Source organism: Dipteris shenzhenensis, chromosome 23, assembly GCF_047967505.1.
Source record: "Dipteris shenzhenensis isolate YYH24624 ecotype China chromosome 23, Dip_SZ_1.0, whole genome shotgun sequence".
In the NCBI taxonomy this organism is placed as follows: domain Eukaryota; kingdom Viridiplantae; phylum Streptophyta; class Polypodiopsida; order Gleicheniales; family Dipteridaceae; genus Dipteris; species Dipteris shenzhenensis.
The window spans coordinates 7,055,012-7,127,100 of record NC_141618.1 but is presented as its reverse complement, the minus strand read 5'-3'; the positions used below and the strand labels follow the sequence as shown (position 1 = coordinate 7,127,100).

The 72,089-nt window shown below is 43.3% G+C and overlaps 2 protein-coding genes across 2 annotated transcripts; both read left to right on the top strand.

Moving 5' to 3' along the window:
- Positions 1-17,967: 17,967 nt before the first annotated feature.
- Positions 17,968-61,719, top strand: IYO (RPAP1-like, carboxy-terminal protein). The gene is made up of 10 exons (XM_087394189.1): positions 17,968-18,417; positions 18,711-19,584; positions 24,448-24,566; positions 34,548-34,726; positions 57,433-57,538; positions 57,754-58,011; positions 58,274-58,462; positions 58,587-60,962; positions 61,144-61,353; positions 61,453-61,719. The coding sequence occupies exons 1-10, from the start codon at positions 18,217-18,219 to the stop codon at positions 61,645-61,647; spliced, it is 4,707 nt and encodes a 1,568-aa protein (XP_087250315.1). The 5' UTR covers positions 17,968-18,216; the 3' UTR covers positions 61,648-61,719.
- LOC147886932 (uncharacterized) lies at positions 38,837-57,007 on the top strand. Its single transcript, XM_087394048.1, has 3 exons — positions 38,837-38,869; positions 39,651-40,164; positions 56,925-57,007. The coding sequence occupies exons 1-3, from the start codon at positions 38,837-38,839 to the stop codon at positions 57,005-57,007; spliced, it is 630 nt and encodes a 209-aa protein (XP_087250174.1).
- Positions 61,720-72,089: the final 10,370 nt, after the last annotated feature.

Genomic DNA, 72,089 nt, shown 5'->3' with positions numbered 1-72,089 from the left:
GTGACATGAGCGCAAAGGGAGGGTACGCGACATGTGTGCAAAGAGGGGGAAGGGGGGGTACACGACATGTGCGCAAAGGGGGGGGCATGGGGTGTGGGAAAGGGGTGTAGGGGAGGGGGGGGTACGCGACATGCACGCAAGGGAGGGGAGGGGCATGGTGGGTTGGGGGGGTACGCGACATGCGTGTAAAGGGCCGCATGGGGGGTAGGAGGGGGGTACGCGATATGCACACAAGGGGAGGGAGGGGCATGTTGGGTTGGGGGGGTACGCGACATGCACGCAAAGGGGGCGGGGCATGGGGGGTAGGAGGGGGGGTATGCGATATGTGCGCAAGGTGGGGGAGGGGCATGTTGGGTTGGGGGGGTACGCGACATGCGCACAAAGGGGGGGGAGGGTGGTTTGGGGCGGGGGTACGTGACATTTGCGCAAGAGGGGGGAGGGAGGAAGTGCATGTGTGGTGTGATCGACGACGATTTTAGGGGGGGAGAGGAAGCAGGGATGAGGGGCGGAAGTAGCGAGAGGTGAGGAGAGGAGAGGGTGGAGGATTAGGGAGGGGGGAGGAGAGAGGAGGAGAAGGAGGAGGAGGAAGTGAAGGTGGAGAGATTGGGGGTGGAGAGAGGTGGGGGATGGAGGAAGAAAGGGGGTTGGAGAGAGGTGGGGTGATGGAGGGAGAAAAGGGGGTTGGAGGGAGGTAGGGAGATGGTGGAGGGAGAGTGGGTGGGGGTGGGCGGTGGAGGGGTGGAAGGAGGTGGGGGCATAGGGAGAGGTAGAGAGATGGTGGAAAGAAGAGGGATGGTGGGATGGAGAGAGAAAGAAGGATGTAAAGAGAGGTAGAGAGATGGTGGGAGGAAGGGGGATGGTGGGATGGAGGGAGGAAGAGGGATGGGGGCATGGAGGGAGGAAGGGGGTGTAGAGAGAGATGGTGGGAGGTCGGGAGATGGTGGGCTAGAGAGAGAAAGGGGGGGATGATTGAGCATGTGTTAGGCAAGGATGGTAAGGGAGATGCAGAAGTCATAGGAGAAGCAGAATTGATCATTTTCTAGAAGCAAGGATCCTGTGTGAACTACATGAAAGCACTCATGAAACTCTGCATCTGTGCCCTGAATAAATCCACCTTCTCCTCATCAGTCCGACCATCTTGATGCTCAGCAACATGCTGGGACTCCTCTCTTGCACCCTAATCATCTCTTGATGCTCAGCAACATGTTGGGACTCCTCTCTTGCACCCTAATCATCGTCATGAGTCTAAGACATCTGCTCTTTCTCTTCCTCTCCAATAGGACTTAGAGATCTCTCCCTGTGAGACATATTTACTGAATAGTATGCGGTCTTCTTTGCCTAGTTTGCTGGACTTGCACCAAGCCAAGCACAGGCTCCCCTCTTGAAGAAGTTAGGTGGATCCCAGCAATGGAACCACTCAAACCAGCCTTAACAACATAAAGGGTGGTAGGATCCACTTAATTACAGCATACAAGGTAAATTGACAAATAATTATGCACCACATATTAAATCACAAGGAAGCTAGAGCGCTCCTACTCAGATACAAGGACACCAACACCCCTTGCAGTATTTATTTAACATTCATTTGAAGCCAAACGACTGATTACAAAGGTCTCTGCGAAGCTGCACCATAGGCAAACCAACGCCCGCAGACTCCCCATCCAACCCACCCTATAATTTCTTGCTCAACTCCAAATGGTGAAATGGCATCCAATTACTAGACAACCCTATGTTCTCAACCAACCAAAGCATGCAACAGAGACCCCAAAAGCATCCACTGTCTGTGCCACGCCTGCAATTGCACAACCAAGTGTCCAACCAGCCAGACATGGCTGCACAATTGCAAGATAGCTCCCACATAGCTAGATTCTGGTGCAATCAAACCAAATCGCTATCCCAAAATAGGTTGAAATCAACCTAGAGACTTCTTGGCCACAAACCACTGCATAAATCCACCTTCCCCACGAGGAATCAATTCCAAACGCAATAACTAGCCAGCAACAAGTCCAAGAACGGCAAAAGCAGGCAAAGAGAAGCCTTTCTTCGCCAAGAATCCTTTGAAAACAGGTCACTAGGTCTGGAAAACCCTAAATCCAGCGAGAAACAATAGATCCAGTTCTGGCCTAGCCTAGAAATAGCTTAGGAGAAGTGTTCCAAGCCTGTAGAACAACAAAACCAGCAGTAATAGCCCAAAAAGCAAGGAAAAAACAGGTCGAAATCCCTGTAGACAACTCATGTTTAGCCAAAAACAATTCACACCACATGGTAGCAGCTCTTAGACAGCCTAAAGGCAGATCACGACACCTGTAGCAGCTCCTGGCAAGCCTGACAGCATCTTGGTCAGTTGCGAAATCCCTAGACAGACTCATGGTCAATTGCGAAATCACCATGCAGGCTTCTGAGTAGCTTTGTGAATGATTTGTAGGAGAGTGCTCCCAAATAGCTTGTTGTGTTAAGTCTAATAAAATCACAGATGCAACTCTCTCTATACACAAAAAATTACATGGCTCTATAGTTATCCCCCAAGCTCTACAGTTATCATAAGCATGGTGGTTGGTTCGACTAGGATATTAACAGCCACCAACACGGTAGTTTGCTTCTATTATTACAAGATGAATGGATTTGTAGGATGTGTGGATTCATTATGGGAAACCAGTGCGGTGGTTTTTGGGATATACTGAAAACAAGCATGGGATGAAATCTGATGGTTAATGAAATGATAAACAGTCTAAAGGGGACCGTTTTAGTATAGCACTATGCAATAAATTTTAGGATAGCACGGCAATAGTGTACAGATAGCACGGTAGTAGTGCAAGATAAGTTATCGCCAGCATGGTGGTTGGTTGCACTAGGATATTAATAGCCAACCAATGTGGTGGTTTGGTTCTATTATTACAAGATGAATGGATTTGTAGGATGTGTGGATTCGTTATGGAAAACTGGCGCGATGGATGTTGGGATATACTAAGAACAAGCATGGAATTTACCATTTTGGATTCACAAAAACAATTAATAAAACGAGCAAGGTGGTTGTTTGGGATATTAAAAAAAGAAGCATAGTCTCAAATACAAATTCCATTTTCTAGGACAAGTGGACATATTGTTTCCTTGCAATGAGACTACATAGATTTTCTTAGTACTATCTCAGTCGTCCTCGTCCACTGCTCCAAGACACCCCAAGATGTGCTCATGCATGTCTAAATCCAATTTGAAGACACTCTTTCCCTTCTTTCGTTGTGGCACAGGTTGCATATGGAACTTAATAGCTCTCAATAGATGAGAGTACACACATGTTTGTGGACTCTTATGTAGCAGTTCGTAATTGTGCTCTCTCTTGGATGTTTTCTTGTACCAAAAAACTCCGACTACTACATCCCACTTCTCATAGGTTATTCCCCAATTATCCTTAAATGTTTCCTCAACCTTGTGCTTAGGTTTTATGCATTGCGATAGAAAGTATGGGTCATCTTCCTCGTTCTCCCTAGATGCTTCAACAACTGCAAAGTTATCCCCCTCTTCCAGTTAGTCAGTGAGATCGTTGAAACTCTCCCCAAACTATGGCGAGTCGTTTGTCGCTTCATTGTTTGTCACTCCATCTGAATGTAGAAGGAAAACTTGAACTCACTCCCATGTCTTCACAGTTGCAGTGTTCTCACAATCGTCATGATCCGCTTAGAGAACTAACCATACCTCCTATGAAAACCATTGTTTTCTCTTCTTTCATCAACTAGCCCCATCGTGATTTCTTACTTGATTCTCCTAGGTCCTTCCACATGAAACCTTGCCAAATGGATCCAAGCCTTTGGGAATGCCATGTGGTGTCCCCTTCTCATTTGCCCCCATTGCCCCCTCTAGTGGGGCAATTTTTAGGACCCAACCATGGCCCAACTTGAATTCTAAGGGTCCTTTGCCCCCTCTTTGGACCAACCCAAAAATTCATCCCCAATACAATAACCCCTAGGGTCCTTTGTACATGCAAGATAAAAAACTCATGCCCTCATGAGTCATGACATACCCCTCTCTTGAAACATGACAAGTGACCTCGATTGCATCTAGATGTTACAAAGATATGCAATAACTGAATACATGTGAATATACAATCATAAACGCATGTATTACAAACCAACATAGCATGAGAGCCTAGTACACTGATCATAGAAGTCCCAAGGTAGATATACTATCAGCAAACAGTACCTCGAGTGAACATACAATGTCACCAAGCGACCTCTAGATATCCGAGCATGTCTATATCAAAGAAATGGAGGTACTACCTCTCTCTTGAGCATTAGGCAATGCTCTAGAAATATGCTAGCCTAAGCCTGAAGAAGCCAAAACAAAGTTGGCTCAAGCTGAAAAGCTTCCAGGTAGAGTTGTAACATTTGAGGTGTATCTATTAGATCATCCTCATCCAGCCACTTTGAATGCAATGGTGAATAATTCCCCAAAATTTCACCAAGTAGCGATGGGAAACTCTACCTCTGACCTTCCCTTCCTTATGTGCCAAAATCACCTCTGGAACTAGGATCTCATGCAGCTCCTCAACCTCTGGATGCATCTCAAAAGGCATATCCTCTGGCACATCCCCTTGGAAAGGCTTAAGGAGACTCACATAGAAAGCACTGTGAATCATCCAATGATCTGAAAGCTTGAACCTGTAACCTACATCACTAATCTGAAATTTGAAAAGGCCCATAGTATCTCATACTCAACTTGGGGAACAACTGGTCTTTGTCCCTCTTATTTTTCAGCCTTGCCTTTTCAAAACGCAAAAGAACCCAATCACCTTCTTTACACACTAGCGTATAGTGGTGACAATCAGCTGCTTTCTTTTGCTTTGCCTGAGTCTTTTGGAGAGCTTGCTTCACCTTCTAATATACCACATCCATGCTCTCAACGTACTTATCAGCCTCAAACATCTTATCCTTAGTATGCAAGATAGACGAGACTTTCCTTCCTCCTTCCACTATATCAAATGGAGCTTTCTCGATAGAAGTATGCACAATAGTGTTGTAAGCAAACTCCACTAAGGGCAAATACTTCTTCCATTGTGTCTTGTGCTCAAACACATAATATTTCAGCAAATATAGTGGAATTAGCCTCTTCGGACTTCCCATCTATCTAAGTATGAAAAGAAGATCAAGACTTCAAAGAAGTGTCCATATTCTCAAAGATCCCTCTCCAAAACAAACTCCTCATGCGCAGATATCTTCACTAACGATAGACTAAGGCATCCCATAATAGTTAAAATGTTTTGCTCGAACAATCTTGCCATGTGATCCACTGTAATTTTCTTCCTCACTGGAATGAAATGTGCCTGCTTGTTGAACCGGAAGATAATAGTCCAAGGGCAATCATTCCCCGTAGGTGTTCTAGGAAGATCAACTATAAAATCCATGGCAATGCTCTCCACCTGTCTATTTGGGATTAGCAATGGCTACAACAATCCAGGTGTCTTCTATCGATCAAACTTGATGTTCTGACAGATGATGCAAGTTCTAATAAGAGCATCCACATCCCGTCTCAAAGCTGGCCAATAGAAAAAGTGCTCCATTGCATTCACCATGGCATACAATGTCTCTATGCCATGCATACAGTGGAGCATGACTTTCTATCATAACCTTTGACCTCAACTGCTTTGTGACAAAAGTGACCATGCATCATAACAAAGCCATCTCTGAGAGTATAATGCTCATGACGCTGACCATAAGACAACTGGTCATAAATCCTTGAGAAATTCTCATCCTGAGCATATTGGTCCTTCAGTGCATCCAACCCACTGTGGTAGGCAATGGTTACTGCAGAAACCTAAGGTTTCCTTGATAATGAATCAGCCTCTACATTCTTTTTACCCTCCACATGCACTATCTGAAAGTGAAAATTGAATAAGAAATCGGACCAACGCATATGCTTCTCAGATAACTTTGTCTGAGTGAGAAAATATCTCAAAGACTGATGATCTATCTGCACTATGAAATCAGACCCAAGTAAATAGTGGCCATAGCTGAAAAAGTTGCATGAAGTACGAAGTATTTTGGGCTTATGCTCATACTACAAGCGGTTCATACACCACTTTGTTGAAATTACTTCACTCCTCTATGCAATGCAGAAGAAGAGAGCATCTTTTATATGGGCTGAAAATCAAATTGCAACATTTGAGATACTAAAGGAAAAGCTTACTTTGGATCCACTATTGATCTTTGTAGATATTCGAAAAGCTTTTGCTGTCCAAGCAGATGCATGTGGAAAGAATGGCCTTGGAGCTGTCATTATGTAGGATGGATGGGTGGTGGCCTATGAGAGTAGGATTTTGCAGGATGATGAAAGACATCTGGGAATCTATGAGATGGAATTGCTGGCTGTAATTCATGCCCTTCCTACATGGAAGCGGATTGCTTCCATCTTAGTAGGGTCCATGCACACTCCATCTTTGGAGAATGTGTGTCCCAAAAAGTGAATCTCAGGCATAAAGAATTCACTCTTCTTTGCATTTATGACCAGCCTGCATTTGCTGAGTTCTGCAAATACTTTTGTCAAATGCTTCTTATGCTCTATCTCATCTTTTGAGTACACTATCATATCATCAAAAAAACTGCCCATTAAAAATTGTGCTCTCGGAAGATTCTGTCGATCATCCAGTTAAAGGTGGCAGGAGCATTTATTTGTAAGCCCAAATGGCATACACAAGAACTCATACAGCCCAAAGCTGGTCCTGAAAGCTGTCTTGGACAAATCCTCTAGACAAATGTGTTAAACGTGGCAAGAGCATTCGTTGGACCAAATGGCATAATCAAGAACTCGTACAGCCCAAAGCCAGTCCTGAAACTTGTCTTTGACACATCTCAAGAGTGGGTATCTAATGATACCCACTCTTGAGATCTATATGGCTGAAGATAGTGGATCCCTCCAATCTATCCCATATATAATCTATTCTTGGAATGAGGAATCAATTACCTTCAATGCACGATAGTCAATGCACATTCTCCATGAACCATCCTTTTTCTACACTTATAGCACTGGTGAATAGAAGGAGATGAGTTGGGTTGAATCAGCCACTTCTCTATCCCTCACATAGCTCATGATCTCTTCCTACTAGGCTACACTCACCCTATATGATGGCTGGTTTGGTGGACTACTCTCTAGCACTATACTAATCCCATGATCCTCAAGCCTCTCAGGTGGAAGTTCCCCTAGCAATGAGTCAAAAAAACACTCTTTAAACTGGTTAAGAAAATCCGACCGCTCTTTATCCAACTTAGAGACAACAAATTGTGGATCGCCAGACTTAGTATCCTTTGCAAAACTAAATATGCAGAAATCTGGTGTCTCATTGCTAAGCAAATAGCTGAAGCACATACAACAGGGACTAACCTCTTAAGTTTGACATCCAATACATGTGTCTTCCCTCTGTGCTCTAGAGTAATCTTCCTATCCACCAAAGCATGAACTTTGTGACACCAAGGCATACCCAGCAAAACATCATAGCCTCAAGAGGCATAATAGAAAACTCCTCGCTGTCCACAAAGCTCTAAATGTGCAAACAAATCTTTCCAATGATAAGGGTGACCAGAGTGCTAAACCCAAGACAAGCCAAGCCTGCCCCACTCATATTCATTGTGATTTAGTCTTTGGTGCATAATTATTTGTCAATTTACTGTATATGCTGTAATTAAGTGGATCCTACCACCCTTTACGTTGTTAAGGCTGGTTTCAATCTCCATGCCATATCTCATGTATGAGCGTGGTTGGTGGCTCCAAAATTGTCGATTAATCTTTTATGCTTTGATTTGGGACTTTGAGCACATCAACGGTCCCGTGGGCATTTGTTGGCAGGCTGGGGAACTGTGTGATCCAGAATGGATTGCTAGTAACAGTTCGGGGTTTTATGCAAGTGCCTGGGATAGACTTGGATGCTTATTGTATGCCAGATGAACGCAGAGCCCAGTAGGGTTGAGGCAAAGGGGCATTGATGCCTAATAGAATGTGGAGCGCTCTGAATGCAAGATGATTTCAGGGTCTTCCAAGTAATAAAGAAATACCAAAAGGGCGCCAAGGGTTTGGGGCCAAATTGTATTTGAAATATTTGCTGAGTATTATTAATGTGAAAGCATTGGCTAGGTAGTTGTGTATTACTACCTTCTTATTGGCTTTAAGGGTGGTTTCATGGATCTATTGCCAGGACATCACCATCTTTCTTTTTTTCTTTTTCTTCTTTTTTTTTGAAAGGAAAGGAACCTAAAGGTGATAGGCACTGAAGAAAGACACAATTACGATAACTATAGAGCTTGGTCGCACTACTGCAAGCTGGGTCGGCAATTCGAGGAAGACATTGATATGACAGAGAGTGGACCAAAGCTCCTCATTCTTTTGTAAGAGTAGCTGCAGAGCAAAAACTCTCCAATCAGAGTAGATCTAGGCAAGGCATATAAGAAGCATTTGTAGCTGTGGGAGGCCAAGCCTTTGATGTTGAAAGAAGTAGGGGTCTTCACCATCTACAGGGATCATGCATCCCACAGACTGAGGAATCTTGAGGTGATGTGTGCGAGCACTATATGCTCACCTTAAATCTTGAAGCAGCTCTCAAAATTGGGAGGAAGAGCTTCGCAATTCAGTAATAGCAATTGGAGTCATAGTCACCAAAGCACTTGGAACATACAAGGTTCGATTTAAGGTTTTTAAAGCTGACACTTTGGAAAAACTTTTGCATGATCAATCAGTGGACGGTAGTAGCTAAGGTTCAAAGCTATGGAGGATTCAAGCTACATAAGATGAACAAACTAAAGGTGAAAATTTTGCTGCAGTCACATAGGTTGCAAGCTAAGTAGATGTTTTGTTACACAGAAACAAGATCCCATAGACTAGACCTAGCCATAGTAGCCACATAGGATAAGAAAAGCAAGAAAGGACCTAGCCATAGCCATAGCCACATAGGATCATAACAGCCACAATTATGGAGAAGAACACACATATCAAGAACAAAACAGCCATAAGGATGGAGAAGATCATAACGCGAATTGATAAAAACCACCACCATATATAAGCCATAAAGGATTCAAACCTTCAAGCTTTTAAGCCACATGGAAATTACCTTTAAGACCAATGACAATTCAACCTCTACTATAGTATAATTATAGGTATAATCTAACTTGAACGAGATTAAACTCATGTAGTTGCTCCTTGCTTTCTTTTTGGCTCTCATGAGGAAAACGCTTGCCACAGAGATGAGAAGCAGGGTCGATCTCCTCCACCAGTTCACTTGGCTTTCGTAGTTTGCCAATCCTTCGGCTCACTTCCTCCCCCTCCAAGTGCTCCTCCTTCTCTTTTTGGCTCTCACGAGCAGAACGGGGCTGCTGTGTGTTGTTTGCAATCTCTTTTGCCCACCTTCTCGCTTATTGATAATGATCTTAAAGCCATAGTAAGAAAGCTACTACGCCAGGGTACAAGGAATAAAAGTAGCCAAAGTCTGTGGGGTTCCCCTTTTGTATCCTCCTATAAGGGTCTTGATAATGGTCTTAAAGCCATAGTAAGAAAGCTACTACACCAATCATTACCCAATATAGTGTCATCTATAGGGGTCTTTAATCCTACGATGCCCTATCCCTTATATCTTTCCCATGGTCGTTATTGTTTTCATAACGTCTATAAGCCTTATTAATTAAACCCAACAATATTAGTCCAAATTGTTTTCCACTAAGGGGTCTTCACAAGGGGATCTTGACATGCTCTTGTTCAAAAGTATAGAATCCTACCAATCACATCCTAGATCGCTCCATTTCAACCTTCACACAACAGTATAGCCTGGGATTGTCAATCCGCATTTGCATAAGGGGAGGTCAAGTTTGCCATTGCATCGTCGAGCGATTTTGCCCGTCACAGCGACCCGGTGCATGAGCGATTTTACTTGTCGTCAGAGATGTAGATGATGCATCGTTGGAGATCCCATGTTGCTCGTAAAGAAAAGGATTCTATGAAGTTGCGCAACTCACGTGCTAGGAGAAAAAATGAAAATTCCCGAGTTGTTACTAGCATAGGTGTATGCATGGAGCTATTTTCATGATGCTTTGCTACGTCAATTGCCCCAAGTATTATGAGTATGGGTTTGTGTTCATTTAGGTTCTATTTACATCTCGGGTAGCCTATTGCTTGGGAAATTTTGTATTTGTTGTTGCCTATGAAACTTTGGAGGAGACCTAAGAACGTCCATCGTCTTCTCGCATTGGCACTTGAGAAACGATCATTCGTTATGATGGTGATCTCGGATGAGGAACAATGGGCATTGGGTGACTCCATGGAGACCTATAGTAATTTGAGAGAGGTCCACAACAAGTTTGAATTTGGTTTATTGCTTTCAGTATTCCATTTTGTTATTCAAACTTCCGTTCTCTCTATTATTTTGAGTTGTTTTGGTTATTGGTTGGTAGACATGATGAGCATCGTCGAACCCTATCCAGGGTGCGATAAAGACGTGACGTCCCACTACCGTGGTAATTTGTCATGTTTCTAATTATAAATATGGCGGTACCATCTCTTCCTAGTCTCCATTCTTTATGTATCGTATTGCAGAAGTCGTGGAAAATTGTACGAGTGAGGGAGCCCAACAAGATATTGCAGAAGGCCAAAAACAGATCGTTCATGGCTCGGATATACTAGTCTCGCTGTGACCATCCATGCTTTTGTTTTGCTTGCGCCTCTCTACTATTGGACAACTCCTACTTCCTTGTACCTTTGTTCGCTTTGCATACCCAATCTCCCCTGACTCTTGCCACTGCCTCTTTCCCCGCGGTTTCATTTGGGCCTTCTACTTCATGCACCTTCAGTCTCCACAAACCATTCCACAAACCCCCCGTTTGCAGCAAATTTGTCTTTCATTATTTGGCCTGCTTACACTAGTCGCATGTCACCAATGACTTCTCTACCAAGTCACACGAATTGGCTTCGTCATCATCTATGGTCATTTGGCTACTCCTCATGTCATGGAGTTCTTGTTTGCATCCATTAAGTTTGTATGCAAAGCGTATAGTCCTTTAACAAAGTATACCCTCGCTCTCTTTAAATTCTACAGTGGTGGTGACCGACACCATTCGTGCTCTTGCAAACCAAGGCTTTGTATCTGTCTCTAGGGGCTGCTTGATCAAAACAATTGCCCTTGCCCCTATGCCCACAATCGACATACCTCTTGTGTTAACATGTGCCCAACCAACAAACAAGGACTAAAGCTTACTACCTCATTTGAGCATCAAGAAGGTTGCACAGAGAACCCTTAAAATTGTTTTCCATGCTACGGCCGAGCAAGCTTATGCTGAAGGTGTTCTTTTGTTTCTTATTGATTTTTTTTAAAAGCATGTTCTTGTTTCTCTCTGAGAAAGGGCAATGTGTGTTCCCAGTCAAAAAAGAGCTTTGAAAGAGAGGTTGTCTATCCAGGATGTGATTGGAAATTCCATATTATGTTTCCAAATATCCCTCCATGCAAGTTTTCTACTATGTTGAGTCTAACATTGTAAAGCTCTTGAGAACAGTAAACATAAATGTGCCTTCCTTACGTAAAACAAGATGTCTTGATTTATGTTCAAAAGTCACTTTTTCCTCTTTTTTTTAGGGAAGGTATTGCTACGTTGAACTACTTTGGAGATAATAATGCTTAGCCTAAACTTGAAGCAACCAACATTTTCTCACTATTTCAAAATTTCTTTCCCAGCAAGCTGTAGCTTGTCGCCTAAGCCATTCAAAAGCACTCCGAGCATTGCTAGGAGCCGCTCCAAAGCAGAAAACATTCCCAATGATGAAACGCCTCAAGACTACGCAATAGCCCTAGCAAAGACGCAATTGGCCTGTCCCAATGACTTGCCGGTGCTGGCCATATAATCTTTATTTGAGTTTATGCCATACCAATTTGCATTCGAAGGAAAAGTTCTGGCACATTCAAAGCCCATACTCTGTCTTCATGCGAGTTGAATTAGCTGACGCAGAATGTTGTGAGACCATCACTTTGCATGTTCCACATGCTTATGTGTTACAACTAAAGGATGTATTGCAAGTCGACTATTTCTTTAGGATAGAGGGTCCCACCATCACCAAAAAAAAGCACGGAGAGGGTGGCACTTCCTTCATGTCTTTGCGAGTGGATGTAACAACTACAATCATCAATACCATTCGATTGATCCATTTTTTTTTGTTTCGGAGAAGCCAATCAAAATATACACACCCTGGGTGACAAACCAACTGGAGACCACTAAAGCTTCATTTGTGTCATTGATGGAGACCACAGCATTTGTTATTGTCAAAGTAGACCTAGACAGACCCTCATCTGACCAAATCATTATTGCAGATGGGCCAAATGCTGAAGACTGAGCCACGGTGAGTACACGAAAAGTGATTTGGCACACTGTACTCTTTTCGCACACAATCAAGCACTTGATGTGCACGTTGCCTTTTTGTAGCTTACGTTCGTCGTCGCTGAGAGAAAGCATACCCATGCTCCAAGAGTTCATAGACAAAGGGATCGTTATGTATGTTGTGAAAAACATCTCCTTCATGCATGCTCGACGCGCACTCGGAGTCTTTGATTTCACCATCCTCGCTGCAGTCCCCGAGGGCAATCTGCAAGCATCGTTGCTTGACACTTTCAACATACAAGTTTCACAGCTAGGGTATGGGAAGAAGGTATGATTCTGGTACAATCCTTGAGGTTGACGCTTTCCCAAACAATGGAGGCTCCTCACATTCCTTTTCCCCCTATAGGTGCATGGTGTTCTTTATTTTATCGGCCTCAACAACCCACTTGTTGAATTCCAGTGTGGAGCTTGTGGTGGTTCACGTGTCTCCAGAGACCCTTTGTGCCCTTTTTGATACACTTGCAATGCTGCGCAGAGCATTTCACGCATCCATCTTTGAAGGGTTGTGTGGTGGGTCGTGATGGCGCACATGTAGCCATACAAATTCATGGCAACCATGTGGACAATGTTCTTAAACTTTGCCAGCTGTTCATCGAATTTCATGGTCAGAGTGTCATCGCAACTCGCAACATGCTGTTTGAAAAGAAACCCTCTGGCGAGTTTATAGTAAACAGTGCCGATTTTGTCACAGCTTTTTCGGTAACCACTTGACTGACACTGCACTGTACCACCTAGTTTGTGCATACGTTTATGTTTCCTTCACTTTGACAGAGCTTTTTTGATTATAGCATGCACAGAGCCTTCCAGGATTATGCAAATACACTTGCGAGTTGGTCATTTGTACTTTATTTCATTTTCTGAAATGTAGACATCATCATAAAAGAAAGAAAGCATCTCCAGCACTTGCAGAGAGAACTAGTAAAATGCATGCATACTTTGGCACTTCCCTCACTTGCACATACTTTAACTGCTTTTCTCAAGTTCACTCACGAATCGAATAGCTTTCTTTTGCTCTTACTAGGGAGCAGTGACATTCGTTCCCTAAAAACTGTCTCCTTTTCTTGGACTGGTTGTAAACAACTACCAAACATTCCCTCAACAATCGAAATAAAAATGGAGCGCAAGCCTAACATAAGCTCGTACACTTTGGTTTTTGACACAGAATTTCTTTGCCAAAGGCTTGCCCCAACATAGACATCGCTACACGCATGTGCGTGTTTTACCCATCGAATATAAAGCATTGCTAGGCATGGTGCCCCAAAACATTGGCCGCATCCACGAAGGACGTGAACAAAAGACGATCGAGGAGAACCGAGCACTGCTGCACCATTGTTTGTCCTTTTTCAATGGGAGACTCGGGCATTGCTTCAAGGTGCTGATATCCATCGAGACGCATACCAAATGGACATACCACACACACCCTCTTGCTAGATGAATTAACTGTCCCACCAACAATCACCCCATTTCTCCCTAAAAAACAAAAAATGTGTGTACAACTACTGGACAACGGAGGATGAGGTAGCCTTAGCGGACATCATTAAGGCACAACCCGATGACCTTGCAAGGCTAATCGCAAATGCATTCATCCAACACCATTGCACACAGAAATACAACGCAAAGAGTGTGTGCAACAAAATCTATAGGATCTGGGCTAGTGCCACCGAGGGTAATGGCCCACCAAAAAATAGCATGAAATTGGCTTTGCCCATCGTTGTGTCAAACATTAAAAGCCCTTGTGCGCTCGACTGAAAAAGAAAGCGTGCAATGAGGACATCAATAATAAATCAATCCCGAGAGCGGTACATCTTGAAAATCAAAGACGCACCCACATGTGTGTGTTGTGCTGTGGCTCACTGGTGTTTAAATCAAATACAAGACCCACAACAAAGCGACAATGAACTGTTCATGCACCAAGAGGGACTATGGAGGCAAAACAAGACAAAAGGTGGGCAACACTTTTGCTCTCTTTGCCATAACCGCATCACCGAACAAAAAGCTCCTAAATTTAGCACTGAAAAAATGAAGTTCGCAAAAAGCACAAAGTTCACATCTTCATTAAACAAAGTCGAGGAAAGGCTTGTCTCCATAAGAATACCTTTTGCACAAATTTGCCAATTGACATACGAAGCCCAACTTGGTTTACATGGTAGTGTTATAAATGTGTTTGCTGAAATGGAAAGAGCTCAAACATTGATGCCCAAATTCATTGACAACAATGCAACTGTCACAGTCGCCATAAAATGCCGACTACGGTACAACCACAACTACACTAGCGGCCTTGTACAACCAAACATCACCATGCGTGCATTGCACGAGCTGTTGGAAAGCCCGATGTACAAACAAAATAATGTCTAGATAAACTTAGAGTGGTTGAGGCATATCAACAATGTGCAAAGGGCCGAGGCGGAGAAGAGTGAACCTGGGGAGGCTAATTGAGAGGAACACATGGAAGAAATCGACGAGACAAACACATTCGTTCACGGGGTATACACATCACAAAAGAAGTGGAAACTGCTGCTATCTTGCTTGCTTGAACTAAGCAATGAACCAACTCACCAAACAATAGCAAATGCAGCAAATGATGTGCAGTATATGATTCGGTCAGACCTAGTCACAATGGCGCAATACTATGCGCACAAGTTTTGAGCTTGCAAGATACTCCTATGGCAAGACGAAACCATAATAGGGCCAGTAAAGGACTACTTCTTTGTTACTAAGTTCCAAAACAGGGGTAGTCGGCATGACCACATACTAGTATGGCTTGCAAATGCACCAATGGACGGGAAAAGTGATTATGTTGCCATTGCAAAGTTTGTCGACAAACACATCATGACAGACAATTCCAAGTTGCCGTCAAGCCTTGTAAACATTTAGACGCACAACCATAGGAAGACGTGCATGAAAAATAGCAAGTATTGCCGGTTTGGTTTTCCATGGCCTTTGTTAGGAGCAACCTAGATCTTGATCTCCCTTCGAAATGACCCACTCCAACACATACACAAAACAAACTTCAAGAAAGTGTGCACAACTTTGCTAGACAAAAATACGTTGGTGCTAGATTTCGACACATTTCTTTCAAACCTCGGCATGGCAAATGAAGAGTACATTCTCGCACTACAAAGCAGCATCAAGGAACCAATGCTATTATGGTGAAGGGAGCCAAAAGACATACACACAAACAACTTCAACCCAACAATTTCAAAATTGTGAGAAGCAAATACAGATATTCAATTTGTCATTAACCCTCACGGGGTAGCATCGTACTGCACATCATACATTACAAAAATAGACAACGAAACAAATGAGGCAGTCAAAGCAGCAATCACACACAACATTTAGAATAACATACCTGAAAATGAGAGGATCAGGAAGGTGGGCAACGCCATACTGAACACGCAGCTCATAAGCGCACAACAAGCAGTCTACCTTTGCTTCTCGCTCCCCCTGACCAATGCAACGAGAGAATTTTTGTACATAAACACTAGCCCCACGGACGAAAGAACACTACTGCTAAAGAGATGATCCGATCTTTAGAAGTTGGACCTAGGAAGCACATATATCTTCTTTGTCGACATTGTCTCGAAATACATCAAGTGTAGCATAGCATTGGAAGGAACTTGCCTCGCTAGCTTCGTCAGCCAATTTAACTATAGAAACGATAACGCAAAGCAAAGAAAACGATCTAGAGTAATCTGATTTAACAACTACAACAAGAACAGCTTCAAGTGCAACGATAAGAACTACAGAGTCCGGGAAGTTTGACATCCAGAGAGAGATTCGCACAACCAAGAATCCTAGACCACCCCAACAGAACTATCAACAACCAAACAATGTGCTGCCAAATGAAACGTGCTACAAAATGTATCGACAAGCAAACATTGAGCAACGTGCAATAGTGGGCGACATTTTGCGAAAGAAAAGACTAAGGCCAAACGAAAAGGTGCACCTATTCTTATATGGCAATGCAGGTTCCGGGAAAACGTTCACAGCCATGCTCATTGTGCAGGCACTTCAACGTGTGTACTCCCACAGGGAAACAAGTGATAGTCAACTCCCAAGAGTGCTTCTACTGGCCTACATGGGTAGTGAGAGGGATAGGGGGAAGCACAATACATGCAGCGCTGCACTTACCACTGTTATCGAGCATGTACATAACACTCTCTATAGACAAGCTTTAAAACATATCCGCCCGATACAAGAACGTGGAGCTCCTGCTCATTGATGAAGTTTTGATGGTGGGGATAAACACGTTTGTGGTGGCAGTAGACATGCGCATGCGTGAAATTAAACACAACCACGACAAACCATTCGGAGGTGTCAATGTTTGGCTATCGGGAGACCTTTCCCAAGCATGCCCGATAAAGGACTCCTAGGTCTTCTCCCAACAACCAAAACAAACATCAATAGTGGGCTCTTTTTGGAGAACACACATACGCTACATCGAGCTTAAGAATCCCATGAGACAACAACAAGGACCTTTCCTGGACCTCCTCAATAAAATACGGATAGGAGAACAAACAAATGAGGACATTGCCATACTGAACCACTTGTACAAAAGACCTATTGCGATAAAACACAATATCCCCCACTTGTTTTACACAAACAGAGCCAAGGACGAACACGACGACTACATGTACGAAACGATGTAGGGGCAACCACAAATACAAAACATGCAACAAGAAAATCAAACACAAAACACAAACACAAACACAAACACAAAACATGCAACAAGAAAATCAAAATCCCAAGCTATTGACCACAAACACAAAACATGTAACAAGAAAATCAAAATCCCAAGCGACGCCAAGAAAACTGGTGGACTGGAAGCGCAGCTTAAGCTGAAGCTAGGAATGATTATTGAAGTATGTTCGGGGAACTTCGACATCGGTGACATAATAATTAATGGAGCTGATGGAATTTTCAAAGGCTCTGACACAAGCAAAAAAAAAAGGAGTGGTTTGGGTTGAACTCACCAACAGAAAGGCAGGACGGAGGGCGCGTAATGAATACACAAACATTTACAACGACCAGACACCCATCAGTTATTCGCCACTATTTCAAATCACTAGAGAGTTTCAAATTGGGAACAACTAGCTCAATAGTGGACCACTCTTGCACTTACATCACCATTTGCAGCACAGAGAGAAAAATGATTGAGTGCCCAAAAAACGAAGAACTGCAACCACCATATCAAGGGCAAAAAGGCATACAATTTGAAACACCATGTACATCTCCAAGGGAGGCCAATTGAACAAAGTTCAACCTTGTTTGCATACAAAAGGGTACCATTTAAAGGGAATATTCTAGACAAAGGACACATTTTTTCCTTTAAGAATTCACAGATAAGTGACTTTTAAACTAGGCCTTGAATGCACGTGATATAGCAAATTTACATATAGTGAACCCCCCAAGCTTGTTTACGAAGCTTAACCTGCTCACTCGCTCTGGCCCTTTGTCCCGAGAGATCGAGCTGTTATAATAAGTAGGTGTTAAGAGTTGGATGGTCCTGACTACTTTAAATTAAATGCAACCTACCTTTGGACTTGACAGAGGGGTGTCACTAACTCGTCGTAGACGAGGATGGTATGAAACTCCAAGCCAGCTTATTCGTGGATGGGCCATTGGCAGGCCGGAAGGAGACCGCCGGCAACTGGGAGTTAGCCCCGTAGCTTGAGGAGGTCAAGGGAAGCCGCAAGGCATGTTGTGACCGGTTACCTTTACAGCAGGTGATCATGGCCGGTGTAGCTGTCATTGTCTTGGCAGGCCACCCAAACATATAAATGCAAAATACAAGTCCATTTTGAAAAGATACATCCGAAACACGATCATGTCGTTGCAGAGTCGTGAGAATGAATACAATGCTTCTGCTCTGAAAAAACCCGTCCAGCAGCAGCAGGCAGCACCCTTGGTTGGACAGATCAAGGAGAAAGGGTTCTCCTCAGTCAGGAGCGCGGGATGGAGCCGCGTTTCCGTTCCTGAACCGAGAGCTACCCCATTTCCCGTCGCGCGCCATCGCTCGGAAGGCCCGGTAGTCTATTTAAGCCTGCGTATCGCAATTTGTACATTCTGTTAGCGTTTGGCATTTATTGTTACGTGGACCGAAAAGTTTTTGGTCCAATTGGCTGCATGCGTAGCTTAAGGTCAGATTTTACGTAGATTTTTACGGGGTTTGTTCAAATCATTCCTTGTTTCTTTTTATCTTTAACATTTTCCACCTTAAGATAGGGTTGTGTGAGGCTTAGGTCGAGCACACGTTTATTGAAGTCCTGGTTTTTTGGGGGCATTACTGATGACATTTTTTCTGTATGAGAATCGCAACAGCACTGGACCCCTGTAGTCGGCAAACCTCCTGCAACTACTGAAGAGGATACAGATGACGCTAATGAAGAAATTCTCGCAGTCAAGGCACAGCCTATAGAAAGAAAGAAGAAAAGAGAAATCGATCTCAGTATCTGGAAGCAGAAAAGCAGTACTAAGTTAGAAGTTAATCCAAACTTAGCACCAAAGTCCGATATATTTCCTGATGCTGAAGATGGTTTCTCACAACAAATCTTCAGCAAAGCAAGAATTTTGCCACTGCCTAGGGGTCACAACAAGGAGGAGACACATAGGACAGATGTATCAACTTGTAGTGAGCCTAAGGGGGAGAGGATGGACACCTCATGCAAGCCAGATTCTGAGGACAAACTATCTAGGGTTGGCATAAAAGCAGAAGAAATAGAGGCACAAAATTGGTCGACCTTGCAATCAATGACAGATGAAGAAATTGTAGCAGCACAATCCGAGTTGACAGAGAGGCTGCGGCCAGATATATTGGAGATGTTGAGGAAACGTGGCATGGACAAAGCTAGAAGACGTTCTGGAGTTCTCAAGACTGATGAATATGAAACAGAATCTAGTGATCATGCTACTTCAAATAGAGCTAGTGGAATTGCATCTAATGAACTCATGTCCATTGTAAATGCTCCCAAGGACATAAACAATGAAACGAGTGAACTCAAGGAGACTCATGTTACAGGGATGGCAGGGAGACAAGGACCAGACCACCATTTCAGAGCATCAAACACAGTACCCCAAACTCATTCAGCAGAGCCTTGCTATTCTTGGTCTGATAGAGTTGAGGCTGTCAAATTTTTTAGGTTCGGCATGGATGGAAGCGTTGTTCATGATTCAATGACCACGAAAACATCAGCAGGTGATCTTTCAATAGACTGTAAATCTCCTCTACTTTGTTCAGTAGGCCTCTTTTGTCATTGTCTGCAATTGCAATTTTCAGGACATGTATGTCTGATTCCTTTGCTCTGCAATTGGCCTGCTGTATAAGCATTCAAATTCTAGACTCTCTCAGAGGTATGGAGTTTGCCAATTTCAGAGGAAATAATGCCACAAATGAATGATTTCCTCGTGACAATTCTACAGGGTTAATAGGAGTGGCTTTCGCTCAGGATACCATGAGACTTCCCTTGTTGGCATCATGGACATAGAGTAGTTTTCCTCCATGCTGTCGAAAAGAGTATTCTATCTTGCCATTTCAGACCACAAACTTTAAAGAAATCGCAAACCCAGAGTTTGCAAAGCAGCTGCAGCAACTTTCTTGCAAACCAACTCTCCAAATGACCAATACACCAAAACTGTAAACCGACGTAAACCAAAACTGAAAATCAAGGTAGTAAAGAGCACGATGCTCTTTGGAAAGTGCCTATCGATTTACACAAGCCTGGTTTACCAGCCCTGGCAAGACACGTTTAAATGCTCATTCTCCAAGTGCGGGTTGTGCTTCACCCTAGTCTTTTGGAACTAATCTAGACCTGTTCCTTATTGGTTGCACCGTTATCAATGAGGAGTATGTCTGAATGATCTTTTACCAAACCCCATGCCACTTGACTATGGACTAAAATGTCATCATTTTTTCGAGAAGTTGCAATAGTGTTGGAATCTTGGACGTTTTTGGAGGCTTTTTATTGCTGCTGGCAATGGCTTCCTTGCGAAGACATTATAGCATCTCCCTTTGGAGATGTCTTTGCTGAGTCATCAAGAGTTGGAAGATCTTTCTTTTGCCCAGCTGGGGTGGGGCTTTTTCGTCTTTGCCTGAAATCTCTTTTGGAACCTTTATGTTTAAAGTCTGTGGTTGGTCCCACTTATTGGGTGACAAGTCCCAGCACTCCTGAAACCTCTGATCTGCAAACAAACACACACAACGTGAGAAACTGAGCAGGCTGCTCACCACCCAACCATGACATCTACGGGATGTGATCCCGAATCAGGAGATGTCCCCTCCGAGCCACGAGCTGAGCTACTGGCACGAACTCCCAACCAGATCCAAACCAGCCTGGTGTCCCATACCACCAGGTGGCGCTGTGAAGCCTTGGATCTGCTACTGGGCCTTGGGCTACGCTAAGATGCAGGCGCGCGTCCGCGACTCAATCCAGGATTAGACCTAGCACCTGGGAACGAAACTTGCTCCCATCGGCTCCCTAAGAATTGAACCCCTGGGCCCCTTTTATAGACTCGGGCCCCAAGCGCCAAAAATAGCGAAGACCTCAAACTGGTTCGTACCCTTGCCACTCAAGCCGAGAATCAAGCCTGCCTAGCTCTAAGCCTCCCCAGGCTACCTGAGCTAGTCTTGTGTACCCAGTACACGTCAGATACCAATCCGTGCACATGACATTGGGGAAGGGCTGTTTCTTATCTATCTTCATGGCAATGTCCCAAGTGCTTTGGGCCAATAATGTCGACTTCATCTTGTATTGAAAGCCTCAAATTTTCTCCAGTAATTATTGTTTACTAAAAGCTTGAAGTTTAGCAAATTGTCCCACAAATGGAAAACATGCTAGTGTTTCATCTTGATGGTGCAGAAAGATGTGCCATTGCATCATCATACTGCTCTTGTCAGAAGTATGGTTCACTGCCCATGTGATCCCCCAAATGAGGAAGACAAAGGGGGTGGACACCTTGGGAGTTTGGGGTGCACACAGTCTGCCATACGGGCAGCAAGCATGGCTGCTATATGGGCAGATGCATGAACACATGTCCATGATAGGACTTTGAAGAGAAATGGACAGGAGATAGCACACGGTTGAAGAGCAAAGCTGAACCGAATTGCACGCATTTGAAAATACAGTCGAGGGTTTCGTAAGAAATCCTAAACCCTAACTGAGATTAAATCCTAGGGTGACCCATGGCATGCACATGTACAGACCTAAAATTTTTATTGACTTATGAGCTAGAGGACCCTAAATACCTCAGTTCAACTGACGTCAGGTTCTAAATCAGATGCCTTTACCTAGAGCTATTGGACCTTGAACACTGCTGTATCTCAGTCCTAGTGACCAAAGTCACTTAGTCTTTGACAACCCAATAATGAAAATGATTATAACCAATGAGGGTGTTATCCCAACATTCTCCTTCGTAATGCAAAAATGGTTGCGATGACATCGAGACACGAACAGACTGAAACTACTTAATTGTTAGAGGCATCATATGCGTCATCGATGCCCCTCTGAAGAATCAAGTTGTTCTGGAGACCAAGGAGATGTCTGCAGAGAAATAACTTCTGCTGTGGTAGTGGCTTGATGGAACAAAGGATCATCTATACCTGTACATCCTCAATTTTCTCTTAGCGATACTTGATGTCAATGTGTTTGGTTCTAGCATGATCCACATATTACCCGGGTAGCCTTAATATTCCTGCCTCTGCGTAAGAAAGGGCAATAGTGTTCTGCTTTTTGCTCACCCAAGATATGCTCCCATTGCTGAGTGAAAAAGTGTATCTAGTTTCTTGACCTTGTTGGCTCCCAATCATTGTCACAAAACCCTTGCAGCTGTAGGGTTTTTGGATTTGCATAAGAAATCCCAAAATGCATAGCTCTCTTGATGTACATGAGGATCCTTGTCACTAAAGGCTGGCTTTGGGATGTTGGGATGTGTCATGTGTTGACGTACACAACTGACATCATAAGAAACATCTGGCGTAGTGGTCATCAAATAAACTAGGCTAGGCTGCCCACCATGAGCTGCATGCATATAGTCCACACCTGGCTGCTGTAAATCTACATCCAATTGCAGTTCTATTTCCTTGAGTGTAGGAATTGGCTTGCTATCTTGCACGTGAAGCTTTCCAGGAAACCCTTACCATACCTTCGCTGCCTCAAAGATACCATTTGCCACAGGGGCCATGAGAAGTGTGCTGCCATGAAGAGTACTGTCCTGACAGTGGTGGCCTGTGCAATTGTCTTAGGGAAATCTACCCCCTCTTCCTGGGATATCCCTTGGCAACCAACCTTGGCTTGTACTTATCAATGAACCCGTCTTCTTAAAATTTCTATTTTTGGCCCAAACTGTGTTGGTGTCTTGATAGCCTACGGTATCTGAAGAAACCCTTGCCTCAACGTTATGAATTCAGCTAAGCCTTAGGGCAAACACTTAGGAACTCACTTGGGGCATTAACATGCTTTTTTGTAAACCCATTTGCATTGAACCACAATCTTCCCAAATGAGATCAACTAGATCCCAAGCTCCCAAGTGTGGTTTTTATTGATGGCATCCATTCTTTTAATGCGCATGCTTGTCAGTCTGCATAAATGTTTGAGCTACATCATCATTGGAAACATGCAACATGCATGCTGCACTTGCACTCTGTGGGGGACTATTGTATTGTTGGTGATTTCTTCTCTTGTTGCCCTCAGGCAAGCCCTGAGTTTTGGCATCCTCTAGTGTATTCAGATACCACTTTGACAAATTCTCTGGTCTTGTTCGATCTTTGGTTCCTGCTCATTTTGTGACTTATCCACCCCAAAAGAGGGCTGCATATTGGAAGTAGGATAATGAATTTCTCTCTGTGAACATGACATCTTTGCTCAATATAATTGACTCCAAATAGTACAGCGTAATAGGCTTGACGAAGATAATGACTCTCTCTTTCTCTCTCTGAGATGACCTCTTTGCCTATTATAATTTTCTTTGACTTTATTGTTACAACCTGCAGGCTCGACTCTGCTCAGCGTGACTGCCTTGTCATCCAAATTTTCTCAACTCTTTTGGCACATAGCATAACATATGCGCCCAAAAACTTTGAGATGCAACACACTAAGCTTCTTGCCTGACCAAGCTTGTTGGGGTTGCAAAACATGCTGATTTCTTGGTGTCTATATTCTCTTCCTTCGTCACCTCTCAAAATCTTGATTTTTCTCATGGTTTCTCTTTCAACCATGGCCTTGAACTCTTTAAACTTTGAGGAAGTTTATGATTTCGGGCTAAGAAAAACTTTCCCTGAGATTAGTAATCAATGAAAGCTAGGGCATATTTCTTGCCACCCAATGAAGTTGTGTTCATTGGCCTAAGAAGATGTGAGTGCACAAGATCAAGGGCATCTATAGCTATCTTTTGTGAAGAGAACATTGTTTCCATGGCTGCAATTCGAAAGTAGATTTTTTGAAGACCTGGCACATTTTGAACTGTTTTTAAGTACTTCCCAGATTTCTCTTGTGAAGTAAAGATAGGAAGAGTACCACTGCATTTTACGTCCAACCACAACCATTTGCAACCTCAACAACAACCTTAATGGACTGATTCAACAACATCCTTAATGGACTGATTCAATGACTCAAACCAATTCTTTGTTTACATGTGCTTGCTAAAAGAGCTCACCTTAATTCTATAGTAGGCCTGGCTGTCCCATTTGTTCACAACTTATCATCTATTACCATTCTATCAATGAAATTCAATTTGTACAGCAGAGCTCATCGCTCAAGCTGGAATTCAATAAGGAATTAACATTTATCCAGCCCATCACAAGTTTCTGTGCTAAGTCCAGCCCATGACTTACATTTGCGCCAATTCTGAGAGGTGTTCTGCTTCAGTACAAAGAGCTTCAGCTGATCCTGGTCCTTTACAATGACTAAATGTGAATTTCTAATGTAATGGTCAAGGTTGCAGCAGAGTTCGAATTGTAGCCCGTTTGCAGGGTCAGTTATCATATGTTAAATGATTTGCTTGCTTTTGATCTTGTATGAGCAGCAGGGAAACACCAATCATGATTGTTGTTTTGTCTTTGGGGCAGGCAATCTTTCTCAGCAGATTATTCACAATGTGGCTGAACGTGATTTTTTGCGCACTGATGGAGATCCTATTGCAGAAGGCTATACAATAAAGGAAGCAGTGACACTTGTTCGAAGCATGGTTTGCACTCCCCCTTTTGCAGTAATGTTATTGCAGGAAGTCTGCAAAGAATTACTCTTTTGTGTGCTGCTTTAATAGTCTTCTTGGCATTTTATTGATTAAAATATGGCAGTTGGTGTAGTCTAAAATGTTACCTCTTGGTGATTCAAATTTGATCGTGATGGTTTAAAGAGAGCTGAGGCATGCTAAGTTGCATAACATGGATTGTTTTTTGCTAGATTGGTTTATTCATCGTATCTCTTTGGAAGTCATGTCCTATGGGGTTTTCTGGCACTTGACCTTTTTGCTCCAAGCGAATTTTCTTCTAATGGACCATCTTTGATCGTGCTTGTACAATTTTAACTATAGGGGAATTCATATATGAAGGTTGATCTTTGACCTTCTGTCATGTGCACGGATTGGTATCCAACGTGCACTGGGTACACAAGACTAGCTCAGGTAGCCTGGGGAGGCTTAGAGCTAGGCAGGCTTGATTCTCGGGTTGAGTGGCAAGGGTACGAACCAGTTAGAGGTCTTCGCTATTTTTGGGGCTTGGGGCCCGAGTCTATATAAGGGGCCCAGAGGTTCAGTTCTCAGAGAGCCGATGGGAGCAAGTCTTGTTCCCAGGTGCTAGGTCTGATCCTGGATTGAGTTGCGGACGCGTGTCTGTATCATAGCGTAGCCCAAGGCCCAGCAGCAGACCCTAGGCTTCACAGCGCCACCTGGTGGTATGGGACACCAGGCTGGTTAGGATCTGGTTGGGAGTTCGTGCCAGTAGCTCAGCTCGTGGCTCGGAGGGGACATCTCTTGATTTGGGATCGCATCCCGTAGATGTCATGGTTGGGTGGTGAGCAGCTTGCTCAGTTTCCTCACGTTTGGTGTGTTCTTGTGATTGCTTGCAGAGCAGAGGTTTTAGGAGTGCTGGGGTTATGTCAGTGAGAGCGGGAAGAGTGGAGGAAGGGAGCAAGAGAGTGAGAGTGAGAGAGAGACACACTAGTGTGGGTGTGAAGTGATGAGTGAGCCACACCACAAACTCACTTATGTTTTATTAGGATTAGGTTTACCCTATGACTGTCTTAGGTGTCCTATCTTTAATTCTTTAATTAAGGGTAGGCAATGTGCCTTTACCCCAACAACCTCCCACCTAAAGGCCAATGTGCCTAAAGGGGAGAAAAGAATAAAAATACAGCAATATACAGTTACTGTATACAAGACCATAAAGTAAGAATGGTCTCATCCTAATCCCATGATGTGGCGGCAATGTGCAAACCGCTCTGTAGGCAAGCTCTTAGTGAGCAAATCTGCAGGATTATCATCAGTATGTACTTTCACAAGCTCAAGACGCTTGTCTTCCAGTACCTCCCTGATGAAATGATATTTCACTTCTATGTGCTTGGTCTTCTGATGAAAGACCGGATTCTTTGCCAACATGATAGCACTCTGACTATCACAATGCAAAACTGGCATATCTCCTGTAATGCCCAAATCTCCCACCAGCCGAGGAAGCCATATTGCCTCCTTGCAAGCCTCAGTGGCTGCAACATATTCAGCTTCTGTGGTTGACAGTGCAACGCATTTCTGCAACCGAGACACCCATGATATAGCACCTCCTGCAAATGTGAAAATATAACCGGTAGTAGACTTCCGGTTATCTGCATTCCCTGCATAGTCTGAATCTGTAAAACCATGCACCAATGCATCCTGCCTACCATAGCATATGCACAAGTCTTTGGTACCTTTGAGATACCTCAAGACACCTTTCACTGCTTCCCAATGCCGCTTGCCTGGATTTGCCATATACCTGCTGATGACTCCCACCGCAAAAGCAATATCCGGACGAGTGGCAACCATGGCATACATCAAAGATCCAACTGCAGATGCATATGGAACCTTGGCCATTTCAGCCTTATCATCATCTGATCTGGGGCTGTCCTTACTGCTGAGTTTTAAATGTGGAGGCAACGGGGTACTAATGGACTTCCCCCCCTTCATTTTAAACCTCTGCAGTACTTTGTCAATATACTCTTTCTGTGACAAAAACAAAAGTCCCTTGGACCTGTCACGAGTAATACGCATGCCAAGAATATGATTTGCATCACCCAAGTCTTTCATGTCAAAAGACTTATGCAGTTGTTTCTTCAAAGCACTAATCTCATGCTGAGATTTACTGGCAATAAGCATGTCATCCACATATAGAATGAGTAGCATTAAACTGCCATCCTTTGCCCGTTTGGTGTACAAGCAATGATCGGTCTCACACCTATGATACCCTTGGGACTGCATGAAGGCATCAAACTTCTTGTACCATTCTCTTGGCGCCTGCTTGAGTCCATACAAGCTCCTTTTGAGCTTACACACAAGCTGCTCTTTCCCTTTAACAGCATATCCCTCTGGCTGACTCATATAGATCTCATCATGGAGATCTCCGTGAAGAAAAGCTGTCTTCACATCCATCTGACATAAATCCATGTCATCATGAGCAACAAGAGCCAACACTGCTCTCAAAGTAGTCATCTTGACTACAGGTGAAAAAATCTCATCAAAGTCAATGCCCTTCTCCTGCTTAAATCCCTTGGCAACCAATCTGGCCTTATACCGAGGTAAAGCATTTGAATCCACTTTGACTTTGTAAACCCACTTGCATGGCAAAACCTTTCTGCCTGCAGGTAACTGCACCAAGTCCCATGTATCATTCTGAAGTAGGGAGTCCATTTCTGACTGCATGGCTTTCTCCCACTTCTTTTTCTCTGTTCTTCCCATAGCTTCCTTGAAGCTGGAAGGCTCACCACAATCTGTCAGCATAATAAAATCAGCCACATTATTGGCTCCTGGAACAAACCTGGCAGGAGGCCGTTGTGCACGGGTGCTCCTCCTCACAAAATGTTCCGGATTAGGCTGCTGTCCAGCGTGTTCTTCATGCATGACGGGTGGCTGTACCACCATATCTGGCTGTTCTACAGCCCCATCTGTTGGCACATCCAGTGGTGCATCATTGGCAAAATTATCTGGCTGATTTTCAGCCTGTATACCCTCTTGAACAGGGTGATCTGCAGCAGGCTGCTGCTGCATATAAATGGGCATTCTTTGCTGTCCAACATCATCATAAATAACCCTCCTGTATTCCACAGGTTGCACGGGTTCCTTGTGTACACTATCTTCTTTAAAGATGACATCATTGCTGCGTATAATCTTCCGTTTAACGGGATCCCATAACCTGTACCCCATTTCACCTTCGTCACCATATCCCATAAAGATGCATCTGATAGACTTTGGATCCAGTTTGGTGCGGAGATCTTTGCGTACATGAGCAAAGCACTCGCAGCCAAATACCCGTAAGTGCTTATATGAGGGTGGTTTGCCAGACCACACCTCCTCTGGCACTTTCAACTCCAAAGCCTTATTTGGTGACCTGTTAATAATGTGAACTGCTGTTTGCACGGCTTCTGCCCAAAAGCCATGGGGTAATGCAGCATAAGACAACATACATCGAACCTTCTCCTGAATAGTTCGATTCATCCGCTCACTTGCACCATTTTGAGATGCATTATGAGGGGCTGTGAGTTCTTGTTTGATGCCCTTAGCTTGGCAAAACTGCACAAAAGCATGTGACACATACTCACCCCCATTATCGGATCTGAGGCATTTCAGCCTACGACATGTCCGATTTTCAACCTGAGCGACAAACCTCTTGAAAGCATCTAGGGCATCTCCCTTATGCTTCAAGAAATAGACCCACACCTTACGTGTGGCATCATCAATGAAAGTAATAAAATATTTGGCACCCCCTAGTGATAACTGTGGCATCTAACACAAATCAGTGTGCACTAGATCAAGAGGTGCTCTATTCTGGGGAGATCTCCTCTTATGAGGAGTCACAGAATGCTTGCCAAAAATACAATGATCACAAGTAGGCAAATCTGAAAAAGAGAGAGGCGGCAGATAACCCAAACGTGACAGTTCTTGCATTCCTTTAACAGACATGTGTCCCAACCGGCTATGCCACAATGAAACCTTTGGCAGCTCGGTTATGGCAACAACATGATTACCCACACTGGAAACATAAAGAGGGTACAAGGTATCACTCTTAAAACCCTCAGCCACTACAGTCTGGCCATCAGTAATCACCCATTTGGAATCCCCAAATGTGGTGTGGTAACCACTGTCATCTAATAAGCCAGTGCTAATCAGATTTTTCTTGATTTGCGGCACATGGCGAACACCATCAAGCATAAATGACTGCCCATCAGGAAATACTATCTGTATACTGCCAATCCCTGCAATCTGACATGCATAGTTGTTCCCAAGATGAACAACTCCATGAGTACCTGTGTAGGAAGTAAACCACTCCCTATGAGGTGTAACATGAAAAGAAGCACCTGAATCCAAGAGCCAGGTGTGCATGTCATGGCCATCAATAACCAAAGCATGTGCTATTACAGCAGAAGAGCATAAAACATCATGTATGTCATTGTCACTGTCCTCTGCTGCAACATTCACTGCATCCAAGTCATCTGCCTTGGCCTTGCCTTTGCCTTTGCTTGCATTTCCTGCATCCTTTGTTTCAGCCTTCTTGGCTTTCTGATCCCGTATGAACTTGAAGCACTTCGACTTCACATGTCCCTTCTTGCCACAATAAAAGCATTCAATGTCCTTTTTGCCACGGGACTGACTACGGGATTTGGACTTACTAGCAGATCTCCCCTTCTGCTGAGTCCTGCCTCTGTCCTGTACCTGCAAAGCACTTGAAGACTTGCTGCCCGCATTATTCTTCCTGCTCATCTCCTCCATAAGAAGAGAGCTCTCTACATCAGCATAAATAAGAGTGGCATTTGAGTTTGACAGGGTGGTCTTGAAAGTGTCCCAACTCTCAGGAAGAGTACACAACAAGAAAGTAGCCTTGAACTCCTCATCAAGGTTCAACCCCTGTGCAATCAGCTGTGTAAAGATAGCATTGAACTCACTCAAGTGTGAGGTCATAGCTGTACCTTCCTTCATGCGAAGATCAACCAGCTTCTTCAGCCAATAAACCTTACTGGCTGAGCTCTTTTGGGCATATAATTCTTCTAGTCTTTGCCATAGACCATAAGAGGTCTTTTCAGCCTGTACATTGAACACAAGAGTGTCTGAAATAGTAAGCATGATAGCTGCCCTCGCGGACAAATCAAGCTCTTCCCAGTCATTAGCTGCCATATCAGATGGCTTGACACCCTTTACCCTTATGGGCTTAGCAATCTTCTTTAACAGAAGGACATTCAAGCACTGTTCTGCCCATAATGCATAGTTATGTGCTCCTTCCAGTTTCTTTATGTTCAGAATTGAAGAATCACCTCCTCCTGATGCTATATCAGATGAGGAAAGTACCTGACTCCCTGGAAGTAAAAAAAGACTGAATAAAAGTTCTGATTTCTCAGAAAAGCCTGCTCTATTCAAGAGACAGAAGCACTCTCAAAGGTGCTGTTTTTACTGTCAGTAAAATCTGCAGCAAAACAGTAAATGTCCCTGCAAATACTGTACCTTCTGACAAACTGTTCTGAGCTCAAAGAGGCATAAAAACAGTAATTTCAGACTGCTGCTGCTGCTCAACAAGAGCTTAACAGTGCATAATTATCTGACAAAACCACCAACACTGCTGTAAACACTGCTGTACTGACTGTACTGATCACTTCTCCCACCTCAGATGAGGTATGTCACTGACTCAAATTGCAGAAACCACTTGACAAACACCCCAAAAAAAAATGACACTTCAGCCTGTCACAAAACCTGCAACAGTAAATGGGATAAATCCCAAGCAATCACCCTTATACCAAGGGGAGAAAATGCAACTGAAGATCTCTGTTGGTAACCCAAGTGCTATCAAACAAAGTCTGGGCAAAAGCCCCTTGATCTGACACCTGAATCAAGTGGAGAACACCTCAACACTGAGGTAGCATGCAATATAAAATCTCTCTGACACTTGTACCTGACAATGTGTAATGCATAGGCTGCCCCTGTGTACTCAGTAACAACACAACTCACAACGTACAGACACCAAGAAGAAAATCTTTTGAGCACTGTCAACGATGGGCAGTTAGGGACCGAGTAAACTCGATGCGCCCTGACCAAGCGTGGCTCAACTGAGATTTTCAAAGTGCGTACAAAGAATGTGACCTGCAACAAATGTCACCAAATGCACTGCGGAAATAAAGCAAATGTGTGCTCCCTGGCTACACACTGCCTCAAGGCATATACTGCAAACACATCCAGGCAAAAGCCCTTTGATAAGATCACCCAAAACTGAGAATTTCACTCAGTAAAAGCATAGAAACTCCTGCTGTACTTCTGTCCTTCTTGCAGCACGCTTCCCCCAAAAAAAAAATTGAGACTTTGCAGCAAAAAACAACCAAGTCCTGCTGTTTCTGTACCTTGCTGGTTCGACGCCAACCCAGTGTACCTGCAGACGGACTGTCGTCCGTACCTGGCTGTGAAGGACTGTCGTCCGTACCTGTGTACGGCTGTCCGTACGACTGTACGGACAGTCCGTACAGCTGATGTAAGAACTGCTGTAAAACACAGCAGCTATGCTGCTGTACTGCAGCAGGCTGGCGACGCCCACGCCCTCTTCAAAGACCTGCAAAAGGTGCAGATGTTGTACGAAATGCGCCGAAATGCGCCCGCGACCACGCCTTGCAGCTGCCGTACGAAATCGCCCGCGACAAACTGCGCCGCCTGCGATGCACACACCCGCGACCACCGTATCCACTTCAAAACGCGCCGCCGTACGGCTCTGCGCCCTGGTCCGTACAGTCGTACGGACGACGTACGGCAGTACGGAACTGTCCGTATGTCCGTACGGTATGGATGAGAAAGAGGTAGAGGGATCGATGGCTCTGATACCAGTTGAGAGCGGGAAGAGTGGAGGAAGGGAGCAAGAGAGTGAGAGTGAGAGAGAGACACACTAGTGTGGGTGTGAAGTGATGAGTGAGCCACACCACAAACTCACTTATGTTTTATTAGGATTAGGTTTACCCTATGACTGTCTTAAGACAGTCATAGGTGTCCTATCTTCAATTCTTTAATTAAGGGTAGGCAATGTGCCTTTACCCCAACAGTCAGTTGGTATCAGAGCCAACTCCTGAGGTAGGAACTTCTGTTGCGAGAATTTTGGACGATTTTTTTCCTCTCTAGGTATGCCCTAATTTCAAAATTCGTGCTCAAACCCTGCAAGTGTGTGTTGGTTCATTGATTAAGGGAAGTGGTATTAGATTGGGATAGAAGGAAGGAGAGAGAGAGACTGCAGGGTGATTTTGCATTTATGGAAATATCCTCAGACCTATTTCAATCCTTGAGAGGGCTTTGCGCAATTGATAGTCATTTCAGTTCTTATTGGCAGAAAGTCCAGGATGGGAGCTCCATGGTTGACTAGGACTCAAGGATTGTGCCACCTACGGTACAGGCAGCGGGAGGTCAGTGGATGATTAGGAACGGCTTGCTGTTCCGGAATGGAAAGATATGTGTACCAGATGTTTTGGATCTTCGATCCAAGATTCTCTGGGAGTATCATGATGCTCCTAGTGTTGGACATCCAGGTATACATCGGACTCTGTCTCTTGTGAAGCATACCTTTTATTGGCCTGAGATGCGTGCATTTATTGAACACTATGTGGTAGGTTGCCGGTATTGTTAGGTTACTAAGGTAGAACACCTTAGAAGCGCGGGTTTATTACAGCCATTGCAAATCCCGGGTAATAAATGGGAAAGTATTTCCATGGATTTTATTACTGGTCTGCCAAGAACGCGCAAGGGTCATGACTCCATTTGGGTCATAGTGGACCGTTTGACAAAAATGGCTAGATTCTTACCTACTAGAACAACTATTTCAGTTGTTCAGCTGGCTCACGAGTTTGTGGACCACTTGTTTAAGTTGTATGGTTTGCCCTCTGACATAGTCAGCGACAGAGACTCGAAGTTTACAAGTAACTTTTGGACACTTGTTTTTGAGAAGTTAGAAACTACTCTAAGTATGAGTTCCTCAGATCATGCACAATCTGATGGCAGTACAAAGAAGGTCAACCAATTGGTTGAAGATATGCTTCAGGCATATGTTTCTAAGAGATAGTCTTCATGGGAAGATTATCTCCCTATGATAGAATTTGCTTATAACAGTGCAAAGCATTGAGTACTGGTTATAGTCCTTTCATGCTTATGTACGGGTTTCAACCTAAGTCACCAGTTATGGTTGGGTTAAAGGGAATCCAAAATGATGCTGCAAAGACATCCTTGCTAGACATGCAAGAAATGTTGCAGTTCGCCAAGGGGTCTATTAGAAGTGCCCAAGATCGGGATAGATTTTATGCTAATAGATATCGTTCACCTAGAGAGTTCTCTGAAGGAACGATGGTATATTTGCGTATTCCCAAGGAATCCAAGAGCGTAAGTACTGGTTTGGTTACGAAGTTATCCCCCAGATATCGTGGTCCGTTCAAGGTTATTAAAAGAATTGGACCAGTTGCATATAGACTAGAATTGCCTCCTGATGTTAAAGTACATCCAGTATTTCATGTCAGCAAACTGAAATAATTATTGGGTGTGGATGATCAACTTGTTTCTCCTCAAGAAATAATAGAAGTTATAGATTTAACTTTTATTCCACACGAGCCTGCGAGTACTCTTGAATTTCGTGAAAGGCAGATTTGTAATCGAACTATCACGGAATACAAGATCAAGTGGAAGGATCGTGTTGAGGAGGATGCAACATGGGAGACATTACAGAACCTTCAGAGGACATTCCCGGGTTTTTTAGCGAACCCAGGAGTGAGTTCTTAGAGGAGGGGAAGTATCATGTGCACGGATTGGTATCCGACATGTACTGGGTACACAAGACTAGCTCAGGTAGCCTGGGGAGGCTTAGAGCTAGGCAGGCTTGATTCTCGGGTGGAGTGGCAAGGGTACGAACGAGTTAGAGGTCTTCGCTATTTTTGGCACTTGGGGCCCGAGTCTATATAAGGGGCCCAGAGGTTCAGTTCTCAGAGAGCCGATGGGAGCAAGTCTCGTTCCTAGGTGCTAGGTCTGATCCTGGATTGAGTCGTGGACGCGCGCCTGCATCATAGTGTAGCCCAAGGCCCAGCAGCAGTTCCCAGGCTCCACAGTGCCACCTGGTGGTATGGGAAACCAGGCTGGTTAGGATCTGGTTGGGAGTTCGTGCCAGTAGCTCAGCTTGTGGCTTGGAGGGGACAATTCGGGCATCCCGTAGATGTCATGGTTGGGTGGTGAGCAGCCTGCTCAGTTTCCTCACATTTGGTGTGTTCTTGTGTTTGGTTTCAGGAGTGCTGGGGTCGTGTCACCTTCGCTCTGTCATGAGGTTTGAAGGCTGACTGTTTCTTGTGTGTCTTTGGGATCTAAGTTAGCGTGCTATTTTTTAGTGTGATCATTGCACCTTACGTCTCCATCCAGCCATTTTGAGCCCCATTTCAAATACTTCAAAACCTAGAGGGCATTGCTTTGTGTACTAAGTATGCAGACACATTGTTGGAGGAATATTCTGTTGCACTATTAGGAATGTCAGGATACAAATGGAGTGTCAGAAAGTGGTTTTTAATGAGATGAGTCTATGCTTGCATCTACCCTACTCATGATGGAGAATCATAAAATATCACCGCAATGAGTCCAGTACCTGTGACAGTCTGCATGAATATAACATCCAGTCTCTATCTGTCGTACATCACAATTAAGAGGTGTACACGCATTATTATATTGCACACTGTAATGTCAATCCAAAATACTTATTCTTCCTCCACATTAAAGCAATTGGATCATATCTACCTCTATGAGTGTTGCAAACTTGTGGACATGTCGTACGTAGAAACTATTTGTCTGAGGGTTTGTCACAACTACCTCCCTCCCTCCAAGTAACAGATATTCTCTTCAGCTTGCTGTTGAATCTAACTTCTTTGAGGGAATGTACTTGTTTAAGAGGAACAGAAAATAAGCATTGATCTAAGTGGGAATGTTCCATTTGGCTTGTAGGTCCCTGCACAAAGAGCCGTGGCTCTTCGACTGCTTGCAAAGGTACTGGAGAAGGCCTTGTCAGGTATCCAACAGAATGACGGTCAGGCTTCAGCTCTTAAACCAACGGATTACGTAGACTGGCAAGCTGTTTGGGCTTATGCGCTTGGTCCAGAGCCAGAACTTGTTCTAACTCTCCGGTAAGTATTCAGTTTTGAGGTTTTGACTTGCTATGTTATATCATCACATTATGAGCTTATAGTGAGGTTTTGCCTTTCTTACTGGTTTTCTGTGTTTGTTAATGATGTTGCTATAGTCTTCACGAATTGAAGTTCCTCGAAAAGCCGAACTCATTATCTTTTCAAATCCGTGCAGTTCTGTTGCTCTAAAATAGGCAAAGTTTTATACTGCAATGTGAATCTCCATGCATTTTGGAATTGAAGGTTTCTACTACGTTCATTATACCAGTGCGAGCCTTGGATCAGGTTGCAGGGTGTAATATCAGCTCAAAAATCTGAGAGGAGTTGTGCAATTCCTTTTCTTTTAAGAATATTGCTTCTATTTCAACTTCCCTCTGAAGGAGAGGATACTGTGTGGGTGTTCGTTATTCTTTTTTCTTTCTATGGAATGTGACCAGTGTCTCTCAAGAAACAACTAGTGGAATTATAATTAAAGTTAATATCATATTCTGCCAAGTACCTTCCCAAAGTACTCTCATTAGCTTACCTCTGAGTTTTGGAGCACATACTCCAGTCATTACTAGTCAAAAACTCAGATCTTGTATCAAGGTGGTCCTTTCCACCCTCATCCTCCATGATGGATACAGCCTCATCCTCAACATGCTCTGAGCAACCTGTGTTACCCTCTTCATCTCCCAAGGAGCCTGGGTTTTTTCACCATTGCTCAAAATCAGACATGAGCACTATCACACCTGAATCTATCCTACCAATCAAGGCACTATTGGATGTAGTCACCAAGAATAACTGCCCTTGTACAACATTAGCTGAGTGGTTGACAGAATCATCTCCCTTGGATTGGTCCTCCTTTTGATCAGCCTTCTTCCGGCAATCTCTTTGCCATCCGGGCATATCATAGCGGTAACATTTCTTTTCTTGCTCTCTCCATTATAGGACCTGTCCTTTCCTTTCTTCATGAGCTTGCCTTTATGTCCCCCCTTTGAACTAAAAATCGAAAATCCCTAATAATTAGTCTCTCTCCAACCCCCCACCCCAAAAAAAATAAAAATTATTCAATTAACCTAAGTAAATTGCCCCCCCCCCTCTTCCAATTTGAATGATTAACCTAAGCTAAACGGCCCCCCAAAAATTAGTCCCCCCCTCCCTGCTCAGCCCACCTTCACCCGCCCTCTCACTGCCTCCTTTCCTTCCCCTTTGACTCCCGCCCTCTCACCCCCTCCTTCCCCTGCCCTTCGCCTCCCACCACTCCCTGCACCTCTCTCTCTCCCTAGTCCCTCTCTCTTTCCTTTGCCTCTCCCTCCCTCCTCGCCTACTGCTGTCTCCTCTACCTCTCATCGCCTCCCCTCCCCTTGGTCTCCCCTCTCCTCGCAGCCCTTGCTTGCAGCCTCCCCTCCCTCTCACCTCTCATTAGACCAGCCGTTCCACTCACCTCAGCCGCTTATCAACTCAGTCCCTTGCAATAGCAACTACAATGATGAGTGTAACTCATGACGCCGCCAACTCAAATTCGAGACTAAGCATCATCTTTCGAGCGAGATAGAGACAGTATTACCGTTTGGTCTGCTAGACATTTGTTTGCCAGAACGAGGAGCGCTACTAAACATCTTGTTTAAGGGCAACTCCAAGGACTTCTAGTGGAAGTTTCTCAAGCGATGAGTCCCTTCTCTCATCAACACCAACTTTGACACTCCAATTCTCGCACACTATATGGCATTCATCACCAGCCACCACTTGACCTCTCGTAGCTACCCTAGCCCCACCACGTGCATCGTTCACCACCGATGACATCACACACGCAGCTCTGAAGCTACATAATGGCAAGCCAAAGATTATGAGGGGCTGCATGCTGAACACATTGCATATGGATCAAGTACCCTCGCCCCGATTTTGGCAAAGATTTTTAACGAAGCACTCTCCATTGGCTTTCCTAAAAACCACCCTTAACACCATCCCGCCTATTCACAAGGCATGCGATCCATGGGTCCAAAAAACAATAGGATCATTGTGATTGGACATGTCATGTCCAAGATCTATGCCTCAATGCTCGATACACACATTAGCCAATTTGCAGAGAGTGGGAGCTACTAGACAAGCAGGTTTTCACCCTAATTATGTGACTCTAGATCACATTCTCACACTCCCAGGTGTCATTGCGGAGGCTAGACAAGGAGACAGAGGGTTTGTTGCTACTTTGTGCATTTTAGCAAGGCTTTGATACAGTGCCCAGGGCCTATCTCATCAAACGCCTGTAGGATTTGGGATACGGTCAGAAGATCATCTAGGAAGTCATGGCACTTTGTGAGAGGGTCTCTGGCAAGGTTCAGACAACTACAAGATGGACAAAGAAAATCATGACCATTATCGGGGTCAAACAAGGGTGTCCATTATCACCAACTCTATTTGGCCTCTACATCAACCAGGAGGGGCAAGCTTATCTCTTGACAGCTCCTTAATTTAAATTCTCCTCTATATAGACGATGTGGTCTTACTCTCCTTTTAGCTGAGGGCCTCCAACGACACCTGGATGCACTCCACACCTTTTGTGAGAGACATCAATCTTGGTAAAACCAAGGTTATAATCTTTAACACATCCAAGGTAGTCATGCATAGAGAACAGTTCACCTTTGACCGGTTAGCGGTAGAGATCATTGATCTTAGACATATTTGGGAGTGATTTTCTCAAACCCAGACCAGCAATGCAGTTTCGACTAAGCAGGGGGTACGCTGCGCTTGCTAGGATTAAGTGTCAATGCTTTCACTCTCATTTCAGGAATCCATGGACCAAATCTCTTCTCTTTGATTCTTTGGTCTGTCCAACTGCATGTATAGCATCCCAAGCTGCGGTCTTTATCTATGAGAGGTGGATTGGCCTTTGGCTAGAGGCTCCATGTTCTTTGACTAGCACCGATGATCAACAGTAAGCAGTCCGTCCCACACCATATTGTTTTTTATTGAGTTCAAGGTCCCTCCACTCAGTAAGGAATTTTGGTTCCTCGACCTCAGGACAACAAAGGTTACCATGGATGGCCTTATCCACATCCATGGCATTAGCAACTAAGGAGCATCAGAGATGTTGGTGTACCTGCACATGCAAATGGTTTACGAGCCTTGGACAGACTACGTCCTTTTCAGTACAGTCTTCAGGCTCCCTCAATTCCGCTCAATTATCAAGAGGCTAATCAAATCATTCGAGAGGATCTCATACAACTACACACATACAAGACTTGGTTGGCACCTACCAAGCTTCCTGTGAAGCTCGGTGTCATGTGCACGGATTAGTATCTGACGTGTACTAGGTACACAAGACTAGCTCAGGTAGCCTGGGGAGGCCTAGAGCTAGGCAGGCTTGATTCTCGGGTTGAGTGGCAAGGGTACAGTTTGAGGTCTTCGCTATTTTTGGCGCTTGGGGCCCAAGTCTATAAAGGGGCCCAGGGGTTCAGTTCTCAAGAGAGCCGATGGCATCAAGTTTCGTTCCCAGGTGCTAGGTCTGATCCTGGATTGAGTCGCGGACGCGCGCCTGCATCTTAGCGCAGCCCAAGGCCCAGTAGCAGATCCCAGGCTTCACAGCGCCACCTGGTGGTATGGGACACCAAGCTGGTTTGGATCTGGTTGGGAGTTCGTGCCAGTAGCTTAGCTCGTGGCTCGGAGGGGACATCTCCTGATTCGGGATCACATCCCGTAGATGTCATGGTTGGGTGGTGAGCAGCCTGCTCAGTTTCTCACGTTGTGTGTGTTTGTTTGCAGATCAGAGGTTTCAGGAGTGCTGGGACGTGTCAGTTGGTATCAGAGCCAGCTCCTGAGGTAGGAATTTCTGATGCGAAAACTTTGGACGATTTCTTCCTCCAGGTATGCCCTAAATTCGAAATTTGATGCTGCAAGTTCTGGTTGGTTCATGGGTTATCGGGGGTGGTCAGGATGTAGGGAAAAGGTAGGAGAAAGAGAGAGCGTGATTCGGAATTGCTGAAGGGATTAGGTGAGAGAGGGTTGAGGCGTAGCTAGGAGAGTGCAGGTAGGAGAGGCGATAGAGGAGCTGAGCGGCAGGCGTGGAGTTCGTGGCTGGTCAGGGCTGCGTAGGGGTAGAGGACGCAGAGGCGTGTGGCTGAGTGGTGCGCCATGGCTGGAAGGAATTTCGGCCAGGGTAGGGAGGTGCGCAAGGGGCTGGAGCAGGGTGCGGCCACTCTGTGAGGTGTTGCTTTTTTCAAAAAAGCAGCACCCTCCAAGTTTGGGAGGGTGAGCTTTTCCGGGAAGCATGGCTTCCTAGATTAGCTGCCCTATTCCCTATCTAGCTTGGCAAGGTCCCAAGCTCAGCCATAGCCATTGCGCAAGAAGCCCTCCTTGCCCATCGACTTGATTGCGCCATCAGGTTTCGGTACAGCCTGTGACAGGCTGCCGTACAACCCGCGTCAACAACCGTACGGACTGCGTCAGCATCCGTACAGATTGTGACAGCATCCATACAAGATTTCGTCAGCAACCGTACAGCCCGCGACAGGCATCCGTACTGTTTGCGTCAGTAACTGTACGGCCAGCAAGAGGATTCCATACAGTACGGTCTGCTGCAGATTTCCGTACACTGCAGCCTGCAGCGAATCCAGCAAGGGAAGACTCCGGGATTATTTACGCCCGCTGTTCGCCAGTTTCTAGCATCTTCTTTCGACCGGCTCCTCTTCTTTCGTCAGCATCTCTTGGGACGGTTTTTCTCTGCTCCACTCTCCTTCCAGCTCCGATTTCCCCAGTTATTTCTCTCAGTTTTATATTCGTTTCAAATCAGATTTCAGATATGTCTGATTCTGCAAATCCCGAGTTCACCATGGGAGATCAGGATTTGGATTACATTGTTGAGGAAGGCCAGGGTCTTTATGACGATCTGATTACGAAGAAGGCCTTCAGTGAATTCACCATTGCTCTGGATGGAAAATTCGAGCAGGTTAATGCGAATCAAACGGGGTTGACACAGCAACTCCAAGGGATTCAGACGACTCTCACCCTTCTGACTAGCACTGTGCAGGCACTCACGCATGTGGATGCCATGGCTTCAGTGCTAGGTCCGAACATAACTCCAGACCCTTTTCCCGGAGATCAAAAGTCTCGAACTAAGGAGGTTGTTGACACTTGGTTACACAAGTGGCAGGTACACTTCCAGTTCCACCCGTACCCAGATGAAAAGAAAATACAGCTTGCAGCCGGCTTCATGTCAGGAAAGACTTTGTTATGGTGGAAGGAACTCCAACCTAAGCCGGTAACATGGACAGATTTGGAAGGGGTCTTTAGGAAGGAGTTCTTGAAGAAGGAGGACGACTATGATATCGTAGGCAAGCTTAAAGCCCTCGATATGTCTAAGCTGAACTTGTCGTTTGAAGTTTATCTTCAAAGGTTTCCAGATCTGCAGACCAGGGCCACAAAGATGGATCAAGTAACCTTGTTAGGTTTCTTTGTGGATGGTTTGCCAGATTCGTACAAGTTGCAGATCAAGAACAATAAATGTACAACGTTGCAAGAGGCCATGAATTACGCGCGTATTTATGATGATACCATGGCCAGTGCAAAGGCAACTACAGTTTCCGACACGAGTGGGAAGAACAAACGGAAGTTCTTCCAGTCTACGATTGGTACCGGGGAGACGAAGTCTATAGACAACGCCTCCAAGAAACACTTGACTCAGGCAAAGAATGGTCGAGCCCGTTTCCTTCGCACATTGAAGCTTAAGAAAGAAGGACGTTGCTTCTACTGCGAGGAGCCGGGCCACACCAAGAATGAGTGTCCAAAGCGCAAGAATCAAAAGTTAGCGCTCGGACCGAAGCTCCAGGCGGGTCCACGTACCACAGCCAAGGGAGCGAACCAAGTTTCGATCACAGGTATTTCTGTAAATGTCATTACCTGCCCACTTTCTTGTAATTGCACTTTCAATACTTCGTTGTTTGGTTCCCATGATCTTTTCTGGGTTTATGGAGGAGTTAGGGACCAACAGGTTCACATTCTCTTTGATCCGGGCAGCTCTCACAACTTTGTTAATTACAAATTTGTGCAGAAGATGGGCTGTCCACGATACCTAGCGATCACACCTATGAGGTGCAGCTTTCAGCTGGGAAGCAGTTTTGGGATCGCAAGATTGAAGCGCTTCCTATCCGGATTCAAGCTTACACAGGGGCTCTTACGTGTTATGTTATGCACCTGGAGCATGTAGACTTGTTAATGGGAATAGAGTGGTTTAAAACCCACAATATTCAGATTGGATGGACGGATCATATCCTTTCTTTTGTAGATAAGGACACCCAATTTTGTATTCAGTGTGATAAAATTTCCTCTTCTGAGGGACCTATTGTATCTGCGATGCAGCTTCGGAATATATTAAACACTTCTCATTATGATGTCTATCAGTGTGTTTTGATTCCGCTTTCTTCATTTGTTGTCTCTGTAATTAACAAGAATGATTTAAGTGTGTTTGAATACGGTTTACCTCCAGAACGGGCAGTAGATCATCGCATAGACTTAGTCCCAGGGGCTCAACCTATTAGTGTACCACCTTATAGGATGAGCCAGCTAGAGGAGGATGAGCTAGCTTCACAGCTACAGGATTACCTGAATATGGGCTATGTTCGCCCAAGTAAATCACCTTGGGGTGCACCTGTCCTCTAAAGAAAGAAGAAAGATTCTACATGGAGAATGTGTATAGATTATAAACGATTAAATAAAGTGACAATTAAGAATCGATACTCTCTACCTCGTTCCGATGATCTGATAGACCGTTTGGCCGGCGCGAAGTATTTCACTAAGATTGATTTGCGTACGGGTTATCACCAAATCCGTATCTATGCTAAACACATAGATAGAACCACATTCCGAACTAGGTATGGTCATTACGAGTTTCTTGTATTACCTTTTGGTTTGACCAATGCTCCTGCTACTTTTCATTAGCTGATGAACGATTTGTTCCGAGATTTTCTGGGCAAATTCGTTATAGTGTTCTTAGATGACATCTTGGTATATAGTCGAACGCTTGAGGATCACATAGGACACCTCCGGATTGTCTTAGTTATTCTAAGACAGCATAAGCTCTATGCCAAGATAAGTAAATGTGACTTCTTTATGAAGGAGATCATTTACTTAGGATACTTAGGACACAAGATTTCTTCTGAAGGTGTTAGCATTGATCTGGATCGTATCCAGAAGGTTTTAGAATGGCCTATCCCTCAGACTGTGAAACAACTTCGTTCTTTTCTAGGATTTACGGTATTTCTACGGAAGTCTGTGCGTGATTATTCACATATCACGGCACCCCTGACAAACATATTGAAAGGTCGTGGACGCAGGTCTACCCAGCCGATCTCTTGGAATGATGCAATGAACAAGGCTTTTGAAACCTTGAAGTTTTCTATCAAGGAAGCACCCGTTCTTGCATTACTCGATCCTACCCGGCCTTATGTTTTAGAGGCCGATGCGAGTGATTATGCGATTGGGACAGCTCTATTCCAAGAGGGCAGACCTGTAGCTTTCGAGAGTAAGAAGCTAGACGACACCCAATATCGTTGGCCCACACTAGAAAAGGAACTTTATGCTGTAGTGTATGCCCTTAAGGTTTAGAGACACTACTTGTATGGTTCAAAGTTCCTTCAGTCAATTAAGTATGTGTGTGATGGATCTGAATTGAGGGGACGGAAAGCTAGATGGGCAGAATTAATGCAAGATTCTGATTTTGAAATACGTTATCGAAAGGGTTCGTTGAATAGTGTGGCGGATGCCTTAAGTCGAGTTAAGTTTGTAAATGCTATGTCATTTACGGAAATATCGTCAGACCTATTTCAATCCTTGGGAGGGCTATACGCAACTGATAGTCATTTCAGTTCTTATTGGCAGAGAGTCCAGGATGGGAGCTCCATGGTTGACCAGGACTCAGGGGTTGTGCCACCTACGGTACAGACGGCGGGAGGTCAGTGGATGATTAGGAACCGCTTGCTGTTCCGGAATGAAAAGATTTGTGTGCCAGATGTTTTGGACCTTAGATCCAAGATTCTCTGGGAGTGTCATGATGCTCCTAGTGCTGGACATTTGGGTATACATAGGACTCTGGCTCTTGTGAAGCATAGCTTTTATTGGCCTAAGATGCGTGCATTTATTGAGAACTATGTAGTAGGTTGCCGGGTTTGTCAGGTTACTAAGGCAGAACGCCTTAGAAGCGCGGGTTTATTACAGCCATTACAGATTCCAGGTAATAAATGGGAAAGTATTTCCATGGATTTTATTATTGGTTTGCCTCGAACGCGCAAGGGTCATGACTCCATTTGGGTCATAGTAGACCGTTTGACAAAAATGGCTAGATTCTTACCTACTAGAACAACTATTTCAGCTGTTCAGCTGGCTCACGAGTTTGTGGACCACTTGTTTAAGCTGTATGGTTTGCCATCTGACATAGTCAGTAACAGGGACTCAAAGTTTACAAGTAACTTTTGGACACTTGTTTTTGAGAAGTTATAAACTACTCTAAGTATGAGTTCCTCAGATCATGCACAATCCGATGGCAGTAGAGAGAGGGTTAACCAGTTGGTTGAAGACATGCTTCGGGCATATGTATCTAAGAGACAGTCTTCATGGGAGGATTATCTACCTATGATAGAATTTGCTTACAACAGTGCAAAGCATTCTAGTACTGGTTACAGCCCTTTTATGCTTATGTACGGGTTTCAACCTAAGTCACCAGTTATGGTTGGGTTAAAAGGGATTCAAAATGATGCTGCTAAGAACTTCTTGCAAGACATGTAGGAAATGTTGCAGTTTGCCAAGGAATCTATTAGAAGTGCCCAAGATCGGGACAGATTTTATGCTAATAGACATCGTTCACCTAGAGAGTTCTCTGAAGGAACGATGGTATATTTGCGAATTCCCAAGGAATCCAAGAGCCTAAGTACTGGTTTGGTTCCGAAGTTATCCCCCAGATACTGTGGTCCATTCAAGGTCATTAAAAGAATTGGACCAGTTGCATATCGACTAGAATTGCTGCCTGATGTTAAAGTACATCCAGTCTTTCATGTCAGTAGACTGAAAGAAGTCTTGGGTGCGGATGATCAACTTGTTTCTCCTCACGAGATAATAGAAGTTACAGATTTGACTTTTATTCCACACGAACCTGAGTGTATTCTTGAATTTCGTGACAGACAGATTCGTAATCGATCTATCACGGAATACAAGATCAAGTGGAAGGATCGTGTTGAGGAGGATGCAACATGGGAGACATTACAAAACCTCCAAAGAACATTTTTGGGTTTCTTAGCGAACTCAGGAGTGAGTTCTTAGAGGAGGGGAAGTATGTCATATGCACGGATTAGTATCTGACGTGTACTAGGTACACAAGACTAGCTCAGGTAGCCTGGGGAGGCCTAGAGCTAGGCAGGCTTGATTCTCGGGTTGAGTGGCAAGGGTACGAACCAGTTTGAGGTCTTCGCTATTTTTGGCGCTTGGGGCCCAAGTCTGTAAAAGGGTCCCAGGGGTTCAGTTCTCAAGAGAGCCGATGGGAGCAAGTTTCGTTCCCAGGTGCTAGGTCTGATCTTGGATTGAGTCGCGGACGCACGCCTGCATCTTAGCGTAGCCCAAGGCCTAGTAGCAGATCCCAGGCTTCACAGTGCCACCTGGTGGTATGGGACACCAGGCTGGTTTGGATCTGGTTGGGAGTTCGTGCCAGTAGCTTAGCTCGTGGCTCGGAGGGGACATCTCCTAATTCGGGATCACATCCCGTAGATGTCATGGTTGGGTGGTGAGCAGCCTGCTCAGTTTCTCACGTTGTGTGTGTTTGTTTGCAGATCAGAGGTTTCTGGAGTGCTGGGACGTGTCACTCGGCTTCTACAAAGATGTTACCACAATGTAAATATCCTAAGTCAGAGTACAGTTGACCATTTATCTGACCATAATTAAAGAGTTTTCATATGTGTTAATTATGGTCAAAGAGTTCTTTTAATGGTCAAAGAAGTGACTACGGTCAAAGATACTTGACTTTGGTCAAGTAAGCCTGATTTTGGTCGGGGAGACTTGGTTTATTACCAAGAGGGTTAACTGTGGTTAACCAGAGAACTACAGAGCTGACTATGGTCAAAGAGTGTTGACTTCGGTCAATGAGACTTGGCATACGTCAAGACTGTGCCAACTTTGGTTGGAGAGATGTGCCAGCTTCGGTTGGAGAGACTTGGCCATAATTAAGGCGCCACGACCATTGGTAAAAGCCCCTTAATTACGACCAAGAGGGTTGACTTCGGTCGACCAAGAATTGTGTTCTATGTTTTGTTCACATGTTTGTTTAGTGGGGACGCCCACCCGTGACTAGGATTAGTCCACAGTCTATTTATTTGCATGCAAAGCGCTAACAATTAATGGGTGCCATGGTGGTGCGCTTTCATTATTTGTTGCAGGTACTATGAGGGGCTAAAGACTCAAGTAATTTGGAGCGTAGCGAGTATTTTAGAGGCCACCCGCATGACCGAGTGCTACGAAGATCCGAGAAGTTGCCCTTAGAGGCATGTAATAGGACTTAGTCTACATTTTAGACAAGTGGCATGTTGCCATTTTGGAATGAGCTTGAAGCTCTTGTAAAGATTGATTCACGTTTTGGATTTTCAGAGACAGCTCTACACTGAACTATGTACTCCTTCTTCTCTCAAGTAATAAAATCCTTCGGGGGGGTCCAGCCCGACTGTTGTCCAGGGCCCTAGTACTGTGTAGAGTGAGAGAGTGAAAAAGAGAGCTAGAGAGAGAGAGAGAGAGAGAGAGAGAGAGAGAGAGAGAGTAAAGGAAGGTAGAAAAACAGTAGGGAGATTGCATTGGTATCAGAGCTCAAGGCTTGCTCTCTTTTTTAAAAGAGCACCATCAATGGGGAATGCACATATGCAAGAAGTAACTGCGCAGAGAAGCCTATTCTTGAGCGTAGGCAACTGAATTGTTCTGCCAACAGAAGGTTTTGGCAAGAGCTTGATAACGGAACCTTTGATGAAGCAAATGTTTGTTCGTGGCCATTGGGTGCTAGTTTTGGCTAATGAACGTAATTGAAGGCTCTGTGCACCTGTGGTGCCGTTCGTGATTCACTGAGGAAAGGCTAGGGGTGTCTGACAGAGAACCCACACAGGCTGTGTTAGATTCTCATTGTGCCCACCTGTGAGCCCCCGATTTGAGGGGACAAGGGGCAGTGAGAGGTAGGAGGGCTGGGAGAGAGACTCAGGCCAGAAACAGGGGGAGGACAGCATGGCAGAAATAGGCAACCAGCACACGGGCTGGTCGCTGCCTGCAACAGCAGGTATATAGGGGCTTTAGGCCTCACGTGGAGGCTCCTGCAGCAGCGCAGACTGGCTGCACAGGGCACCCTTATATAGGGGCCTGTGGCAGGCCAAGTCGGCCCAACCAGGGCCAACCCTGGGCGGTTTAATGGGGCCCATGTGGTCGGCCACCAGACAGGGTACTGACCCTGCTGGTCGGTCATCTGAAGGGGCCTGGGCAGTGCCTATAAAAGGCCCACTTCTCCATTCAGCCGAGCATCCAGTGCGAAACTGAAAGCCCCTCTCCAAGGCTGTGTTCTGCACTCAGATCTGGAGCAGTTTCTGAGAGAGAGTTCATCATTGTTTTCCAGCACCCTGCTGAGTTTTGTATTGCTCCCTTGGAGCCATTTTCTGCCCACCATCCGGTGGATGAATATGCTCTCTCTCTCTCTCTCTGTCTATATTTCTGAGTGTGTGTTTGTTGCATCTGTGATCATCTATCTGAGTTGAGCGTGTGAGAGTTGGAGAGATCTTGGGTGGAGAATTGAGTGATTCATTCCCTCCTATTTTGTAACATGGCATCAGAGCCATACGCTCTCAACTCTTCTTCATCAAAGAACTCTCTGAAGGAAGGAGTCCCTTGGCAGAAAGGCGATTTTGTTTTCAGCTCAGGCTAGCATGGGAGGTCAGTACATATTTTTTGCTTCAGTTTTTCAGTTTGCTATTCACCGCAGGATTTACTTTTGGTACCGGCACCAGCTCAGGATTCCATGCCTACTTCAGCTGCAGGGTCAGCCTGGGAGGTGATTTCCAGCATTACCCTATGGCAGATATGGTGTTCGCGATGTTCTTTTGTCCTTGGGGGCCATTTATACACGGAGGCTGACACTCTCGCTTCCATTTGGGCGGAGATTATCTTCACTCTCAGGAGTCAGTGGGAGCGGTGTACAGGCACCTCTTTGGCAGCTCGTGGGAGACTTATATCCTTCATGAGGACATGGGACTGCTCTTTATTTTTTCACTTGACCCCTTTTGGGATGTCGTGGTATTTTAGACCACCTCCATTGCTTTTTTGCCACATTGTTAAGGCTAGGGATAGAGTACTTTCTCTCCCACCTGTTGTATGATTTGTTTTGAATGGAATATATCACTCTTTTCTTTAAATACTCCAAGTAAACTGTCACCAAGTTGTACATACTCAAAGAGGCTTTCCAGTTTGAGCCTTGAGGTCAATTGATTAGAAGCCGAGGGGAATGTCACCAAGTTGTAAATACTCCAAGTAAAATACAAAGTTGACCCCTTATTTGACCATAGTCAAAGAGTTCTTCATTTATTTTAATTATGGTCAAAGTATTCTTTTAATTGGTCAATTGACTTTGGTCAAAGACACTTGACTCTGGTTAATTAGGTTTAGTAATTCTTTCTATCTTAAATGGTGTGTTGCCCTATCAACTGGATTTAGATGCTCGTTTGGGAGAGACTAAAATAAAATCGTTTAGACTTCACAAGCAATTGTAGCTTGAATGAAGAGATTTTGGACTACTTTTTGATTGGCCTTCTCCTTTAGTGCTAGCCTCCGTCATGGCTGAGTCTGCCCTTCACCTCCGGAGTGCTGACAGAAACTCAGTACGAAGACTTTGTATAAATGGATGCTCGAGCGTGTGGATTTGTATGTGTGTGAGCATATTTTTATACTTTGGTCTACACCCACACCCACTGTTGGGAGCTGATGACGTCAGTGGGGATGTCATAGTAGCTAGTCCCTGCTATGGATGATGGAGTTTATGGTTTTCAATCTTATGAGTGACTATCGTGAGATTACAGAGCCCGGGCGGCGGAGAGATTCGGTTATAATTAAGAGCCTTGACTGTTGGTTGAAGCCCTTAATTATGGTCAAAGAGGGTTGACTCTGGTCAACCAGAGAATTAATGTGTGTGCATTGGTTTGCATGGCGGGGACATCCACAGAGACTAGGATTAGTCTAGAGTTTTCTTTTGCATGCAAGAGCTAACAATTAATGGGTGCCATGGTTGTGTGCTACAATTAATTGTTGTAGGTATAAGAGAGTACTAAATTGCCCTATTTTTAAGGGGCTAAGACGGGGATCTACCTTGGAATGTGTGACCACAAGCTTGACAGCCCATGGCTGCCAGTACGTGGCAATTCCAGGATGTAATAGAATCTAGGATTAAGGACAGCACCAAAATTAGCCACCCTGCTGCTCCCATGAGGTGATGGATGTACTGAAGGATTTTCTGCAATTCACATTGGGATGTACACAGAGCTGAGTCTGCCTTGCCTTTTTTCCCAGCAGAAACATTTGATTCTAATAGATAACCTTTGGGGGGGTCCAGCTGACTTGTTCGGGACCCTAGTGCGCTGTTGTGGTTCGGAATTACTTCATTTTCCCTTTGTAGCTTGAGCTTGCTGGCCTGCCAATTTGTTGACTGAGATTGCATTTGACAGTTGCATAAGGAAGTAAATCGATGCCTTCTGGTTTCAATGGCTGTTCCAAAACAGCCAAAAAATGAGCAATGGAATTTCATTTGGATCTATATCTCTGCACATCCTGTATCAAGATCAGTGCTTTGGCAAAACTGCAGAAATCCGAGTTTGAAAATCTTGAAACTGCACACTGTGTTGTGTTTTTAGAGGATTTGAGTTTGGTCTAGGATTCATCTAGACATATTGCAAGGCCTAGATGTCAAGAGCTGGTGCACATGGATTTGTATCTTCTGGAATATAAGAGGAGTGCAATAACAATGACCAGGTAGGGATGCAGAAAAGTGAGGCGATTTCTAAGAGAGCGAGGTGGATAAACAATGATTTCAAGTCAGGTATGCAAATGGAGGTATCGATAATAAGTGAGGACAAAGGGAAGGAGAAAAGAAGTCTTGCATGTGGACTTATGGAAGATGGGGCAATTTCGAGACAAAGGAGCAGGCAGGGAAGTTGTGGAAGCCAGGAACAATTTGAGAGGATGAGTCCCAGAATTGGATCTCCAAAAGCTGCAGATCGGGCTACTAGATCATTTGTAGCATGCATCTGGTGGTCCAGCATTCACGGCTACCACCAAGGGCACCACGTCCATAGGCATAGCCTGCATGTGCATCAAGGACATGTCCTCCAGAGCATAACCATGGTTGTCTATGTGACAACCTGTGCCACCATCAACCCATTACAGCATCAATTCCCTCTTGACCCGGCTGATATGGAACTCCCTTATTCGGGCAACACAAAGAAGCCACACAATCCTTCTAGAAGCTTATTGTGGATGTTGAAGGAGGTGGACTTGGGCATTGCCTAGGGGCTAGCTAGAGTTCAATCCAAATTTACTCAAAAGACCACATGAGAGCATCTAAGGCTCTAGTACCACTGGTCAGAGTGCAGCTTCCAGTTGTGTATTATCCCTTAGCTGTTGTACCGATTATTAATTTGAATTTTAAGTCAAATCAATCAGCATAGTTGAAAATAAATAAATATCAAAGTATCCATGAAAGATAGACCAAATATAGATAAAATAACACACATGGAGTTTAGGGGTTAGAGAAAATTGTGCAAGACCTAGCATTGTACATGAATGAGGCTGACCCTCCCCGGTTTGCAAACTTCATAGAAAAAAACAAAAACTGAAGTGGCGAGACTTGGAATACATCAAAACCCTGGAATTAGATGAAAGAATCTGTGTGACAAAGTTTTGGCATGTTTTCTTAGGATGGCAAGATGTGCTTTGCTGAGACAAGCATCTCCCTTCATGGAAGAAATAACTAGAATATGTGCTGCTGTTATAGATCTTGCCAGATGCTGTGATGACTCCTTGATTCTCGAGCGTACCTCTGCTGAAATCGGTATACAACAATTGTAAATATTTGATTTTGGAAGTGTAGCCACCCAACTAAACAGAATATTAAATTTTGAACCCATTGGAAGAAGGCAGATGTGCGATGTGGTATCATTGTGACAGTCCTTTGTATGCTCTGTGAGGAACAAGTCCATTGGGCATCTGAGAATAGATAGAAGGGTCTCGGTAGACACAGGCTCCAGCGGGGATTGGTGCTACGGAGAGATGAAACCCATCATAGAGTACTGACGTGAGGCAACCTGCATGGTCCATGGTGTCTCCCCACAGTAAGTCTCCGTTGGGCAAGTGCCACTGTCACACCCGATGATTGTGTCCGTGGCCGACAAACATCGAGGGAATTTCCCCAAGCTTCATTTGTGTGTCAGCATGCTGGCGGGTCTGTCATGTCTCTCGCTCCGGGTATCAAGAGTCGGTTGCGCCGTCTCCCTAGGGACTGCTGGTCCATGCTATCTAATTGGAAAAGTTTGGTGATCACCCTTTGAGTGGAATCTGGTTGAGCCCTTCGATCTCGCCTTTTTGTCTTGAGCAGTTGGTCTCTGTGTTGTGAGCCTCATGAGTGATGATTGCTACTCCGGATGAGCCATGATTCTAGAGAAGGGTCTGAATCCATCTCTGAAAAGATAGTGGTGGCGGCCTTGGATCTCATTTTACATGGACATCTCAAAGTGCTCCTTCGACCCAATCTTTATAGATCGTATAGAGTGCAAGATGCAGCCCTCTTGAGGTGTGCCCTCATCCTATTCGGTCTCAATATATAATTGGTGGAAAGAAACATAGAATTGCCCGATTGAGATCCTCAGGGAATGGGGGATGTGTAGCTTGGTCTGTCGATGAAGCGCTTAGCGCTTCTCTGACATCTCTAAGTAGTGATCTTTGCAATCTCCCTGCTGTTTTTCTACCTTCCTTTACTCTCTCTCTCTCTCTCTCTGGAGTAGGATGAGGCGCAAGACCATGAGCACAGAGATAGCCCATCTTGCCAGAGAGCACCGATGGTTCCACCCTGAGGATGTACATATGACATGATCGGGCAGCACCGCAGGATGATCTTACACAGAGGCCGTACCTGTCGCTTTATTTCTAGACGACGGAGGATGATGGCAAATTTTCGGAGGAGATTGCTCCATGGAGACTTGGCACCGCCAGCAGCCCACTTGACACTTGCCCAGATCTTCACACTCATGGCAGGAGGCATGGTCGATGGCCATGACTTCCATCATTTCTTTGGATCACAGACCCCTTAGGGAAGACGATGTTCCTCATATTTCATATTTTACATTTTGTATCTAGGCATTTTTGGTACTCTATTTCATTTCATTTCATTTTGTATCTAGGATTTTTGTAGCCATTTTTGGCATCTTAGCTGTATTACGATGAGGCCACCTAGTTGGCGCATCGTTGATGATGTATTTTCCTTTCGGATGATTTTGTGTCCCATAGGCCATGTATGGCCTTCCGTGGACCTTTAATAAAATTTCTTTCTTTCTTTCTTTCTCTTTCACTCTCTCACTCTACATAGTACTAGTGCCCAGGACAACAGTCGGACTGGACCCCCCCGAAGGATTTTATTACTTGAGAGAAGGAGTACATAGTTCAGCGTAGAGCTGTCTCTGAAAATCCAAAACGTGAATCAATCTTTACAAGAGCTTCAAGCTCATTCCAAAATGGCAACATGCCACTTGTCTAAAATCTAGACGAAGTCCTATTACATGCCTCTAAGGGCAACTTCTGGGATCTTCGTAGCACTTGGTCACGCGGGTGGCCTTCGAAATACTCACTACGCTCCAAATTACTTGGGTCTTTAGTCCCTCGGTACCTGCAACAATCAATTAAAGCGCACCACCATGGCACCCATTAATTGTTAGCGCTTTGCATGCAAGTAAATAGACTGTGGACTAGTCCTAGTCACAGGTGGGCGTCCCCACTAAACAAACATGTGAACAAAACATAGAACACAATTCTTGGTCGACCCCTCTTGGTCGTATTAAGGGGCTTTAACCAATGGTCGTGGCGCCTTAATTATGGCCAGGTCTCTCCAACCGAAGCTGGCACATCTCTCCAACCGAAGTTGGCACAACTTGGTTAACTGTAGTTAACCCTCTTGACATATGCCAACTCTTGTTGACCGAAGTCAACACTCTTTGACCGTAGTCAGCTCTGTGGTTCTCTGGTTAACCGCAGTTAACCCTCTTGGTAATAAACCAAGTCTCCCCGACCGAAATCAGGCTTACTTGACCAAAGTCAAGTATCTTTGACTGTAGTCACTTCTTTGACCATTAAAAGAACTCTTTGATCATAATTAACACATATGAAACTCTTTAATTATGATCTGATAAATGGTCAACTGTACTTTGACTTAGGATATTTACATTGTGGTGACATCCCCTCAGCTTCTATTTAGTTGACCTCAACTGAAAAGCTTCCTTGTAAACATCCAAAAGCTGTGGATGATCGAACAACATGTCTTCATCCATCCACTTGGCATCCAATGCCGTATAATTCTTGAATTTTACAAGATACTTGTAAAACTCCTTGCCTCGAAGGCCTTTGCATAGAGTATGGTACCCACTTCCCCTCTAGGGGTTTGGCAATGCCACAATCGACTAACTGGCCTCTCAGGATGACAATGCATCAACACAGTTCTCATACTGAGCAAATGACCTCAATATAGGAAGAAATCCACCTACTGCCCCTCTGGCTCCAATCTGGTTACACCCTTTGTAACTGGGTGTTCATTCACAACCCGAATGGCCAAGAGGGGGCTTCCAACAACAAAAGAGCAATAATAAACTGCAAAAAGGACAAGTGACTCCAAAAGGAAGTCAGAATATCCATCACGCTGTCCATGGCAGAGGAGCAAGCTTTGTCTTGCACCTATCGTCTGTCAGGCCCCCAGGGGTGTAGAAATGACTTCCAATCAAGGAAAAAAGAGAGAGAAAGTGGGGATAAAGATTCTGAGAGCTGAAACGAGAAGGAAGAGCGAGGCTCACGGGTGTAGAAGCCAAAAACCAGAGAAAGGCTAAAACATCTGCAACAGGATCTCTAGAGGTGCAGAACAGTCCATACAATCAAGAAAAATCGTGCTGTACCAAGTGGAAAACAGGTCCTGGACTGTGTGCCAGCAGTTCTGGTGCAGGAGAGCTGCCTTGGGATGCATGCCAGCAGAAAAAAACAGGTCAAATGCAGCAGGAATCAGCCATACAATCTGCCTAGGAAAGGGTGCAACCGCCCGTACAATCAGATTGGCCCATACCACAGCAATTAATGCTTCCATACTGCTATACGAAAGCCTTGGAAAATGAACCTTAGAGACAAAGGTGAAGGCAAATTACCTCGGGATGCGTGAAAAAGAGGGCAGCAAGAAGAAAACGTCAAATTTGTATGTTTTTTGCTTGGAAGGCGGGAAGGGATAGACAGGCTTGCATGAGGGATTGCCACGTGGCTCCTCATTAAAGTCTAACCCCCAAAACCAATGACAACATTGGTTTGCCCCCACATCAAAGCTCTAACCCTCTCTAACCAATGAAACACTGGTTTTCCTTGGGCCCAACTTTTAGACCCCTCTTAGCCTTGCCTTGACCCAGCACTTGGGCCTAGTGGGTGCTCTAAAAATCAAACTAGGGACTTCTAGGAAGTTGACACTTCCTCTAGGCCAGTCCGCGCGGCCAGTAGGGAATTCTAGGAAGTAGACTTCCTCTAGGTCAATCCCTTGCAGCCAAAATATCCACGGGAGTAGCTACGGGTTTAGATGCACATGAAATTCATGTCCCCGTGACATACCCCCCTCTTGAGACAGCAAACAATCTCGTTTGCTGCTGCAAATTACAACAAATAAACAACAATGGAAAAGGCATGAATAGCCCATACCAGATAATACATGATCTGTATGATACAATCAACAATGATGATATGGTCTAGAAGAGCATGCGATTCCATCCATACATCAATGCATCACCTGTGTGGAGTGACTAGTACACTCATCATAGAGGCTCCACGGCTAAAATACTGTCAACAACCAGTACCTTCGGTGAGACCTGCAGTGTCACCAAGCAACCTTTGTCATCAAAGAATGTACTAGCTCTGTGCTATCTGAAGATTCTGTCCACCATCCGATTGAAGGTGGCAGGTGCATTTGTCAACCCAAATGGCATCATGAGAAATTATACAAGGTCTCCCTCTGGTTGGAGAAAATCCTCTAGTCCCCACTTTGTAGTGTTGGGCAAGCTTGTAGTGTGCCGCCTCAGCCTAGGTTCGAAGCCATGGAAGCTCTTGCTTCGACGAGGATTTCTTAGGAACACCCTAGATAGTGGCAACAACTTTGCAGAGACTCCCCTCACAGGGAAGGGGCCACCGTTGAGGAGGAGTTTGGCAATGTTTGGCTAGTGGACTCATATGTGTCAGCCCTCAGAGTGCCAACCCCTTCTTTGGTGTTCGAAGGTTTGTGATCAGGAGGGATGTATGCTGGGGCAGCGGACGCACATCAGGTGGGCATGATGGGATAGTGGCTTGACTAAATCCTTAGAGCATAGAGCTGGCTTCCTCCGAACATGGAGGCATGAGCAAAATCCCTCTCTCACCTGAGAGAGGCGGATCTCTCCAATCGCCGTAAGAAAACTGGCTAATTTAGTCGAGTTGATGCAGACCTTGGATGCCTGAGAGTAAACCTCAACGGCAACCCGAACTTCCTTTAAGTTCTTAGCATTGGACCTGGGTGAGTGGTTTTGGGCCTTCTAGCGTGGGATTCTCCGAGAGGGTTGTAAAGATGTCCTTCTCATACACGACCGGTTTTGGCGGTCGTCGTGTATAGCTAGAGTTGGTTTTCTAGACCCCTTCGAGAGAGTGGCATTGGGTAGAGTAGTAGGTGCCCTAGGAGGTCTTAATCGTGATCTTCCAATGGCCCTGCTGTCTTTGGACTAGCCTCTGTCCATGGAAGATCATGTATTTCTTTTAGATTGTGGCCCACGAGGGATTGCCCATTGGCCCATGGATAGGAGTGGGATGGGGGGTGCTACTATTGTGAAAATAGTCTTGAGACGATTTTGCATGCATGTGGAGCTGCCCTACAACATGGTCGGGGGCCGCCGGATTGTGGCTCGGACTCAGAGGATGCAATAAGACTTCACTTGGGGCATAGCAGCTTGGTTGACAAAGGGAGTCATGCCTTTTTGATAGAGATGGTCTCGCCAGCCTATAGGATTGCTAGACAAAGGGTCTTTTAGATCAAGGTGTAGGACATGATTCCTCCATCCGACCATCGGCGGTTGTACCTTCACCCAAGGAGGGGAGATGCGTCTAGTCTTATGGCTTGGAACATCTGCGTTGCCCATTGTAGAGTGGTGATGGGAGGTTAGTAGGTACGTCCAATAGCCACCCTCTTTGCCATTTGTAGGATATTCATCTATGCATTTTGCGCCATATGGGACCGAGGGATGATAGGTTCTTGGACAACTGATGTAAGGTGTGTGCGTTTCTACATGGCTAGGCTCAGGGATTGAGGCATCCATTGGTTGTATACCCCCCCACCCTGGTTGTTGGCCCCTGTTTTGAAAATACCTAGGCAATGAACAATTTTCTTGTATTTTCATCCACAATTATGGCCACATGGATAGCTGATTTGTATCGTCGTTTTTTTCTCTAGCATTAAAGAAAGTTCTTTTCTTTTCAGAAAAAGAAAGTAAAAATTTCTCAATGGTGATCGCATGACCACAATGTTATGTCGGAAAAGCAAACATCAGCAATCATCTATCAGAAAGTGCACATCAAAGATCATGTAAAGATATCGTAGTCGTCACCCGACAAGATATCCATTGGCGCACGAACTATCACCGTACATGGACACACAATCCAAAAGTGCATTTGCTTAGTCTTGCAAGCGATGGTTCACCAAACTCTATGCATATGCCAGTAAGGACTTGGGTTCGTGCTAATTTCGTTGTTGATGCCTACATCAGCCTTGGCCAGCAATAGTCTTCCATCACACTTGCACTGCGCTCTTAAACCTCCCATCACGTCCACAGACAACTGCTTGTGCATGCATGTAACCACCGACTGTTTGCTCAAAGAATCTACGCCATTGATAAATATCTCAATCGGTCCAACGACCTGTCAAACAAATCACCAATGAATGATCCAGCGATGCTCAGCCAGCCCGCCTAACAATCTCGGATTAGCAGCTTTGATACCAATGTTAGAAACTCTGTGGATACTCTCCGCTCGGAAACTAAATAGGAGATTCACCACCTAGCCATGGCAGATCAAGCCGGAGCACGTGATTGTAAACTGTTATGCACCGGCTGCCACCCGTAAGACAATGACCGCCTTCTAATTAGTGGACATAGATTTTGAGGATGTGAAGTTGCCTCAAACGATATACATGTTTGTCTGCGATCCGGTGGAGGGTGATCCAGTAATATTGGGTATTTTATATCTAATTGAGCTTGTCACTTATAATCCCAATAAAGATGAGATCCACTGCATGCAGTAGCCCCCATCATCTTAGGCGACTCATCTGGATTCTGAACACCATAGCATGGAGAGTCTCAGAGGGATTGATCAGCATGGATGGTGCCACAAAGAATGAAAAAGCTAACCACCTTAACAAAGAAGGTGGAAGCTGATACACATGTATATAATAGTAGGTGTGTTGAGAGCACTCTCTAAATTATGCATAGTCGGCTGGTGTTTGAAATCATATTAAAAAAACTCACGAAAAATAGCAGTGGAAGTCACAAATTAATGTCTAATGATATTCCATGTAAACGAACTGCTAACTGAACAGGGTTGTTACATAAAACTTTCAACGTATTCGATAAGGTATTATTGATCAATCATGGTCCACAACAGCATATGGATGTTAAAAGTAAAAATTCATAAATCCAGAAACCAGATTATTGTCTGTGCTACAGACAATTTGATTCATGATGAAGGGCCAGATTGCCTACACAAAGATATATAAGGGGTGACAAAAGATGAAGTTTTCTGCAGGCTGCAATGAACACAGTATCAAAGCTTATAATGCACTGAAATAATGCGTGGATTGAGGGTAGAGTCTGAATGCGTTTCTTTGCAGATTAACATTTTGAAACCTTTGAAATGTTACAAAATGTTTCAGACACATTTCTTTGTAAAATCTGTAAAGAAATGGTGGTGCAAATTGAAATTGCACAAAACCAGCAACTGAATAACAGTACTTAATGTAGGATTCATGAATCATGAACGGTGAAAGTGTATACAATTTTTAAAGATATAGAAAGACCCATTTATCAATGAACACAATGTTAATGTGTAGGGGAACTGTTAAAGCCATAGAAAGACACTGTTATCAATGGAGACTGTCGAAACTTGTGGGGGAAATGTTAAAGTCATAGAAAGACACCATTATCAATGGAGACAATAAAAAACTTGTAACAAACACAGTATGTTAGTGGAACTATTGAACAGACTGCTTGCGTTTCCTTGCAGCAACCTCTTTCTATGTCAGGTAACACATTTCTTTGTGAGTTTGCTTATGATCATGCCCAGAGCTGTGATATAATGTCCTCTGCACTTCAAAATTTCAAAGCTCCGCACGTAAATTTTGTCCTTACATAGTGCCCTGCTGTTTTTTCCTTTCTTGGCAGGATCGCTTTGGATGATTCACATGCTACTGTTGTAGCTACATGTGCAAAAGTGCTTCAATACCTACTCTGCAGCTCTGCAAATGAGCATTACTTCAATCTGTGTGAGGTCTTTCTTCTAATATAATTGATATTCATCGTTGTTATTCTTCCTGAGAGTATGTGCAATCGATTCGATCTTTATTAATCTAGCTGACGTAAAACAACCTGCAGGTGTCTTAGTTTTGATTTTATTACTAACCCAGATGATCTCAAAGCATCTGCATTTGAAGGAATGAAATGTTTCTCAGTATCTACTTTAAACTTTGAGAGGTTGCTTTGCAGTCTGTATGGCCTGGAAATGGTTATCTATTCACTGCTCCCATATTTCGAAAGTCCACATCACAGGAAGGTCTATTGGCAGGCAGTCACTGGAAATACAATATAAAGCCATGTGATATGTTTCCTTTCTCCAATAATAATGGCTCTCAGAATGTGGAAGGGGATGCAACAGTTAAGGATGATGCTTCTATTGCAAATCAGGACATTGCAGCTGGGCTTATTCGCATGGGAATACTCCCCAGGATCCGATATATGTTGGAAGTAAGTTTTCCGTAAATGTCGGCATGACTTTGTTCTAGTCAGAATAAGTATCTGTGATTGCATGGAAATGATATATAGTCCCTTTTTATATCTGCTACGTGTATGTCATGATTCTAGTTGATCAGTTTAGCACTTGCCATGCATATCAGAGTGATGCTAGTCACAAGCTGTACAACTATTTTCTTTTGCAGGGTGTTATTGGTTCAAAAGGCAATTTGTCCTTTATGCTTGTCTGATTGTAGGTTTATTAATCTCAATGCAGGTAGAGAATTCTGTTGCATCAGAAGAGTACTTGCTTGATGTTCTCATAGCTTTAGCTAGGCATTCACCAACAGCTGCAGATACTGTCATGAAGTGCCCAAGATTGCTGGGAACTATCCTCCAACTTTTTGTTCAGAATGAGAATACTGGTTTCTGGCCAGCTCAACCAAAAGCCATCCAACTTTTGAAGGTACAAGTTTACTCCATGTGCTCAGACTTTACTGCTTTTGCCTTTGGAGTTTTTAATCTCTACTATCTCATATCTGTCTGTTCTGAACAATTATGTTCGTCTAACCGTTAACAGGATATTGCAGGTTCTATCTCTAGCCAAAAAATCAAACTGTGTCCAAATTATTGACATGGGACTCTTGCAAGCTTCACTTTTTGGGCTATTACATGAAGGACTAACCTTAGGAATGAAAGAAATAACTCGTCAAGGACAGTCACGATCATGCATTGAACTGACCGAGTCCCTTCAACTATGGAGGGTCTGCATAAAGTATCGTCTCAGCATCTCGCTCTTTGCTGATTTCTACCCTGCGCTTCTCTTTTGGATATCTCCTCCTTCTGTGCAGGACATGCAATCACTTGTGGACTTAAATTGTTTTTCCTTAGCAGAAGCATCATTTCATTTGTTAGAGACGCTTGCAAATACTCTTCCAATGCTTCATAGGGCTGGTGATTCAGAGGCTCAACTGCAGATGGAGGTTCTTGATTCTGAAAGTTCTGCGAGCTCTGTACCTAACTGGTCATGGAAATATGCAATTCCCATAGTGGAAACTTCTTTAAGTTGGCTGTCGTCTGAGGTGGTTGACACTCTTATAGAGAAATTCCTACAGCTTAACGAGTGTAACTCCAAAAATGTCTCAGTATTAAAAGATAATAGCATACTTTGGAGAACCCTATCTTCTGTTTTACATTTTTTGTCAACTGTGTGTGGAAGACTAATGAGCAAAGCTAGACATCAGACTGGCGATCTGTGGCTGCCAACTTTTGTTCCAAATTTGGGATTGCAATTGGTCAGGAGTGGTCTGCTCGGTTTTGTGAGGAACAATTCAGAACCTCTTCTGACAGGTCGCATTTCATTTCTGGATTGCTTTCTTGGTTTAAAAAAAGGAGTTTATGGTGAGGTTCACTTGGCAGCCACAAATTGTCTTCATGGTCTTGTACGGCTTGTAAAAGTACTTGATTGTTTGCTGGAATCATCAAGGATGGATCAGAAGCGGAATGAATTATCTGGGCCAGAACAGATTTTGGCTTGTGGTCTTGCATCTTGTGCTGAAGGAGAGCTAATGAAAGTACTCAAGTTTGTGGGTGATGATATAATCCAGCAGGCAAATATCCTGGAAACGGTTTTTAATTCTGGAAGAGGGGGTCCTGCACCTGGTGTTGGTGTGGGCTGGGGTTCCCCAGGTGGGGGATATTGGTCATGTAGTGTACTGACAGCTCAAACAGAAGCAGTCTTGGTAACTGAAGTAACAGAGATACTACCCCCAAAATATGGTGCAGAGTTTCTTGGAACTGATTTTTTGAAACTAAGCCCAGATGAGGATGAATGTGATACATCTGTTGCAAATGCTTCTTGGAAAATTAACTTAGGTTTGAGTGTTTCTCGCCTAGCTGGACCTGGAGGCACAGATCTTGTGGAACAAGTCTGTTCTGGTACATTACTCAGTAACAGTGCATTGAATCTGTTTCTGGAGCAGACTGACATTTTCTTAAAGAGATGGCTAGGATCAGAACAATCTTTGCAGGCAGGGGAGGCTTGTTTGAGCAATTTACATTCAAAGACTGAAGAGATAAAGCATATCTTACTTCAACATTTCAAAGATGTGTGGCTGGGACGTAAGGTGAAAGGCATCAGGAGCACAAGACCTGAAGATGACAACTGTGGAAAGGAAGCTAAGAAGAAAAGATGGAACTGTTCTCTATCGACTGTTCATGAAGATTGTAAGTCCCCTTCTGTACTTTTTGATGGAGACTCCCTTGTGACAGAGTGGGCAGGACAGAGGTTGCCTCTTCCTTCTCATTGGTTTTTGAGTCCTCTTTCAGGTGATATGGGTTTCTATCTAACAGAATCAGGGAGCAGTGGTGATCATTTAGCTGGAAAATGTGGCTCTTTAAAAGAAGCAAGTTACAATAAAATGGAAGTCATAAGGCATGGTCTCTTGCTCTTGTGTGGATTGGAAGCAATATCACAGAAGTCTCCACGTGTAGGATCTGAAACACTTCTGGTCAGAAAGACACATGCTTTGTCAACCATTTTTGTGCTTACTGATGACATCTTCCTAGAGAAAGCGGTGAGCAACATGATTGGAGCTTTACAGGAGCTGTATGGATATCAACTTGATTGTGTTTCTGTACAGAACCAAAACCTGAAAGAGTTTTCTGTTGTTGAACAAGGTGGCGTGAAGACAGGGGTTGAAAACTATCGGCGGCAGCTAGATTTTGAGGGATTAGTAGATGAGAGATATTCAACTTTTGTTGACAAATTAAGCAATCAGTTTTCTGCTGTTTCTTTTGGGGACCTTATTTTTGGTCGACAGGTTGCAATCTATTTGAGAAGGGATGTTTCAGATTCTCTCCGATTGAAAGTATGGCAAGTTTTAGAAAGTGAACATGTTTTAGGCTTGCTACCCCCACTAGAGCAGTGCTGTGGTCATTTCAAAGGGTACCTTTATCCTTTTGAGGTATGCCAAAAATTCTGCCACATTCTTGGTGTAAATTTTATTTACCTTTGCTGTGGGAACACATTTCACATATTCTTGATAATTGGGAGAAATACTAGCCTAGGTGGGGATTCCCATTGGTTGATGAACGTTCTTGCACCTAACGAGACTCCCATTGATGTGTTCCTTGTGATTGTAACAGGAGAACGAGGATATTGTGAAATCTTATGTATCTGCGTGGGCTGGTGGTGCTCTCGATAGAGCCAGGGCACACAGCTCGGTCACTTTCCTCCTTGCTGTCGTTCATGTTGCAGCCTTCATCTTTAATGAGAGACAGGAGGATGAGAAGCTTTTACTTAAAAAAACTTTAGCAAAAAATCTCGTTCTTGGACTGGCACGTAGAAAACTTCAGGTGCTCCATTCAGCTGACCCTGAATCAAAGCTTGCTTTTAACTTCCATTCATTGTTTTTTAAAAGGAGGCTCCTTATGTCTCTTGGTGATACTTTGCAGGATTCACTTCGTGACCTTGTTCAATGCAACGTGCATGCTGTCACTGATTCATCAAGCTCACTAAAAACGGAAACAATCTTATGTCAACCGAGCTCAGCAGAGATAACATCACGGTGCTCATTTTTAAATGAAGTCTGTACAGAATTGCCGGAAATCTTGGCCGAGGTCAAACAGCTTGAGAAGTTGGTATGTTAAACATTACCTTTAAGGTGCCAAAATTAAACAGGTTATACAATTTAGCCATGAAGTTTACTTCTTTTCCTGGTCTTTGCACTTTTGCGGTAACGTATATGGGTTAAATGGTGCAGTGAGATGTACCTTGAAGTTTTAAAGGTAGTTATGTTGCAATAAGAAGGCGTTTTGTAACCACTATCTTGGCAGCCTTTCGTTTTTCCTCCCCCATTTTTGCTACTAAATGTTACTGTGATTCCGAAGCATGATTGCTGACAGAAGCATGCTAATTGGATTTTTTGCTCTTCAAGCACTGTGGTTATATATTATTTGATCTGCATTTGATCACCAAAATTGGAATTACTCAGAGACGTGCATATAAATGGAGAGAGAAGATGACAAAACTGAAAATGTAAGTGAATTACCTTGTCAAATGTGCCTCCCCAGGACTGGCCATTAACGTCAAGCTACATTTAAGTGCTGTCGGCTATTATCTTATCCCTCATTTCCACATTAAACCTGGAATCCTTAACAATCCCTAGGAATTTACCCAAATGTTCACTTGAGAAGGATCGTCACATTGGCAAGAAAGTGCATTCAAAATTTCCCCTTAATCTAGAATTTGTTCACTTTTTCTACTTTATGCTTGGATGCTATGTAGTAATTCCAGCATTTTAACATGCAGTACTCTTACCGAGTCATTCCAGAATTGTACTACACCTTGGGAGAAAACCTTGCGCAAGCAAGGAGAGAAATCTTGTACTGTAGGCAATGTTTGACCTTACGGAACACACATAGATGTGGCTGCCTACCAAGTATTTGCCAGCAATGTCATACTAACGAATCAATGTAAGTAGAATATTGACTCCACTTGAGTGCAACATGACCACCAAGTGGTATGGTATACACCATGCAAAAGTATAAGCATTATTTTCTTCACCTTTTTTGTGAATCACCAACGTTTGCTCTACTTAATCAACAAAACAGTCATCCAAGGATGGTTGCTAAGATGGACACTCTTTGCGAGTGTTCAATTTTAAGATAATACACAAGCTTAGTTAAGCTCATTGTGGAGCAAATTGTCTATCTCAAATACTTATAACACAATTCGAGTTAAGTGTGCCGATGGCATTACCAAATGTATATTGATTTGAGGTTAAGATGTTAGATCTTGATCACGACAGATTGTTGTACTAACTGTTAGCTACAATGCTTTGGAGAAAATGCCTCAAGATAGAAGATGACTAATTGCACTTAAAGCTTGGCATTACCATTAAGGTGCAAATGAAGTTCTACAAGGATATGTTTCACTAATTGAAAGGTACTTAGTACTTGAGGAAGCTCACCACAATACATCACATGGACACTTTGGATCCAAGCTAATGCTTAGAAGAAGATGTAGGCTAGATTGTAGTGGAAGACCTTGTTTAAAGATGTAGCTAAAGGGTTTTTAATATAAAAAGATATAGTTAAGTTTTGCAAGCAATGTAATCACATGCCACTCCAACTGAGTCCACCTCTTAAAAAATAAGTATATCATCGAGGACACTGATATGCAACTAAATGGGTTAAAGCAAAGCAATTCAAGATATTCTTACTAAAAATGCAGTTGAACTCATTTTTTAGAATATCATCTATTTATTTGGTTGTCCCATGGAGTTTGATAGCGACCAAGGGGCTCGATTGCAACTACTTTTTGTCCTTGGTGTAGCAATCAAAGCGAGTCTATAATAAGACTTTGAAGGCACTCTAGCCAAGAGAATAAGTGTTGATTAACACAAATTGGAACTTTATGGTAAGACAACAGAATGACAATTATAAAAATACTTTTGACTCAATGAATTGCAGACTCGAGCCGTATGATCACAATAGGTGATCCAACAAAGGAGAAAACTATGGCATGATCAATAGAGTGTGCAAAAAGACCTTGAGAAAGATATGCTAAGTTTATTTTCTACTCATTTGGGCCAAGGATGCCCAATCTTAGGATGGGATGGATTAGATCATTTTATTTCATCGGGTGAGCACAAATGGAACCTTGTCACTTGAAGACTCTTGAGATACCTTTGAGGTGGACAGCTGCCTAAGCGGTCAAGCCAGACAACTTGAGCCCTAAACATCTAAAAACATACCAGTAGTCACTTAGTGATTCACTTGACAGGTATTGCAACATGCAAGTTTCCTATATATGAAGATTTTAAGAAAGGTTTCTAGTAATGATGGGCAAGGCCAAGGATTTGAAGATGCAAAACCAGATTGGTTGGGAACAAACTTGATAGCAATTGATGGGATCGTCTTGACATGGCAACTTTATGCACTTTAAATGTGCCCTCCATTTCAGTGAAGTAGAGAGTAACATCTCATATTCCTTGCCCATAGCACTAGCTCCCTCTTTTAGCTTTCATTGATTACCCCCAACAAGAAATGGATCCAAAGCACTGCTTAAAAAATCAACTTGCAAGGGAGCTTTCCAACCACTTTACAAGCTAGATATATGTTATGCCATAAGCACATTGGCATAGTCTATGTCAAATCCCCAAGCAATCACATTGGAAGGTTGACAAAAGAGTCTTTGGTACATTAGAGGTACCACACATTTTGAAATAGAATAAAGAAGAAACCATAGTAGGTTGCATGGCTATTTTGATAGTGACTATGTTGGTGATCGTAACACAAGATGATCAACTCAATGTTTTGCTTTTTTCTTCAGACAAAGAGCAACTTCATGGCCATGAACAACCAACCAAAAATTTCAGCTTTTACCACAGGAGCATGTGAAGCAATACGGCTCAGAAATTAATGTCAGACTTTGATGAGACAAACTTTAATGTCAAACTTTGATGAGACAAAGCCAACCCCGATGTACTATCAAAAGAGTTAAGCTCAAGCACTCTATATTGATGTTCAAGGGCATTTCTACAACATTATAATAAGAAAACTAATGTTATATGTTGTAGACATCTTTACTTAAAGAGCTTTTTGAGAAATACCAACTGTCACGTGTGTGCTCATAGTTGTGCTCTCTCGTCCATCTCCACTCTCTCTTCGCCTCCATCTCTACTCTCTCGTTGTGCTCTCCTAGATGTGGCCTCCTCTCCTTTATCCCCAATCTCTTCTTTGGACTCCCTCCTACTTTTTCTCAATTCTATTTTATTACCATTGGAATGTCCTCACAATTTTGTCACAATCTCCCATGATGCAATTGCTATATAAATAGGAAATATATCATGTTTTGATTGAAAGGCAGTTGTTTGAAAAGCCCATACTTTGTGCAAGCTTTGAGTTCCATGAATGGTGTCATGATCATATCTAATTCTCATCTATACTTTGTCCACGTGAACCTCATGGAACAATTTCCATACTAAGCTATTGCTAAGGCTTTGTTTACTATACGGTGATTGCGCCCCAGTGGAGAGATTATCTACAAGCCATTCTATTGCATCATTGCACTTTTGTATTCTATCTTGAGGGCATGTTTATTGGCATTGATAAAAATTAAGCTTAATTATGTCACCAAATTTATCATATTCTCCCTTGCCATGGCTAGACCCATAGAAATTCCACATCATATTTAGACTAGCCAGGTGTTTGAACTTTGAAACGCAATAGAAGCCATTGGCTGATTGAAATTTAGAGGAAGCGCCATCTAACTACATGCAATGTTGTTTTATTTCCATAACCTAGAAATGTTCTTGTTTGGAGATGCTTTGGTGGTGTCGTGCCCTAATAGTTTCACTATTGCAAGGACTTCATTACTCAACTTTTAACTCCTTTCAGTGTATTCTATTGATGTCCATTGGTGTCTACATGAGCTCTCTCTCTCTCTCTCTCTCTCTCTCTCTCTCTCTCTCTGTGCCCAACTGCTAGAGTCATTTTGAGCCATGCTATACCCAATGTTTTATTTACATCACCTATAAATGTCCTTGGTTGGAGATACTTTGGGACTACTTGTGGCATAATAGCTTCGCTATTGCAATCATTATTTTTCTTTTATTGATGTCTATGGGCTTCTTGGATTGGGTTGCATTCCTTTCTCTCTATGCCCAATTGCTAGAGTCATGTATGTTTTCATCAAACAAAAACATGTTAACTAGTGTTTCTCTTTTTGCCCAATTGCTGGAGTCATGTATGTTTTCATCAAACAAAAACATGATAACTAATGTTTCTCTTTTTGCAACTAGTAGGCCTAAGAGGCTATGCACTTCTTTCACATTATGGAAACCATCTCTAAAGTTACAGTGCAATTCGGGATGTTGGTAGGGATATCACCCAAAGAATCCTTGGGGCAAAGTAAATCTTTTAACAGTGTGATCTTTGTGGTCATGTGAATGACTTGAGCTCACACTAGTTTTGACATCACAGCTTATGTTTGATGCTCTGATGGTAATGCTTGTCTGCATGTATTTGGAAAATTGTGCCAAAACTTCCAAAGCTCCTACTCTTCTAAGAGTAAGGGGAAATTTTTGGCATTGTTTCTCCCTTGTGCAATGTAATTGTCACCTATTGATGATGTGGTATTTCACACTAGATGATGTGTCTCTTATGCTATCCTAGAAGGGCCTTCTACATGGACAACTTGCCCTACCAAAAAGGTTTCCAATAGGCTTTGTAATCCCCTAAACCTAGCTTTCCATACTAACACCAAGCCTGTGTAGCCTTGGTATTTGGCTAGTGGAGAGACCTTTCCTTCTATGGAGTGTTTTTCAAGCAAGAAAGGCTTACCTTTTCCTTACCAAAATTCTACCAAACTTTTTCTCATAGTTTCATCCCATAAGGAGCTAATATCCTTATGAATTTGGCTATGTTTGAAGATGTTTGCAAATTGCTACATTTGTTTCTAATTTTCTAAACCAACCCTCTAGCAACTTGAGGTAAAAATCAAAAGTAGATTGGGATCTAATCGTAGGGTTATAGAAATAACACTTGGGGCACATAAGCTTATGTGTCCACTTACCCCCTATCATTGCTAGGATCCTTGCTAGATTTCTCTATACTCCTATGCATCTATCCATGTATGCAACATCTAAGTGTGTGTGTATATATATATACATGTACATGGACGATGACAATCCAATGACCATACTCAACACTTTGCCAGCTAAATGTTGTTCATGTTATCGGAATAAAGTGAATTAGGATTTCTTAATAGTTGACAACCCATATTGAGAAAGTTGTTATGGGCCTTGGCATCCCATGCTTTGGGTGCTTGCTTCAATCCATTCAAGGATTTGAGAAATTTGCCAATTTTTTGCTCTTGAACTTTGACAACACCTTCTAGCTATTGCATGTAGTTTCTCTCATACAAAACCTTTGAAAAAAGCATTTTCCACATCCTTTTGATATATGCACCCATCAAAGTGTGATGCTATAGTAATAACCATTTGATAATTGTCATTTTTACAATTGGTGCAACCGTTTCTTCATAATCTATACCATATTCTACCTTTGGTAACAAGTCTAGCTTTGTATTTGTCAATTGTACCACCTTGATTCAATTTGAATCGACTTAGATACAATGGCATTCTTCTTCATTGAAGATTTGATAAAGAACAAGTTTGATTTTTAGGAGCGAGCTGTCCATCCATTAAGGTACTTGAATTTCTTCTTGGAATAATGTGGGGTCATCAATTTCCATAGCTTTTTCCATGAGGGCACAATTGGTTCACTCCACCTTTTGAGTTCTTTCAACAAAACTTGCATCTTCTACTTGTGTTTGCTTGGTGTTGTCATTTTGGATTGAGGATATTCTAATGGTGGTGTCAAAGTAAGTCTCTAAATGACCTGATTTGATGATGGATAAGGACCTAAAGACTATGGTAGATTGATCAAAGTATGTTCAAGTTTCATCAATAATAACACATTTGAAGATGGTTTTTAACTAGTTCATATGATCTACAGGTCTTGGATTCTTTTGAATATCCTATGAAAACATATTGAATGGATTTAACATCAAGTTTATTCCTGAGTTCATTTAGAACATGTGCACAAGCTAGAGAGCCAAATTCTCTCAAATGATTTACTGAGGACTTGATACATTTCAATTCCCCTTCTAATGTCATACTCTATAATCTTGCAATGGAATTTTGACTTATAAAGGAAACTAATGTTTTACAAGATTTTATTTACATCTAGCATACATCATGCTAATTACACCATGCCGATGTTCTTCCCTTTTGCTACTCCATTTCACTCTAGAGTTGTCTTCATGTGGAATATGTCTTAGTCCCAAAGTATCAAACTATGACAATGTTCTTTCCTTTTTATTACACAATGACGATATTCTTTCTTTTCGCTATCCATTTCACTCTAGACTAGTCTTCATGTGAAATATCTCTTGGTCCCAACGGCCTCTTCCTCTAGCACTCCTGTTGCTGCTCTTCCAACTCAAGAACAGTCTAGATGGGATGCAAGAGATGCAAATGCACATTCATGCATTGCTTTATCATGCAAGAGAATCATTATTCCACACATCCGGTCTTGCAAGACATCAAAGGATGCTTGGGATAAATTGACTTCTCTATATCAGATTCACAATGAAGCTTGTGTTGCATATTTGAGAAGGCAATTACAGGAAGTGAATATGAATGAAGGTGAGTCAATGGATGCATATTTAACAAAGGTCAAGGACCTCATGGAACATCTTGCCAACATTGATGAGGTGGTGCCAAATTCACAGCTTGTCAGTACTACATTGAATGGACTACCATATACGTATCAAGGGTTTGCTACAACCCTTCGATTAGTGGCCATGGGTAATCCAAACCACTATTCTTTTGATCAGCTAGTTACTTTGCTTTTGCAGGAAGAGCAAAGTAGCGCTAACAGACAAGCGATTATTCCTGATCATGCATTTGCTTCACAGCAGACAGGAAGAGGCAAGGCTTCCAAGCCTATGGGCAAGCCAAAATCTGCGCACAGCAGCTGCAATTCCTCTACGCATAGCAGCTGCAATTCCTCCCATGCATCTAAAAATACAACAGATAAGGGAAAGAAGAAAAGATGCAACTATTGTCGCAAGCCTGGACATGACATTTCAGAATGCAGGAAGCGCATTGCTTCGGAGAAAGCCTAAACATCATTAGATACATGAATACCATCATTTCAAATTATAGAAATTAAATGAATAAACTCCTAAGAAATTTTAAAAGGAAATAAGAAATAAAGCAAATGATTTTTGGCCAAAGATAGGGGGATGATTAAGTATGAAAAAGTTAGAGTAAACAAATAATTTACTTGAATTTTTTAAGAAAAAAGGAACAATTAAATAAGTAGAAAAGAGTGTAAGCAGATACATATACAATAAAAAACAAAGGTTACATAGATAACAAGAAATACTTTAGGGGTGAAAACTGCATGAAAGAATGAAGAAAATTTAATATAAATATAAATATAAACATAAATAAATATTTATTTATTTATATATTTATTTATAGGAAAAGTAAATATATAAAAAGATAAGTACAAAAAGAAGAGAGAAACAAAAATAAATATAAGTACATATATATATAAATATAAATATAAACACACACACACACACACACACACACACACACATGCTTGTGACGACATTATTTTTGTTAGTCAATGAAGCCATTTTCTGCTAAAGATCATATATGGATAGCCAAAATGTGCTTGACATTGGATTTATACTATTTTTGGGTATATCTTTCATTAAGACATTGATTTAAAGAAAACCCTTATACGCAAGGGAGTAACTAGCAATAGTGATGATGTCCATCATGAAGGTTGTAAGGCTAATGATTTAACTAATGGTTAGCTGAACATACCAAAAGACCTATTATGAAAGGGAGTGTAGGCAAGTAAACTATAAATGGCTCTCTTTCCCTGCTGGTGAATGTTAATATATACCACCCACCTGGGATTTGGGATAGCCAAGAACTTTTGGCCGCAGCTTGTCTAAGGTATTACTTAACCATGACAAAATGTTTTTATGAAAAAGTGATCCCTACCTATTGCTTTGAGAACTATGACTTTATACCATGCAAGCATTTCAACCCATAGTATCTTGCATGGGAATTGACTACGTCAATTCACCGACTAATCGCCAATCTATCTAACTTACCGATCGGGTCAGCATGATTTCGAATATATCTATAAAAGGGGTCGCCTAGAAATTACTCCTTCATCTACTGTGATAACTGCGACCATTCTATGTGAGTATCACGGTGATCGGTTATGTGTTTTTTAGAGGTTGATTCTCCTCTCCTACCTTCCATGCTACCTCCGGGACTTTTCTCTAAGGCATTGGCTGCCATCTGTGGAACCCTTTGTCCGCCATGTGGTCCAAGGAACTCTATGCCTCCCTTGTTTTTTATTGCTTGCCTCCTCTACATGCTCACTGCAGTGCACACTCCATCCGATACATGCTGAAGGTCCAAAACTCGTGGACTGCGAATTCCTTCATGAAAACCATGATAGTAGGAGGTGAGGATGTATCACACAACCAATGGCGGTACTGAAACTTGGAGGGCACAATGCTATCGTGTCGTATACTACAGGCGGGCTTATATGAAGACTGACGCAGAGGGCACTCTCCAAGATGATGCAGCCCATCTTATAATATGCCATGATTGGGGATGGACTTACATCAAAATTGATAGCCCACGAGTGGCCAAATATGAGATGGAGAAGAGCTTTAGCATTGATATACGCAAACTAAGGAAGGACCACCGGATACTCCATGGAGGTATTTGCAATCATCGATTTACTGATAAACGTCTTATTATTATTATTTACTATGATTACCTTAGTTAGGTCTATTAATACACCTAGACCTTGACGAGTTCATATACGACTAGCTACGTGCTAATTAAACTCCATTAGAAAATTGGATATGAAAATTTCATGTGAAATATGTGTGTATGAATTTAGAATGACTTATTGCCATTTACATGGCATTCATTAATTTTTTCTTGACCATAATTTTCATCCCTATGATACAATCTAAAATACATGACCTAGTGGTTATTTCATGGGTTTAAAAGATTGTATCCGTGGTAGGAATTCATATTTTGATACTCAAGGCTACACATCTAGAATAGTAAGGGCACAATTACTTGTGCAAGGAAATATGGTCATTTGTGTTACATTAGGGTATGGTGATCCTATGTCACTTTTTCATATAGCACTTATGGTATATTGTACGAGTAAAGATTCCGATTATAGCTCTAATCGCCCTATGACAAGGAAAAGATCTTTTGATGAAGCACTTGGAAACCTGTCAAAATCAAGTGTGAGATGCCTTGGTATGCACCATAATCAAGGGTTCATGAAATTTGCTATTATGAACAACGTTTGATGTTGCGATATCGATAACAAGTGGAGCTATGCTGTGAAGCCTGCAGTCCCACATTCGAAGGTCCTAGTTCTAACTTTTCCTTTGTGTGGATGGATGCAGGTGAGTGGAGCTCCTTCAACATCATATGGTATTTATGTATAGCAGAAAACGATTTTCACATGGAAAGAAAGTTTTTCTAAAGTTTTGTCTTGTAGCTTGTTGTCTTGAAAGGATTTAAATGGATTATGTTTGTCTTGAAATATCCGCACACACACAAGGGGGATGGAGAAGGGAGGATAACCCTCGTCTATTGCCATCCATAACATTTATCCTTTTTTTTCCCTTCCATGTCCAAATTATAGGACTATATAAATATGGAGTATTTTTGACCTCCTAAACTCCTCCATCTTTTGAAATCCAAGCCTTTATACAAAGGCTATCTAGAGTCATTGAAAATTTATATCCAATAACGGATCACAACACGATGACTATAAACGGAAGTCTGATAATGAATCACAATACGATGACTATTATGGACTATACAGATTTAGTAATAGCCAAAGGCAAGACACTTTCTCTAGTTGGCTCTTTTGTGATGTATGAGAACACAAGACACAACTACAAAGAACAAAGTAGGGTATCCTCTAAGATAACTCCTATAGAGGAAGATGATCCTACTAATGAGATGTATACAATTTTCAAATATCAGGCTCGTAGATATATCTATCTGCCGTCAAGAGCATGCAAGGAAGATAGAGCTTTAAAACCATGCTATATGAGTATATACTCTCAAATTATTCTGATCATCTACTTTGGTAAAGACACATACCAATTTTTTTCATACCCAAATGTTGATTAGTATTCATGATCTAATAAGCTTGGTTAAAGTCATTCATTTATAAAGGTGGGAATTATGACCCCCTCGCTGAGGGGGGCATGGTGACCCTCGTAGGGTGTGGGATTGTGATAGTGCGGGAGGATGGTTGGGTGCGCACACACACACACATACACATGCTTGTGACGACATTATTTTTGTTAATCATGAAGCCCTTTTCTACTGAAGATCATATATGGATGGCCAAAACGTGCTTGATGTTGGATTTATACTATTTTTGGGTATATCTTTCATTAAGACATTGGTTTAAAGAAAACCCTTATATGCAAGGGA

What these genes read in the sequence shown, in the direction of transcription:
- IYO (XM_087394189.1), top strand. Translation starts at nt 18,217, where the DNA reads ATGTCGTTGCAGAGTCGTGAGAATGAATACAATGCTTCTGCTCTGAAA. An exon ending in TGACACTTGTTCGAAGCATG is followed by an intron (nt 24,567 to 34,547) that starts GTTTGCACTCCC and finishes TTTGGCTTGTAG; the next exon opens with GTCCCTGCACAAAGAGCCGT. An exon ending in GAACTTGTTCTAACTCTCCG is followed by an intron (nt 34,727 to 57,432) that starts GTAAGTATTCAG and finishes CTTTCTTGGCAG; the next exon opens with GATCGCTTTGGATGATTCAC.
- LOC147886932 (XM_087394048.1), top strand. Translation starts at nt 38,837, where the DNA reads ATGGCTGGAAGGAATTTCGGCCAGGGTAGGGAG. An exon ending in ATTTCGGCCAGGGTAGGGAG is followed by an intron (nt 38,870 to 39,650) that starts GTGCGCAAGGGG and finishes AAATTCGAGCAG; the next exon opens with GTTAATGCGAATCAAACGGG. An exon ending in GTTAGGTTTCTTTGTGGATG is followed by an intron (nt 40,165 to 56,924) that starts GTTTGCCAGATT and finishes AAAATGTTTCAG; the next exon opens with ACACATTTCTTTGTAAAATC.